Genomic DNA, 68,676 nt, shown 5'->3' on the forward strand with positions numbered 1-68,676 from the left:
TTATTTTTCACCCATCATTTTTGCCGTTCTATATATTTGAACAGAACATGACTACTCTATCTTGTTTGGTGATCTTATAGTAATATAAACAGCATACATATCTAATATTTGGCTATCCTTTGATTATATGATGGATTGGATAGTCTACATGTTGCCACCAACTGTATTTTCCCCTATTTTAACAATGATATATCACTTCATGGTGATAGATGAATTAGACAAGTATATTTATGTGGATATTAGCATATTTTTCATAGTTGTAAGATTGATGTATATTACAGGGATAGGCGCCTATTTTGGAGCACAATGTGAGAAGCGCGGGATGTTAGTTCGCGTGGCTGGAGATAACATCATGATGTGTCCACCATTTATTATTTCCCCAGAAGAAATTGATGAGGTAACTTGGCAAATAGGGACATTATTTTGGTTTTAATTTTGTCTAAAGCTTTACACTGTCTTCCAATCACGCACTGCCACTGTAATTAAAAACATTTCACTTACAATAACTTTCTTAAAAGTCACAGATTCGGTAATGTAAATTAAAAAACTAGTCACTACCTTAAGCGAAATGATTAAGATTTAGAGGTCAAAGCTTTGTCAACAAATATAATTTATGATAAAACATTACAATTTCGTTCGTTTCATGTAGGTGACACCACTTTGTGAGATTTAAGGACCAAGAAAGAAAACTTTATCTAAATAATAATAATGAATAACTAAATGACATACCACTTCATCATGAACAAAATAATCACTTCTTAAAAGCAATTAGATAATTTTTCCTAACAGCAATTTTGATGTAATGAACAATGTTTGGATCGAGAAGTTAATTATTCATAATTGAGGTCTGATGAAAGACATGTGAAACTGAATTTGGTTTTGCTAAACATGTCAAAAAAAAGCTGAAACTTAGATTTGAGACACCATTGCTTGGAGTTCTCAAATGGATTTCAGTTCACCTCAAAATTCACAAGTCTAATTTCTATTTGTTTGACATCCGTATGTGAATGATATGTAGCAAAGGACCAAGTTTTCTATCCACTCTTTATAATTGTTATTCACTATACATTATACGATTGTTTCTTACTATAATGCAGTACTTTAAATTAAGATTTTATTATAAAGTGTAAAATCTATGCACTGACAGTCTAAAGATTCATATATAGTTAGTGTATCATTCGTCATTCATTTGCATTACTTTTATTTAAAAGTCGATGATCATTGAAAAATGAATGATAGATGATGCAATGAGATATGTCCTTTACTCTTTATTATAAGTCTGAGATATCCATTTCTTTTTTGTTTCTCAGTTAATCAGCATTTATGGGAAGGCACTAAAAGCTACAGAAGAGAGGGTGAATGAGCTCAAGTCTCAGAAGAAGTAGTAGCTGAAGCCAATGATAATAGTAATGAACTCTACTACCTTCTCAGAAGAAGTTGCGTTCTAATTTATACTGTCATTATAAACTATATGCAAATTAATAAATTATCTATATATATAAGTATATGTTGCTAAATTAATAAGTGGATAATGTTAGATCCATTTGCTTAATCGCTTGAACAACAGCTTTACATGGATAAGGATGGATCCTCATCAATGACATACTGATTGGTATAGAGTCATCTTCATTCACCATTCCAACGTTGTAGATGATATTTTATGTCCCTATCCCTCTTGGGAATGAGAAGTCTTTTTTTTGGTACTACCAAAGTTAATCTCCTCACTTCATTTAGGTAAGGAACTAATCCTTTCGGGTTCGTGGCGATTCCTTCTAACAAGTGTCGATCCCAGAAATCGAACCCTCGACTTTGGGGATCCAGTAAGGCTTTATACGACTAGACTAATGCCTCAATGGTAATAAGAAGTCCTTTAAATCAATGAGAAAGAATTGTTAAAATAATTGGATGCTGAAGATGGCAAGTTTTGTTGGCTGGGATAGATGTTGGAGTATAAGTTAGTGGCTGGAAGAAGTCCTGACACTGCTACTGTGCTATAGATAAATCATAAATAAACATACAGTAAACATTAGAAGTAAATCAGTTCTAGTACTTCACAAAGATTGATTACTATATTATCCATGGTTCATTTGAATTACTTTTTTTGAAGAGTCAATAATAATTAAATATAAATATTAGATGATGCAGTGTATAAAACTAATACATACAATATTTTCTCTCAATTTTTATTGTTTTAAACTTGTATCATGGCCTCATGAGGTAAAAACCTTTCAAATTTACTTGTACAATTAATTTTGATAAAATAACTTCAAATTGGGTTTGATGTTTTTTATGACAATAATGTAGTTATAGCACATGTTCTATTTATTTAGATTTTAGAAATACTTTTTCAGAAGATGATTAAATATAAATAATTTATTAGATGGGAAAGAGTTACTCAATATGTCTAAATACAAGCTGTAAAGGTAATATTACATGTCCAACTCTATATGGGAGAGAAAATTGTAGAAATAAAGGAATTAAGATTTCTTAAAAAAAATTTGTCCCTATCTTCCAAATAAATTATATCCTATCAAATAGTATAAAAAAATTATTTATATTTTTGTAAAATTTATTTTCAAATAGGTAGTAACTTTTAATCTGTTTGGAAGAAGTAAATATAAAAAATAAGACAGGTAATCCCTATTTAAAATAAAGAAGGTGCGGTCTGATTAGTGTTTGTGTAATGAATGATGTTATGCGTCTGGTATTCATTCATTCTTTTAAAGGAAAAGAAATGACACCAATGGAGGGATCTGCTGTGTACCCAACCATATCTTAACCACGTCCCTGACCAATTATAATAAAGTAAAATTGATAAAGTTATGAATATTTAATATTTTTAACTGACGTAGTATAATATGATTAGTTGGGACACAGTTTGGGACAGCAGATCCTTGTTATGACAACAATCGTCATGTTTGGCTGTTTGCACGCATACATAGGGCGGTTTGGTCGGTTGTCTTTGGCCGCCACCCACTTTCTTTTTATATTTTATGTTGACGAAGAAACCTATTAATTTGACACAATTTTATAGAAACACAATTAAAAATATTTATTAATTTCATAAAATAACAGAAAAACAATCTTTTCGCCAGAAAATTAATAAATATTACTATAAAATAGAGGGTATGTCAAAATTGATTGTTGAACAAAGATGCATATAATGAGATTGATGTTTATAAACAAATGTTGGTTCAAGTGATACATATTTAATTTCTTTATGCAAAGTCTTGAATTCGAGTCTTGTTGATGAAAGAAATACTCGCTGAAAAAGTTAACCACACATACATATAGATATTTTTGGCTCGAACAATATTATCTCAAGTGCAGGGATACATATATGAAACCAAAAAAATTATGATAAATTATTCCTTTTCTTTTTCAATACAATGATTCCACAGCATAATTGTTGTCTTATGAATCTACCTCAACATCAATAATAAGGTTCAAATGTTGATACAATCCACACAACAATTCATTTCCACTTATAAAATTTATTCAATAACATTGTAAAACTATTTTCCATATAATTTCTGTGATGAATGGTGATTATAAATTTATAATAAGCAGAAAGTGGAGAAAATAATGTAAAACAAGGGTATTAATTAAGGACCCCACCAACACAATGTTCTAAAAAAAAGTAGTAGTAGATAGATAGATACAAACACCAACACACCATTTTTCAGTTATATACACAGCACCGTTTTCTTCTCTCTTTCTCTCTCTCAGATCCCATCATCACCACCTTCTTCACCTTCACTACTCTTATAATTTTATTTTCCTATTTTTTCCATAAAAAAGAAACACAAGTGAACGTTTTTTTCCAACCAAACAAAGCAATTCAACTTTTTCTCAGGTAAGAATTTCATCTCTCTCTTTTTCCCTTTTCCGTAATTATATATAAATATAAGTGTTTTTGTCTCTGTTATTTTCATGCTCAATTTCACTAACCAGCTTTAATTTTGAGCTTTGAATTTTTTAACGTAGCTGCTTATATCGTTTTTTATTTTTTCAAGTTTTCTTTGATTCTTATACCTTGGGATCAGAATCTGTTATCTCTAATTCACTGATTCAGAAGTTGTTATGTATCATTTTGATCAATGTTTACTTATTATTACTATTAATCGATTGTTAGTTTCATTTTCAAACTATTTCTATTCATTTTCTTCTCAACTTATTTGAATAGTTGAATTTCATTTTTTTCAGCTAAGATATTAAAATCTTTGCCTCTAATTTCATCATATATTAAAAGTTTTTGATCGTGATCATGATCTGAGACGATTCCACAGAAATTATTCACTACTTTTCTTTTAGGCGTTAGGTGCTGATTTTATTATTATTAAATAATAAATAAATTCTGTGCTCTCATTTTCAAAGCCGTCAGATCTCATTTAATTACATTTATTTAACAATACAATCAATCTTTTCTAAGATTAATAACAAAATGAAGAAAAAGTTTATATAATTGATGAAAATTTAATATAATTTGACTCAACTACATTAAATTAAAATATATATTAAATAAATGTTTAGTTGAAAATATAGAATAAATTTATTGAGGAAAAGAATTAAACAAATGGGAGTGACGGAGTAATGTATTAAAGTATAAAGTAAGCCAAAAAAGAAAGCAAAAGAGAATTTGTGCTTAAGAAAGAAGAGTAGAGGGTAGAAAAGTAATTTAATATAAAACATAGGAGAATAAACACTAGTGTGTGTTTTGAAAGTCATAGCTATGCCACAATATCACTGTTTGTTGACAATTTCTGATTCCTATGTACCCTTACGTTTCCCCGTAGAACACGGATCTCACCTTAATTAGCTTTGTCTTTTTGAAAAAAGGAAGATTCCATTTTAAGGGAATTGAAATTGAAAATTCTATGAAGATCAAACTAATTCTATCTTATTAAACAACAATTTTTATCAACAAAATGTCGATCTAATAGTATAAAGTCTTACTAAGAATAATACTTCTTGATAAGGATAATCACGATTCCCAAAATGTATTTAACACATTCTGTAGTACAAACGATATTAGTTTTTTAAAACAAGTTTAAATCTACGAATCATTATTTTCATCCGTTATAGATAATTTTCTTATAAACCTCATCCAAAGTTGCATGTTCTTACATAATTGAAATAATTAAATCTATATTAACATATATAAAGAGAAATAGTTAATTATCTAAAAAGATATTCATTTTTATCATTGTTTTAACTTAAATTCATTCCTTAAATAATTATGATCAATCTAGCAATCGGTTTATTCGTTTCTATGCTTGATTGTTGGAGATCAATTTTTTTTAGAGAAAGGTAGGAAAAAAGAAAGAAGAAAAAAAAAATAGTTGGGTGAATAGAACATGTCCATTTTTTAAAAGTGTCTTATGTGTATGATCTAGCTGTAACACAGCATTTTGGGACCCACATACTCTTTTCAACCACATGACATTGACATCTTCACAATACCAGATCAAATCTCATATAAGTCTTTTTAACTTATCATTGTCTTTCAGGTTTTCTAGTCCTCATTATACAAAATCATTTTTAATTAAAAGCTAATGCAACAACTATGGAATTGTATTACAAATTTATGTACCTCTACTTCAGCAACAACCATGCATACCCAACTAATTTCATCTTCTGAAACAGTGAATAAGATTTGAAGCAAACATGGCAGATGAAACACAAGTAGTTTCAGAAGTTTTGGTGACAAAGGTTGTTGAGGAGAAGGATCATAAAGATGGTACCATTAAGGTATTGTTATCCTGTTGCATTCCTTGTTTTAACTTTTTTACTGTTAAAGTTGTGACTCAAAAGTTGTGACAGATATTTCTTTTTAGCATTTCTTTCTTTGTTAAAACTGCATGAGCTGGACTAATAAGTATGCAAAAATAGGCCAAAATTTTAATATTTAGTTCTGAGTTTGGCATACATGTCAAACCAACTTTTTTTGGGTACTAAACCTATAATCTGGATTCTTTGTCTCCAAAACTTTCTATTCTCATGTCCCAAGTTAATTCTATCATACAAAATAACATAAAAATGTTATTTTATGTATTTTTTATTTTTAAGTATTTGTCAATTTTCTATTGGATTACAACTGCTAATCCTCTTTCACTAAACCTAAGCCTATTTAAATACGTACATGTACATACATTATATATCAATATATTTATTTATATAGAATATAACCAAAATTTTAATATTTAGTTCTGAGTTTGGCCTACATGCCAAAACAACTTTTTTTTGGGGTACTGAACCTAAGCCTATATAAATACGTGCGTACACATACATTATATAAATGCCTTCTTATCCCATAGGTTAAAAAGTTAAAGATTTTAATTTTGAACTTAATATATCTTTTAAAAAAATTATTATATACTATATAATAAATATATTGATATATAAATAGTAAATTATGTAGATATTAGAAATTCATAATTATATAAATATAAATATGCAGAACAAAATTGCACTGTCAAACTATTAATTTCCATTACAGTTGTAAGTACAAATTTATATAGATGCTCAATCCATTACCATTAGCCAATAGCTCAGATTGGAGCCTGTAACACTTGGTAGGTGATTTAGATGAAGTAGCTTCCTGCATGCTAAAATGCTTAGATGTTGCATTACTTAGAGCAATTACAATCATTATTCTTAATGAAATAAGAACATTCTTACTATATTATTTATTGTGTCATTCTTATTTTCTGACTTTTATTCTTAAATAAGAACAATTATTGATTATTCTTAACCACGAGAAATGGAGGAGAGAGGTAAATGTTGTGGGAAAAAAGTAGATGTTGAATAAGAATGATGTTTGTCATTGTGAGAAAGAAGTAGATGTTGTTGATGTGAGTTGTAATAAATTATAAAATAACGTGTGAAACCCAAATAAGAAGGAAGATGTTGTTTGTGATTGTGGTTGGTCTTAATACTCATCCATTGGTCCTAATACGTGATGATTGCAAACTTCAATGTTTGGTGTACATTGTAGTTTATGTTCATCTTTTTCATGATTTATTGTAGGAAACAAATGGAGACTTGTTACAAGTTACGAGCGAAGGAAAGAAAGAAGATGAAGAGAATGCTTTGGATGGAGAATTCATTAAGGTTGAAAAGGAAGAGAATGTTATAGATGAAAAGTCCAACATAACTGAAAGAAGCTCAGATCCTCCAAGCAGAGAATTTGTAGAAGCACAAGAGAAGATACAAGAACTTGAGGTTGAACTAAAAAGACTAACGGAATCGTTGAAGACCTCGGAACATGAAAATGCTCAGCTGAAGGGTGAGATCTCTGTTACAAAAGAGAAAGTGGATGAAAGTGGAAAGAACTATGAAGAGCTTGAATTGAGTCACAAAAAGTTACAAGAGCAGATAATTGAAGCTGAGAGTAAATATAATCTGCAGCTCAAAACTTTTGAAGAGGCACTGCAAGATCATGAAGCGAATAAGAAAGAGCTTCTTCACGTGAAGGAAGCATTTGATGGTGTGAGCCTTGAGCTTGAAAGCTCGAGAAAGAAGACGGAGGAATTGCAGCAAGAGGTGCAACATTCTGCGGATGAGGCACGCAAGTATGAGGAGCTGCATAAGCAAAGTGGTTCACATGCTGAATCAGAGGGAAAGAAGGCCTTGGAATATGAGAGACTACTTGAAGAAGTTAAATTCAGTGGAAAAGGATTGGAAGATGAGATAGAATCTCTGAAGAAAGAATTGAAGGGAGCATATGATAACATCGCCGAAACCGAAAAGCTTGAAGAAACACTTAAGGCGACCGCAGCAGAACTCTCTACCATCCAGCAGGAGTTATCACTCTCAAAATCACAGCTATCGGAAACGGAGACAAGACTGTCTTCGAAAGACTCTTTAGTAGATGAGTTGACTGAGGAGTTAAACCTGAGAAAGACTTCAGAATCCCAGCTAAAGGAAGACTTGTCAGCACTTCAAAATCTGTTTGTCTCGACAAAGGAAGAGCTGCAAGAAAAGATTTCTGAGTTGGGCAGCGCAAAGTTGAAGTTGCAGGAGGAAGGACAGCTGAGGGAATTAGTAGAAGCTGAATTCAAGACTCGGGAAGCACGGGTTCTGGCTTTACAGGAGGAGCTGACTCAACTTAAGGCAGAAAACATAGGTCTCAATGCCACTCTTGAAGATCTAGCCAGTAATGTGAAGCAGTTTAAGGAGCTGTCTGATGATTTAAAGGAAAAGCTGAAGCTTTCAGAAGAAAGCTTTCAAAAAACCGATTCTCTTCTATCTCAAGAACTTTCAAACAAAGCTGAGCTTGAACAGAAGGTGAAGTCTTTGGAACATCTCCATAATGAATTTGGAGCTGCAGCTGATACTGCTAGTCAAAGGAATCTCGAGCTTGAGAAAGATATTCAGGCTTCAAATGCAGCTGCAGAGGAGGCAAAAGCACAACTGCGAGAGCTGGAGACACGCTTCGTAGACGCGGAGCAGAAGAATGTGGAGCTTGAGCAACAAATAAATTTAGTACAACTTAAAACCAGTGATGTCGAGAGAGAAGTGGCTGAATTCTCTGAGAAAATTTCTCATCTCAATGCTAAATTGACAGAGGCTGAGGAAGAAAAGAATATCCTTCAAAGCCAACTGCAGGAGTACACTGAAAAGGCAAATCAGCTTGAATCGGACTTGAATCAATCATATTTGCGGAGTTCACAATTGGAGGAGGAGCTGAAGATCGTCAATGACAAATGTGCCGAGCACGAAGACCGCGCCAGTATGAACCATCAGCGTAGCCGAGAATTGGAAGATTTATTCCAAACCTCTCATTCCAAATTACAAGATACTGATAAAAAGGTAAGTGAGTTGGAGTTGCTACTTGAAGCAGAAAAATACAGAATTCAGGAACTCGAACAACAAATAAACATATTAGAAAAGAGATGTGCTGATTCTGAAGCAGATGCCAATACAAACCTTTACAAGGTATCTGATCTGAAATCAGAACTTGAGGCATTTCAAGCACGAGCATCGAGCCTTGAAATTGCACTTCAGGAAGCTGATGAAAGAGAAAAGAAGTTAGAATATTCTTTGAATGCGGTGACAGATGATAAGAAAAGGTTAGAAGATGTTTTAAACAGTTTGAATGAACAAGTTTCTGAAGCAGAAAACCTGTTGGAAATTGTGAGGGATGAATTAAATCTTACACAAGATAAGCTGCAAAGCACTGAAAATGATCTCAACGCTTCTCAACTGAGAGAGAGTGAGGCATTGGAGAAACTTAAAGTGTCCGAAGAAAATATAATTATACGAGGAAGAGATATAGAGGAGACTGTTGCAAGAAATTCAGAACTTCAATTGTTACATGAGTCTCTGTCAAGAGATTCTGAACAGAAACTCAAAGAAGCTATAGAAAAATTCAACAACAAGGAGTCTGAGATTCAATCTCTTCTTGACAAAATTAAGATTCTGGAGGGACTGGTGGCAGAAGCTGAGGAACAATCAAACTCTTTCAAGAATGAATTTGAAAGGAGTTTGAGCAAACATGCTTCTTCCGAAACTGAAAATGAAGATTTGAGAAGACAGATTATAGAAGCTGAGAACAAGAGTTCTCAGTCTTTCTCTGAAAATGAGTTATTGGCTGGAACCAACAGTCAACTGAAAACAAAGATTGATGAACTTCAGGAGTTACTAAACTCTGCTCTATCAGAGAAGGAATCCACTGTCCAAGAACTTGTTTCTCATAAGAACGCGTTAGCTGAATTGAATGATCTACAATCAAAGCACTCTGAAATTCATGGCGCAAATGAAGCTCGCATCCTGGAAGTAGAATCTCAATTACAGGAAGCATTGCATAGGTATACCGAGAAGGAATCAGAAGCCAAAGAATTGAATGAGAAGCTGAATGCACTAGAAGGCCAAATAAAGTTTCATGAAGAGCAGGCACAAGAAGCCATTGCGATTTCTGAAACTCATAAAGCTGAGCTGGAGGAAAGGTTCCTAAAATTAAAGCATCTTGAAACAGTTATTGAGGAATTTCACATCAAGTCACTCAATCATGAGAAAGAAACTGCAGGACTGAATGAGGAAAATTCAAAGCTTAATCAGGAGATAGCTGCGTATGAGTCGAAGTTAAGTGATTTACAGTCAAAGCTCTCTGAAGCATTTGTTGAGAAGGATGGAAGAGCTCAAGAGATACTCAACTCAAAGAATGCAATTGAAGAATTGGTGACAAAGCATAATGCAGAAGTGCAGACACTAAAGTCAGAGGTACTAATATTCCTTTAACTTTCCTTTCATCTTCTTCCATTGCAATCTAATGTAATATAAATTTCTGAAGTGATCGTTCTGTATAAACTATGATAAAAAGGGATATGATCTCTGAATGAAATGATGACAACTTGCAGATATCTACTATACTAGATGAGAAGAACTTGCTCAACGAGACAAATCAGAATTTAAAGAAGGAACTCCAGTCCGTGATACTTGACCTTGAAGAGAAGTTGAAAGAAAAAGAGAAAGATGAAGAATCTCTCCAATCTGAGGTTGACAAACTCAAACTTGAGATCGCTGACAAATCTGAATTGCAAAGTCATGTGAAGGAAATTGAAGGGCAGCTGATAAAAGCTGAAACTAGGCTAAATGAAGAGGTACTGCTAAAGTTTCTATTTGCGAATAAGTGCAAAATTCAAAAGAAAAGTGCCTTTTAGAACGTAATTGTCAACTATGAACTCGAGCGAACTGTGCTAATGAATCAGATGTTTTGCAGGTTGGAAGTGTTCAAGCTGCTGCTTCTCAAAGAGAAGTAGAATTAAGCTCAAAATTGGATGATTATGCACAGAAAGTCCATGACAGAAATGTACTGAATGAAAAGGTCGAAGAACTTGAGAAAGAGTTACAACTTGCACAGGCTGCTATTGCTAGCCAGGTATGCTCATGTTGTTTTTACTCAGCATTATATATTATTTCAAGGTTGCAAGATACGTAGTAATTTAAAAAGTAAGATATTAGATTAAGCAATTATTCCTTGTAGGTTCAAATTTTGTATTCTTTTCTATTATGTCTTAAAATCTCACAACTTTCCGAGATTGTTGTGAAAATGTAAGTAATATGTGTTGTACTGATACCATTTTATTGAAAAATAAATAAAAACTAGCAGAAAGGAGCAGAATCTCAAAAATTGGAACTAGAAGCATCACTGAAGAATTCTGTTGAAGAGCTTGAGACTAAGAACAAGGAAATCTCTCTTCTACAAAAACAAGTTATAGACTTAGAGCAGAAATCGCAAGTGAGTGGTGATAAAGTCTCAGTTAAGGTAATTCTCCTCCTACCAGAAGTGTCCAACCATGTTTTATTTGTGTGTGGAACTTTATGCCTTAGCAGTATATTTCACTGTTATCAACATAAATGTATATGATCAAAACTCTTGTAAGCATTGTTTGTCTTATTTTAATTAACATTGTTAAGTGTTATGGTCTTGATTTCGATGTAGCTATACGCATGATTATTCATTTAGTCTAGTAATTTGTTAGCAAAATTTAATGTTTATATTTCCTAATGATGTTCCAGGGTGATGATCAGAAAGATGGTTTGGAGGTGAAATCCAGGGATATTGGATCAAACATTTCTACTCCATCAAAAAGGAGGAGCAAGAAAAAGTTAGAAGCAACAACTACTCAAGCATCATCTTCATCCGGGACTCATGTTCAAACTGAACAGGTTTCACCTGTTATAAATTTCAAGTTCATCTTCGGCATTGCTCTTGTTTCCATAATCTTTGGCATAATTCTGGGGAAGCGATACTAGTACCATAATAAGCTGAATATCCTTTTGGTTTTGGTTTTGTTTTTTACTCAATGTGTTTTTTATATATTTATTTTTACCCTTTCTCATCAACTATATATAACCATATTTAAGGCTTTCTTTTCATGCTCCAGTCTTAAGGTTGGTCAAGGAACTTGTTTTCATTTCTGTCCCTTGCCTGTGTGTAAAAGAAAAAAAAAAGATGATGATTCATGTGTTATTTTAAGTTTGGATTCTATTAATCTGCATGAGAGTTTTATTTTTATTATTGAGCACATTTTTATATTTTGATGTCTTGAGTGGAGGAATTTGGGTAGCAAGATAATTAGTACCTAAATCTTTTTACTAGATTGTGAAATATGACAAATTGAGAAATGACTATCCAAGATTTATGAAATGTCTTTAATAACCTTAAAGCATGAGGCTTTGGTGTTGGGTTCCTTTCTGGGCTTAGATGGGGGACCCAGCTTTCTGAACTTTCAATTCTAAGGAGCAAAAGTTTTCCAAAACTTTGTTGTGTTTGCTGGGTTATCAACTTCCTAGTGGGGTTTGAGTATGACATCGTACCTGTTCCTACTTGTTCCTATCTTCAATCTTTAACCAGGAACCTCCTCCATCCCAAAAGATGAAGATCACATGTTTCAAAGGATATTTTATTTCATGTCCTAAGTCGATCAGAGTGTTTCATTTTATTACTTTTTGTTTTTAAAATTTTATTTTATCCACACGTGTCAATATATGATTGACTTGAGCCAGAGAATGAGACACCATTTAAAACAGGTGATATCCATCCCACACTAAACATTTAGTGCATCCATGTAGGGTTTCGGATTATTTATCATTATATGTAGACATTATTGGTTATGTGCAGCTTCTCCTTCCTTGAGAGTGACTCACTCTGTGGTACTAGATAGATATAATTCAAGAGGGTAATATAAAATATTACTATCATTTATTTATATTATTTTTTGTAGTCAATGATAAATAATATAATGATAGTGTATAAAACTTATAGAATATTGGTCCTCTTTCTTAGACAATCACAATCTTTGATATATGCGAAGACACAAAAATGTGGGCATGTGAGTTTATCCCATATAACTACCTTTATTATGTCTAGCTATACTTGAAGTTAACTAATTAAACTACGTGTGATTTTTTTCATCCTTACTTTGAATTAGGACAATAATTTATCTAGGATTGCGACCATCCTCACAACCTAGAGGTTCGTGCAATTTTTTGACACGAGCCATTTTGGTTTAGAAAATAAGGGTCTTTCTTTGGATAGCCAGGTCACGAGTGATTTTTGCTAGCAATATGGAAGTTGATTTATTATACAAGTGTCACGTGAATACTACTATAAACTATAAAGATGATATTCCAAAAAAGAAAGGTAAATAGACATGACAAAGTTTCTTTTCAAGAATGTTTCGTTTGTACACGAAACTATGAGGTGAAGAACACGAGTCATTTTATCTTTTACATATATTGTAGTGTCACGCCACCTACTCACATGGATTCAATAGTCAATACCCAAAGTTAAATTAGAGAGGATAAAACCACCCTTTGATGTTATCTAGTAGCATTAAGCCAAAAGAACAGGAGAAAGAAAAAAGCCATCATCCATATAATATAATAGAGTATCCTCAATACATAAGAAAATGACACATATCATTTATAAACCAATCATTAATAAATAAAATATTACTTTTTAATATATGTCACTTTTTGTTTTTGAATATGAAGATTAATAAAATAATCTAATAAAAAAATATATTATTTTCCAATATAATAACAATCAAAAGGGTCATTATCACTTTGAACATTATAGTAGTGGGAGGATAGTTAATAAAACAAGACATATCATTGTCTTGTTGTCCTACACCTACAATAAAGAACAAAGTTTGAGGAGTTAATTTAATTTTTTTGGCACACCCAAAGCACCAAGCATCCAAAGATGATGCAATTTTGAAACGAAAGTTGTTGAATTAATTATTCTATTACCTCTAATGATCATAGTCAATAGTGGCATAGAATAATAAACTGCTTAATTTCCCAAAATAAAATGAAGCTAAAGACACATCCCAGACCCATAGAAGATAAGACCCAAAACTACTTTTTATATTTCTGGGCTACAAAGTCATGAACCTTTCTGTCTCTTTTTATTATCTCTCATAAAATCTGATTCTGAAAAAAGTGATTTTTCTCTCTCCCTAAACAGAATCTCTTTTCTGTTCTGACAATCTGCCCAAACTTTCCTTGTCTTTCCCTCTCACTTTTGTCCCTTTTCCCTCATAAGTTTCCTCCAAACCTTTCGATTCTCTCTTAAAACGTTTTCTTGCTCCTCATTCCTCATCGGTCATGCTTCAAAGCTTGGTCCCTCGTCACTCTCTCTCTTCAAACCCTAACGCTATTTCTTCCATGTCGACGAAGCGAGCCAACCGCGACGACGGCGATTCCCCCGGCGAAGGGCCATCCTTCAAGAGACAGAACTCCGGGAGGAATTTCCCCGCCGATAAGACGGTGGAATCTGCCGAGGGAAACGAGGAGGAACAAATCTTCGAACCAGAACCTCAATCTCATGGCGAATCTACTGGTCTCAAACTCTTAGGGCTTTTGCTTCAATGTGCTGAGTGCGTCGCCATGGATAACCTTGACTTCGCCAACGATCTTTTACCGGAGATCGCAGAGCTCTCGTCGCCGTACGGTACTTCGCCGGAGCGTGTTGGAGCTTACTTCGCTCAGGCGCTGCAAGCACGTGTGGTGAGTTCTTGTCTCGGAACCTACACGCCACTGTTGACGAAATCGGTGATCCTAACTCAGTCGCAGCGAATCTTCAACGCGTTCCAATCCTACAACTCGGTTTCGCCGTTAGTGAAGTTCTCTCACTTCACCGCGAACCAAGCCATATTCCAAGCCCTAGAAGGCGAAGATTGCGTCCACATCATCGATCTCGATATCATGCAGGGACTTCAATGGCCAGGATTGTTCCACATCCTCGCATCGCGTTCCAAGAAGATCCGCTCAATGAGGATCACCGGTTTCGGATCCTCATCGGAGCTGTTAGAATCCACAGGGAGAAGACTCGCCGATTTCGCGAGTTCACTCGGTTTACCCTTCGAGTTTCAACCAGTTGAGGGTAAAATTGGAAGCGTAACGGAACTGAGTCAACTCGGCGTTAGGACTCACGAAGCAACCGTTGTTCACTGGATGCACCATTGTCTTTACGATATAACAGGGAGTGATTTAGGAACGTTGAGATTGCTGACTCAGCTGAGGCCAAAACTGATCACAACCGTTGAACAAGATCTGAGCCACGCTGGAAGCTTCCTCGCGCGGTTCGTAGAAGCTTTGCATTATTACAGCGCGTTGTTCGACGCGCTTGGGGATGGATTGGGTGCGGACAGCATAGAGAGGCATACTGTGGAGCATCAGTTACTGGGATGTGAGATTAGAAACATCGTGGCGGTTGGTGGGCCCAAGAGGAGTGGGGAAGTAAAAGTTGGAAGGTGGGGAGAGGAATTGAGACGGGTCGGGTTTCGACCCGTCTCACTTCGGGGTAACCCCGCTTCCCAAGCAAGTTTATTGCTTGGGATGTTCCCTTGGAGAGGGTATACCCTTGTGGAGGAAAATGGTTCACTCAAGCTTGGGTGGAAGGATTTGTCTCTGTTGACTGCCTCTGCTTGGCAACCGTCAGATTTGATTACTTATACTGATTGAAATCACAGCCACACGATTGGTGTGATGGTGTATGGAAGGAAGTGTGGAATACAACACTTGTTATTATTTATGGTTGGCAGAGAAGTGAATCTTAAAATTATTAATGAAATGAAAGAAATGAGAAATGATAATGATTGCAAGGTTGTGATTTTTTAATTTTATTATTGTTTAATTGGTTGGGTCCAATTATGTGGGAAACCAAAGTAGAAGGAAGAGAGGAGCATTGGGATGGGATTAGGTTTGTCTAGTGTATACTATATTAATATTAGTAATCATTATGTATGGAATGCAAATGATGAATGGATATGAAACATGCATGAGTCCTTTTTGTTTGTGACGTTCTTAGTTTTAGAACACCAATGCTATGATAGAGTGTTGGATTAAATAATGATGAATAACAACAAATGATGTCTCATCCATGTTACAGGGTAGGGAAAGAGAGCAGAGACTGTACAATCACGTAGAAAATACTGTAGTAAAATAGTAGTAGTCAATTTACTCTAACCCCAGACAAAATTCAATGTAAGAGGTGGGCCTAACCTAACTCTTCACGGATGTCTTCTGTTCTTTCATCAAACATTACCCTTTCTATATCAAATTCATTTTTCAGAAACCAATCTGTGTATCATGTTCAATAAATATCACTTTTTATTTAAATTTACATTATGTAACAACCTTGTATTGCACTTTTAATCTCCTAGAATATAATAATTGTGTATTTTTATCTAATAATCAGATATTGAAACATACATACATATTCAAAGAGTTGATATTCAACCTTGGATGGGTCCCGCGTCCAAAGAATAGAACCAACCTTTTTCAGCCCCGCTAAATGAGGTAATGTTGCTACTGCCTACTGGAGTAAAAATACTAATTATACCACCTAATTTCATATTCGGATTTGGGTATGTGTAAATCCGACCCATCCCGCCTCGTTGCCATTCCTAACTTAATAGATTATTGGGTTAAATTATTACTAGATTGTTCTTGATATTAAAATTAGATAAGCAATATCATTCACAATATTCATAAGATATTTGACCCAAATCCAGAGGGTGACTCCCACATTTTCATCATGTAGTGTGCATGCCCCACCATAAAACTCATCATACTCTGCACAACCAAGTGTATAAGTTAACGAATACAATATACATTACATGTTAGTAGGTATTTCATTCTTTGTCTTGAATCAATTATATTTTAATAAGTAATATAAAAATATTATTTTTATTTATTTATATAATAGTATTTGATTAGTTCGAAAATGGAAATGTGAACCAAAACAAGAAGAAGAAGAAGAAACAATTCACTATGTAGGAAAGGTGGATGTTAACAACTATTTAATACTACCGGAAATGTGTATAAAAAGTGTTTGTTAATACAATGAAAAAAATTATGTTTAGCTTTTCCGTGAGACAACTTTTTCTACTCTCCTAAAACATCTGTGATTAAAAAATAGAGGCCTTTATAGTTTGTACAGTGCAGTTAACGAGACAGTTTGGTCTCCTCTGTTCATTTTTATCCAACTTTGTCTTAAGTTGTAGCTTTGGTTTTGGACATTTTATATTAGCTTTATCCACACTTTAATTAAACACCCAACATTGTAATTTTTCCAACATGTTCAGCCCATTCATAACAGTTCCAAAACTAAGAATTTATGTCTGGCGTCATTATCACACTTGGTAATAAACCAACATTCCTATATTTATTGTTCTTCTTATTCTCTCTCCTCCTTTCTGCTCACCCGTACAATTTAATTTACAAACAAGCCTTATTTTTGAAATAATAATTCACAAGGCCCACCTAGCTATTGGAACTAGGGTGAATAAGATTAACTTCCAGGGTCTATTTGCGATTTGATTTTTGTAGGAGAAAAAAATGAAATAGAAGGTGTGAGAGCTAGAAATATAATAGCTCAAAAATCTTTCATTTTTCTTTATTCTCCTCTAAAACCCAACTCGCAACAGGCTATGAGAGAAGTTTAGGATGAGTGGGTTTGTGAAGGAGAAGTATGATTTTGAAGGAGGAAATATAATTTAGGAAATTAAAATGACCAAGGGGTGTATTTAATTAAAATAAGCTAAAATCTGCTTCTTGAACATTAATTGACAATTTGAAACATCATATAGGGCAGGGTAGATTAACAACAAGTTCCAGCTAGGCACAACTTGAAAAAAAGTTTTGCAAAAACCTACCTAATTAATAGAGCTAAAATTAATTACTTAATTACTTACTTACTTCAATGCACATAATTCCAAAGTATATAGGTAATAGTTATCTAGCAATTGACACAACTGAATAATAATAGTGTCACACACAGTACTAAAAGTTTAAGATGTTGGAGTAAGTAGGAGTAAAGTTTTGAAGCCATGGACTATTCAACTGAGCCCAAAAGCTATCTTGGGTCCAATCTGTGGTCATCATTGGTAACTGAAGCTCTGGCAGAATTTCACTTCCTAAGGGTAATTGTATTGATGTAACACAACTCTTTTTGTTTTCTTTGTTAGTCATCAATTCAGTGCTTGTATTTTCTTGCATTGGTATTGATACCATTTCTTCAATTTCAACTTCAGCTTCTTTCTTAAGTGCAACATGTTGGAAAGAGGTTAAGGGCATGGTTTGGTCTTCCATTTGGCTGTTGTAGGACATGGTGTCCGTAGAGGAAGGAGAGGAAGCAATCAATTGCTTAGTTTCTTCCTCTAATGCTGCCCTTTGTTCCAGCACTTTCAATGAAGTTGCCTTTCTATATATCTTGCACAACACTATTTCCTGTTTATATATATACATGTAATAATACTGTTATTAAAAGTACTTTATTAAGACATATTATACTAAGTTTCAAGTACTTGAACTTTTCTTGTAATGAAACAAGAGGTTCATAAAAGACCAAAAGGGACAACATATAGAAAGTTATAACTATCACTATCTATCTATCTTCATGGAAACTTCCCTTCATGTAGAAATGCATGTTAAGTAATGGACCACTTTTACCAACGAAAGTTCCTAGGTGGTCCTATTGAGTCTACTCAAATATCAGAACAAGCTTCAATTGAATTGGTCAGAAATTAAGTTTTTTTTGGTTTCCCACAAATATCCTCGCACTAGAAGCAATCCTGTCCGAGCCAGGAATAACCACAGGTATGTGAGGCTAACTCTCCCAACGAGTAATCAACTATATATAATTTCAATGATGAATTAATTAATAGCCTCATGAAATGTTATGCTGTCACAAGTGTGATGCACAATCACAAGGGGAGGAATATCTAAAACTAGGCTCACATTCATAGTTCACATGCATGATTATGGCCATAACATCATAATATCATAGTAGCCTAAAAACAAAGCAAAACATAAATTGTTGTATATATATATATATATAGTTGATGATGTTAAGATAAATGATATATGTACCTTTGGTAATTTGCAATTATCTGGTAAACGGTATTCATTCATGATCCAATCAGTTTTGTATCCCCTTGGTGCTCTTCCTTCATAAAAAACCAGGGTCTTCCTCAACCCAATGATGCGCTTAGGATCGGATAAAGTGACGATTTTCCGGTCCGAACCGGTTGCTTTCCAGAACCCTTTCTCAGTGGTGCGGTTAGGCCTTCCTCCACTACCATGCTTCTTGTCCCTTGGCACAAAGAAGTACCATTCTCTTTCCCCCATCTTTGACAAATCTATAATATATCATGGTACATATATTATATAATCTTAATTAAATGTCATAATGTCTATGACCATAATTTACATAGCATGTTATATAACACATGCAACTTGCATAAAACATAGATTGAGATGTAAAATAGAATTAAGATATATAGATAGAGTAAGTTATTTTTAATTATGTAATTAATTACCAGGCAATTCCCATGGATCATGGTGATAGATGTTGAGGAAACCAATGACATCATAACGAAATTTCTTGCCAACAACCATGTTCTTAAGGTAGAAATCAACGAGTTCTTCTTCTGTGGGATGAAATCTGAAGCCTGGAAGTGTAATTTCCCCACTCATGTTTGCTCACTTTATGAACACTAAGTAGTAGTCTTTAGCTAGATTTTTGTTTTGAGGTTATTTTTATTGGGGTGAAAGACAAAGTTAGTTGCTACTTATGTGATTGAATGGATATGAGAAGAGTGGTATTTATAACTTATTTGGTAGTTGATGCTTATACCAATATAATTTGTGGTTTTGATTTTATAATTTAATAAAAGAGTTTGTGTTATGACTTGGTCATGGATGTAGATTGCTACTAGAGAAGCACCAAAATTCTGTAAATAATCTTCTTAGAAAATTGACCTTAGACTTGTGACCGCATATTATGAGATTTGTGTGGTAGGACTCCAAGCTTAGGGATGAGATCACATGTTTCATTTGGTGTTTCAAATCAATAAGAAAACTATATCTATTTAAAAGGAAAAGTTATAAAAACAAAAATTAATATTTTATTATTATTTTATGAAATTTGATTGATTCGAGGCATCAAGAAAAAAAAATTATAGACAAATTATCCTTTTCCTAAGTTTAGGACCCACGCGGCTTCACCAAAAAGTCTGCAATACTATAAACTGAGGTGTAGGGACTATAAAGAGAGATTGAATTAGGAGGGACACATCATGAGAAATTATTTGGTGGAAAATTGTGTGGAAATTGCTTTTCTTTTCAAACTAGCATATGTCGTCCTACATGCACAACCTATATTTTTTCAATTATAATTGTATATACTATTATTTTAAAAATTATTTTTAAAAAATAGTTAAGAATTCCTTCAAAATGATTATTCTCGTGCTCATTATTTAAGATAGTTATAATAAGTTTTGTTTATTTGTCTTATTTTTCTTGTATACAAAATTAAATAGGATTATAACAACAACATAAAAACTCTATACATAGTTACACTTTAAAATAAGGACCATGCAAACTAAATTTATACTAAGGAATTTGTGTGGAAATGAAATTAAAGAAAGAATTCACGAATTTAGTGAAAATATATTTAAGAGAAATAGGAAGGTGCCCTTAAGTATTAGAATTATAACTCTCAATAAACTGTAGCAGAAATTTATTGTCCTAAATTACATCTTATATATTATATTGAATCAATAAAAATATATGATAGTTAAGTTTTTTAAATATTCATTATTGTTGTTGTTTATATTTTATTACCATTCATCCAAGATAAAGTATGGGATAAGAAATCAGATCTATATTCTTGAATTATGACATGATGTTATTATAAGAAGAGGTGGGTAGGTAAAACATTAGAGTGTAACCTTAAACGTGATATTGATTGAACTTTAGGTGAGTCACATTGCTTTTTAACTCTGTTATTCTTTTTTGCTGAGAAAAAATGGTATCTTGGTCATTTGTTGGAAAAAATGTTGAAACACATCCCACTAGAAAATTAATGTCTATTTCACTTCTATATATGTAGTAAAATTAAAATAAATTTGTCCTATAAATAAAATAGAACTATATGTAATTAATTAAGGAAAATTGTGATATTATGATGATACAAAGTCATGTCGACGGATAAGTATGTCTAAAATTATTCTAAATTATTGGTTAAGTCTTTGAACTAAATGGAACAATAGCATAAACAAAGTGCAAACTAATGTTTATTTATCCCCAGAAACATATATGTTGTGAATTCAAATGCATCTACGCGTTTGCAACATTAATAAATTATTTCATATATTCTAGCAATAAGTTTGAAACCCCACACACTTTGACTTGGAAGTCTTCTATGAAGACCTCAATAAAGTCTTTCTATTTCAAGTGAATGATGATAAGCTTCATTGATTCTAGTACTACAACTGTATCTTGAACTTATATGGTAATAATAGCTCTTACCAGATCAAAGTCTTTAGAAATTGTTATGTTGTAAAAAGATATATCAAAAGCAACTTCCTATGCTCTTTCCTCGAATTTTCTCGATTCTTTGGCTGAGAGGTTCCTTTTTTTTTTCTTTTTGAGAAAAAAACAAATTTGAAATTTATCAAACTCATGGCTATCTTGGGGATGATTGAATTGTAAATAAAAATTCAGAAGAGGGATATATATATATACTTCTCAATCCTTTTTATTTTTTATTGTCAATATACTTCCCATCTTATTATAATTAATTTCATAAGTCGACTTGATTATACAAATATTAAATATATAATGTTAAAATGTATATTTTTAAATATATATTATTGTGAACACTTATTTTGCGCAACTTAATTTAATACTAGGGCAAGATAAAGAAAATGAATATTGTGCAGAACTCAAGTTTGACTCTTTTATTTAATAAGTTCGATTTTTAGCTTAAGATCAAATCATTTTCTTCATGAACCATGTTTATTAAGCTAGATAAGGAGTTAAGATTTAGACAAATATCAAAATTGATTTTTTGCTCTAGTTAGAGAGAAAGAAATGATAAGGACATAGAGTCAATATCCTCTTCAATAGTGGAAAGGGAAATAATGTAAAACACAAAAAAAAAACATAATATCATAACACTTGTATCATTTTATTTAGAATAACATGACAAACAAAGTGTTAATCTAGATGGTCAAAGGCCCATTGAATCTCCATATAGACCATATAGTCAAATGTTCGATAGATTCCTAAGAACAATATTTGTTAGGAGATGCAGTCATGCACCACAAAAATGATTAATTCACTATTCATAGTGGGAGTGATATCTTTGATTAAACAAAAAAACAGTAACATAACACCTTTACCCTTAAAAGTAAAAACAAAAAAAATAGTGTAACTTATTAATTATTTAAGTAAGTTAAATCTTATTAGTGTAATTTAAAAATGAACGAGGATCCACTTACTCCAAGAATAAGTTTTCTTACATTTATTTCTCATCTCAACCATCAATTTTATAGACATCTAGTGATTTAGATTTACTCACTTATTCAAACATTAGATTTCCCTAGAATTGATGGACAGGATGAGAAGTAAGTTTAAAACAATTACACTTGAAATAAGTGGATTTCTCCCCTTTAAAAATTATTAAATATATTGATACAATATAAAATAATGTATTTTGACTAATTAAATAAAAAAAATTGAGTAATTAATGTATTATAATATATGACAAAAAGATAAACAATAATAAAATTAGTCAATGCTATTTAATTTCTTAAAGTGAGAGTACAATTGTTGTTTGCTTCTTTAAAGTTTATTATATTTAAAAATAATTTAAATTTTAGATTGTTAATTTTTTTTCTAATAACATATATCATGATGGTGGAGCCTAAAGTACTAAGATTATGGCTATTCCCTTAATATGGTGGGTATAGAAAAAATGATTTGTTGCTTGTTTATGAGTGATAAGTTAAGAACAAAGTTTACAACTCATATTCCATCTACCAAGTAAGAATACAACCAACACTTAATCTTATTCCAAATGGGATCTTCAAGTTTAAATTTCATTATTATTACAACCAAACTAAAATCATTTCTTAAACCTTTTTATTGTCCCTTTTTTTCTTAAGCAATGATTTGAATAGAGAGGGTAGTGATGATGAAATCATAATCACCAAGTCCCTTCACCTTCATTACATGAAGAATATAGTGAAGTATCATTAATCTGAACACCAGTGTCATATACCACACCATTTTTCCAATCATTAGGTAACACTTCCTTCTTTGCCCGAATCTCTTTCCCTTCTAACCCTCCAGTTACCACCATCCTCAATTGTAATGGACCTTCTGGAACCCTGCTTGTGTCCCACACTGCACCATGGTTTCTGGTCAAGAAACTCCATGTTGAAGATCCAACCTAGTCAAAGTTCACATAATCTTATTCAATCACTAATCAAGTTGTTTAATTTGGTGTCTAGCATATATATATATATATATATATATATATAACATATTATTACATACCTTAGCTATATCAACGCTTACTATCTCTGTTTGACCCCCTTGGTACAAAAATGTAAGTGCTAGGTAATGTGGTTTTTTGCTTGATTCTTCTACGCGGACTGATAAATTATGAGTTTTGTAATCACAAGGTATTCTGTTCCATTAAACAAAGGAAAAATCAGTAACAATTGATTTGATTGAGGATACACATTGAAATATTGATATTACAATTGATATTGGCTCTCCATGCATGTGATGCATGCACGTTCATAAAATATATCACATTTTATCTAGAATTAAATGATAACTAAGTTGAAACTAAAAATGTTGCGATTTAAGTTTATTACCTCTTATATTCAATGTCAACGATGCTACGTTTCAATATTTCTTTGTCCAAATCCTTCTTTGCCATGGCCTTGAAGGCTTGGCTGCTAAGAACAAAGTCAGTTTGACTATTGTGATTAAGATCAGTCACTACTACTCTGGTACCTTCTTTTGTGCACAGGCTTGTGTTATTGCATCTTACCTGCAACATTTTTTTAACAATTAATTACACAAAAAATGTTCATGACATTAACAAAAATATATTTTTTGTGTATTGGATCATTCATTTAACATTAATAATAATTGGTACCTGAAAGCATGCACCACAACCAACTCCATTTTTGAAGAGAGAAGGCACAGCACCTGCAAGCTGTCCATTAGTTAAGTTGAGTGCAAGAGAGCCATATCCACATGCCCCATCTGCATAAAAATTCACATAACAAATCAATATATGGGTAATAAAACAAATAGAAATTTAAACAAATATTGAAGGTAATGAAATATTTTTACGTGGAAAAGAAGATTCTTTAGAGAAATAAGTAGCTTTGCTTTGGTGCACACATTCATTAGAAGCAGAAGCAGATGAAGCAAGAAAGAAGATAAAGAAACAAAGGAAGAAAGCCATGTATAAGTTTGTGTTGTCTTGATTTTGCTTGGGATAATGTCAAGTGAAAGTTGATATGAAAGAAATGAGTAGCTAGCTGAGATATATATAGCTGAGATATATGAAAGAAAGCCGTGTATACGTGTGTGTTGTCTTTTTATTATATAATAAAAAATAAAAAGACATTTCTTCATATGGAATGAAATTGCTAAAGTAGGAGACTCATAAGAAAGAGAGAGGTAGAGTGACATTTGTCAATTAATAATTTATAATTATTAATATTCTTTGGTTGAAACATTTCTTCATATGGAATGAAATTGCTAAGATTTTTTTGATCAACAATAACAATTTTATAACCAAAAAGAGAGTATTAGGAATGAAATTGCTAAGATTGAAACCTTTTTTTTGGCTCTAGGTGTTATAATCATGTAAATACATTTATATCAAGTATGATTAGCACATGTAACTATATTGTATATATAATTCATATATAGATTTTAAATTTGAGAACATATTTTAATACAATAACTAGATAAAGTTGTGCTGTCAAAAAATAGGCAAAGGTAGTGAAATTGAGTATATTCAACTATTCAAAATTTATATGATCTAATTATCATATATTCAATCCCAAACAATAAGAATACAGTTGACACACAAATAATGTCCATTAACACGTTAGTAAGAGATCGGAATTAATTAAGATCAATTTAATTAAATTTCAAGATTAATAGAGTTTAGAATATATTAATAACCTCAAATAATATAGCTAACCAGCTTGAATGGTAATCATTGATACACGTGTGTGTTGAATCCCTTGAATCAGGTGTGAAAACATTAATTTTGATATATATTATATTTATATATTAATCTAATGAAGTATATTTAGATAATAATTAAAAAGTATATATATATATATATAATATATATATATATACATATATTATTTATATTTGTCGTATTTGGTCTCTCGACTTCCACAGTTGAAAAGAGGTAATGTCATTACAATATTTTTTACTTACGAAAACAAATCGTTTCCACATTTGTAAAAACAGTTCTCCTTCTCAAAGACAAAGACATCATTTTTGTAATTTTGGTAGTCTGAGGCGTTGCCTTTTGTTTAGACTACAATTTTTTGACTTTTGGTAACTCTTTTTTTTAAAACCGTTGTGTAATTTTTAAAATAGACTATGATTTCCCTTCATCGACAATAGCAATAGTTAAAGAAAAGGTAAAAATTGTTGTCATTGTGTATATAGACAACAATTTAAAAATCGTTGTCATTGTCTATATTGTCTACAACTCAAAAATTATAGTCATTATCTATGAAGACAACAATTTAAAAACCATTGTCTTTGATCATTTAAAATATGTATACTTATATATTTCTCAACTGTGTCCATATCTAGAATGGGCAAGTGTTGCCTTTGCTACGACATATACATTATTTAAGTACTCTACCTTTCTTGAAATGTAGTAGTGTATAAATGATAAGATTTCATCATCTTCCTAAAAATTGGAGTCGTCACTATGCTTTTGTGATAAGACATAAAATAACACTATTTATACAAAAATCTAACGATTATGGTCTTTAAACTAGATTTTGGATGTTCAAGAGCCGTTTATGGATCAGAAATATTTCATTATCTCATTTCCCCATAAGATGATACCATCATTAATAGCACAAACTAGTTAATACTTATTTAAATATTTTTTATTAAACGGGTGGAGTTACATTTCTTTTTATTTTTATGTTTAACAAAAGTTTATCTTGACACTATGTATCTCTTTGAGCGATGGAAAATCAAGATTTATGTAGTTTTTGGAGAAAAACTTTGTTGGTTGGTATGATTTTTATTATATAAGAAGAAATAATGATAGTCATAGTTCGTCGTATCCTCTTGAAAGATTAAAGTAACAGACTCATTTGAAAGAGAGAGGTAGAGTAACATTTTATGAATTAATAATTTAGAATGATTAATATTTTTTGGTTGAAACATTTCTTCATATGCAATGAAATTGTTAAGATTGAGACAATTTTTCCGCTCCTGTGTTATAATCATGTAGATACATATATATCAAGTATGATTAGCAGAGGTAGGTATTGTATAATTCATATATAATTTTAAATTTGAGAGCATATTTTAATACAATAAGTAGATAAAGTTTGTTTGTCAAGAAATAGACAAAGTTAGTGAAATTGAGTATATTAAACTATAAACTATAGTATTCAAAATTTATATGATCTAATTATTGTATATTCAATTCCAAACAATAAGAATATAGTTGACACACAAATAGTGTCAGTCAACATGTTAATAAGAGATTGGAATTAATTAAGATCAATTTAATTAAATTTCAAGACTAATAGAATTTAGAATATATTAACAACCTCAATTAATATAGCTATCCAGCTTGAATGATTATCATTGATACACGTGTGTGTTGAGTCTCTTAAATCAGGTGTGAAAACATTAATTTTGATAATATATATATTATATTTTTATATTAATCTAATGAAGTATATTTAGATAATAATTAAAAAGTATATATATATATATATATATATATATATATATGTGTATATACATATATTATTTATATTTGTCGTATTTGACTTCCCAACTTCCACAGTTGAAAAGAGGTAATATCATTACAACACTTTTTACTTATGAAAATGACTCTGTCCATACTTGGAAAAACAATTCTCTTTCTCAATGACAAAGACTATATTTTTATAATTTTGGTAGTTTGAAGCGTTGCCATTTGTTTAGGCTACGGTTTTTTGACTTTTAATGAACGATAGCAAGAAAATCTATAGTTATAACTTTTGGCTGTATTTTCTTAACTAGATCAAATAGTTGTAGTTTTAAATGTGAAGGAATTTACTTTATAGGCTTTAAGACGATGATTTTAATTGGATTTTGCAATGATGCCAACAAGGGTGGCAATATCGATGGTGTGCATATTAGCATCCATGAAGGTGGAAGGGTCAAAGTGGTTAAGAACAAACTAGGGTGACCCAACCAAGTGTATTATTGGACAAATTGCTAATATTACTTATTTTTAACTTGTTTAATTTCAGCATAAATTTCTCTTTATGCCTACATACTTATTGTGAATTTGTCTCTGTTATGTTTGGAGAAGCTCAAACTTCTTTTCTTTTTAAACCATACCTTTTATTAGTAGACATTAAATTGCAGACAGCCTCATAAGACCACAAGATACTCTATACTACAATTTTAATTGATAATTATTTTAACTAAAATTGTCAACATTCGTTAAAGTTCATTTTCTATCCATACATCTTACAAAAGGATTCAACATATTGCATATATATATTGTAGATCAAAATGAAGCTCTTATATATAATAGAGTTAAGCTAATTGAACACTTTTGAAGTAATTTTATACCATAATATCATTTAAATTTTGCATATACTATACTTATACTCAAACACAATTGGGTTAGATATAATGTCGACACATGCAAATATTACATCTAAAGTTCAGCAAAAAAACATTTATCCAATCTGATAACAAAACCTTACAATTATATAGGTATAAGTGAGCTAAGTGGCAGCATCAGTTTTCCTCATTCAATTAGAAAATCTCATTTAATTAAAAAAAAGTTATCATAACAACATAAATATTTTAAAATTATTTTTTAAAGTTTGATTAGCTCAATACATGTTGACAAATTTTTTTGGGAGAGAGGATCCTTGTCTACGAATACATGCTTTAAAGGGCTTAGCTAGCTTGGGGCAAAATGTTGACCCTTGTTTCCTGACCCAGCTGTGAAGAAAACGATCAAACATGCATGACACGTAAGTCCAAAGGAACAAATGGACTATAATCAAAACTTCACTATTATCATGTCTACACCAAACAATAAACATACATGGGCCACAAGTTCAAACCTCTTTTATGTGGTTGGAAAGTTATATCACATGGCCATGCACCATATCAGCGTAACACACTTCAAACAACACCATATGCTGTTGTCTAATGTTGTAACTATATATGTATCATCAACTACTCATCACATTCAACACAACTTAACCATAATCACCATTTGCTCCCACAGTTTCATCCATACCCTCTATTCCTTATTAGTCCTTATAAATTTCAACTATGATAAGCGTGATAAGGCTTATAGCCATGGCAAGAAAGTGGCAGAAAATGGCAGCTAGAAAGCGCAAAACAATTTCTTACAAAGTAGATCATCGTATGCATTCTTCAGAAGTAAACAAGGGTCACTTTGTTGTTTATAGCATGGATCATAAGAGATTTGTGGTTCCACTCAAGTTTCTTAGCACCATTGTCTTTAGAGAACTTCTCAAATGGTCGGAGGAAGAGTTTGGATTACCATCAAATGGACCTATTATGTTACCTTGTGATAGTGTATTCTTGGAATATGTAATCTCTTTAGTTCAAGAACATGTTCCTGTAGATGTAGAAAAGGCTTTGATTACTTCAATGGTTGTATGTCACAATGAGGCATCTTCTTGTTATGGTCTAAGTCAAAGCCATGAACAAACAATCATCTATGGCTTTTAAATTGATTTGAATTTTTATGCTTCAATGTGCAAATATAATAGATTGTAGTAAAGAGTATTCTGTAGCTTGTTCTAGTGCCTTAAAGCCAATTTTGTGATTAAATGAGATTAGAAGGAAAATACTTCTTCTATCTATTGTTGTTGTCATTCAAAATGATCATGTACCCAGCACTCATAATTTGAGACAAATTAAATATTTATAGCATAATAACATTTGTGACTTCCTATAACTACAAACGTTGTGACCTTAACTTCTATAATTTCCTCCTAAATTATTGAAGTATAAGTCATATATGAAGAAGGTTCTTGTTGTCTAAAAAATAATTGCATGAGATGCAACTGTTAATCTTTTTGGTGCACACACTTGCACAAAGTTGATCACAACTAACAAGAAAATTCGAAGGGAAAAATGTTTTGAACAAAAATATTCTATCATAAACTTGGAGGACTCGAGCTAAATGGATTATTATGATTATTCTATATACATTTAATTTAAGCAAGGCATGCCTCCACCTTATTATCAACGAAAATGAGGAAAAACAATGGATAAGATATAATCTTGGGAAGGCTTGGTTAATATCTTTATGATAATTTATGCCTACGTGGATTTTATTTATATAAATTTTATAACAACTATGTTGCTTGGGATTAATATATAATCTTGGGAAGGCTTGGTAATAATCTAGTTATTTTTTATTAAATTCAGGACTGGTCAGACTATATTAAAATCAGAATCGGATTGGGCTTACCCGGGGTGAGTTCGAGATACCCACTTTTCTTTATTTTTTAATTTTTGAGATATTTGGCTTGGTAATAAGTCTTATATAAAATTATCTTACAAAATAACTTATAATAAAAAATATATAATAAATACTATGTTATGAACTTTGAATAAAAAATAAGATTATAATAATGTTATAAAGTTAAATATTATATTATTTTTCATATTTTGCATAATATCATTTTCAGCACAATAATAATAAAATAGTGTATCAAATCAAATGAGAAGACATTAAACCATATAGATTTCATTTTTTCATTTCTTAAATGTGTATTAACTTCTACAACAAAAACATAATAAAGAAAATAACTTTTGCAACAAAACTAAAAGACAACATAATTATTTACTATAGAGAACTCCATGCAACCAAATTTAACTTAATAGTTCAAAATAAAAGTATTGATAAATATCATACAAATGGTCTTCATACAGAAAGTAAAGAATAATGATCATATATTATGATGATCATTATACTTTGACATATATAATTCATTCTAAACTTGAGTATATATTACTATTATTATAAACCAAAGTAATAATATTTTGATAGTATCCAAATGATTGTATATTAAAGTGAAGTTAGAAATTATATTGTGTTAGAGAGTGAATGTCTAATAGAAATGAGAGATTTAATATGAGTTACGTTAAAAATCATATATGTGGACTTGATATCACGTCTTAACTCAAACACAATGCATTATATTTATAAGTTTGGTTGCATTGGGCGTAACAAGCGTGTTAAAAAAGTTATACATTAATATCAAATCATATATATATATATACTTATATATTTTATATAGATTAAATATGTAAAAATTTAAATAAATATTTTTTTAGTATTATGCGGCCAACCCACCATAACCTGCAACCCGTTTATGACGGATTTAAGCTACAATTTGATATGCATAAATTGTATACTAACTTTTTAGCCCGAACTTGATGTGGACTAACTTAAACTCGTCTGAATAGCCCGTTTTAACAATTTTTTAAAAATAGAATATTAATCTTATCATTATTTAAGAAAAATACATATTCCCTATAAACTCCGCAACCTCCCACCTCCCATTGAAACATAAACCAGACAAAAAGAGTCTGGTTTTTTACCTATAAACCCACAAAGGCCATCTCAATGGTCTCCCTAAAAAGCTAAACAATCAATATGCAATAATAAGAGTTTTATAGTCATACCTTCACACTTATGTAAGGATTGTTACAAACGAGTAAAACTCTTCTCCATTAATGGAGAGACAAGTTGTATTTTGTAATATATTTTTAAGGTCAAAATTGTAACTTCAATAAAATTAAGGTCATAAATGTCATTATCTTTTGATTTTTTAGTGCATTTTTTCATTATTTGCCTCTGGAGTGTAACTCGTTACAAATACCTTGATAACTTTATTTATGAAAAAAAAAAATTGGAACGGTCATGCTATGTTTATTGTTACAATAACATATCTTATATCCTCATATTTTCAATGACAAAAATGTGATTTTATGGTGAACAAAATAATAAAATTATCATTAAATATTGTCTTTTGTATGTTATTGTGTGACATTTGTCTCTTTATTAATTGAGAGAATCCTTAATGTTATTATCGGCATATATATTATGGTGCCTAACATCTACACACATTGGGACAAGTGGATGTAAATCTGAGTCTAAATTAGAATGATTTGATGAAGGCAGGTCTTTTGCACTATGTTTGTCGAGAAATTATGAAATGCGTCAAGTTATATGTTGTAGTGAAAAGTAGTCTACATTTTAGTTTTTAGCCACTAAATTTGTGTCAAGCACTTCACACAACATGTCATGTCCTACCTTGTTAGTTTTGCCCATCACCATTATATTATTACGACTCTACCCTATCCATAATTCGGTGAATGCTTCCAAATCTCACAATTAAATGCATGCCCACATGCTGAGTTATTCTCTAAGTACTTCTCCTAATATAAATGTTTGTCTTTCCAAGAAAATTATATTATACTCTAACAAAATTAATTTAAAAATCTTGGGATACATATGTTATAAGATTATATCGTGTTTATTAATAATTTACTTAAAACATGTCACAGGTCATGATTTGTATTACTTTTGTTTGAGGGTCAATAGTGGTTAACAAATCAATGGTGAATGATTTACTGACAGTGTACAAAACACTTACACTGTTAGTATATATATATTAAATCCAATTTTATATGTTTTTTTTATATGACGCCAATCATATTCCACATATTTTCTACGTTTCACCTACCAGGCAATAAATGAAATTTATTTCCTCACTTATTCGGTTGGAGAGATGTTTGGTATAGTTCATGAATTGTCTTTGCTTAATGGTTTCCACCATTAGTTTAATTGAATATCTCACATTTATAATTTATTCACTTATTGGGTTGGTGAGATGTTTGGTGTACTCCACTGCATGAATGGTGTTGCCTTCATCATTTCCACCACTAGTTTAATGAAATTGCTATTGTCTTTTTGTTTAAATTACAATTTTCAATGGAAATTAATCATGAGGATATCTAAGTTACGGATATCCATATGTTGTTTGATAAATTGTGTTACTATTAGTTATGATTGGTTAAAAATATAATTAATTATTATTTTTTTAACTTCAAAATATTTTTTCAATCAATCGTAGGCTAGTTATACATGCAATAACACAATTTGTGGGACAATAAATATTATCTTCTATATAAAAGGGTGACAATACATGTAGTTTCTTTTCTCACTCTAATAAAAAGAATGTCACAGTTAAATGAAAATTATAAAAATACATATTAATGTTTTATATTACTTGAAGAGTTCTAATTGACTAGTAACATGGCAACATAATTATCTTGTCATACATGATCCATGTTCTAGGATACAAATGGGGCGATCAAACGAGATCAGAAAAGGATTGCATCGTGATTCGTGATGATTATTTATATCATCAACTATGGCTCTCATTTTCAGAAAACAATCCATAATATGATAACTTATATCTTTAAAGTAGAACATGTTATATCAACCACTAACCACGAGCATTCATTAATGGAATTGTTCTAACTTCTAATCAGATTAATCGGATATTGTTTGAGTCTCTCAAAATATAACTTTGTAAATTGGGGTGGCAATAGTTACTTGCGAAATGTTTTGGGTCAAGATATGATATCAAATTCACTTCTATGCTTCTTTTACTTAGTTCATAAGAAATATTGTAACACATGGATAAAGATATTCCGATAAATAATATATATGACATAGGTTTTCTTTAGAGTTGATATTGATATTATACTATATTAATTACAAGAAATCAATATGGATCTTCATTTTGATTGTTACTTGATTTCTTAATAATCAATTTCATTCAGTTGATTTTTCAATCAGTAAAATACATATCCACTCTTTGATTTCCGATAGTGATAATATATGGTATGCAAACAATTTGATAAATGAATTATTTACCCAAAGTAGGAGCACTATTGATTTAACATTATAAGAGTTTTTATATTATTATTATATCATACATTATTCATTTTTAATTATTACTAACTCTTTAAAAAAAAGTAATTCAAGTGAAGAGTAAATTATACATTAAATTAACTTCCTATAAATCTATTACATTTTTAAAGTTTGATGAATAAACTTCCAGTGACATCAGCGCAATGGTGTGATTGTTAAAGTCGAATTGATCGGTTGCTACTTGAATATGAATCCACATGTTTATGCTTTATATATAAGCAAATGTCTCCCCTTTCATTTCATTAATATTCAAAGTTTTCAACATATTTTTTCCTATATAGGAGAGTGTGGGTAGGGATAATTATTTATAGTGCATGATATATAAGAATATAATTGGCTAGCTTCCTTTGTTGAATTTGTTAATATGGGAGAAGTGGGTGATGAAGATCATGAATATTTGAAATCAGAAGTAGCTTTGCTGCAATATTCAGATGCAACATTAAAACCTCCACTATCTCCTCTCTTGATACACAATGACCCATCATTGAGTTTTGAACTAGGCCATCATTCTCTGAATATTATTACTGAGCAGAAGCAGGATCAACAATTTCCTAGAAATGATTGGCTTCCTATAACTGAGTCCAGAAATGGGAATGCTTACTATGCAGCCTTTCATATTCTCAATTCTAACATTGGATTTCAAGCTCTCATGCTCCCTGCTGCTTTTCTTACTCTTGGTTGGTATGTACCTTACTTTATACACGTCTTTATCACATCAATTTTGGAAAATGAAATCAATTTTGAATAAAGTATCTCCTTATATCATGGGATAATTTATCTCCTATAGTCAGTGTCAGTCAATAAAAGTATGATATATGTACTGTTTTGTTTAGTTTTAGAAATATTTTATATAAAATGATTAAATAGAAGACATGTCAAAATTTTAGTGACCGAATGAAATAATTTATCTTCTAAACATACCTTATTCTATAACACATCTTTTGTATAGTCCTAATAGAATACACTTGCAAACTAGTCAAATCAAAGTGTGCTTCAAAAATAAATTTGGTACCACTAATATCCATCACTTTACTTTATGTGTAAGGTTCCTTTCAGTATTCGTGACTGTCATTTCTAACAAGTATCACTTACAGGAATTAAATTCTTAACTTTTTGGTCGATCTTATAAACATACTCTTAGGGAAGGAGATGGTCACTATTTTTATCTCACACATATTGTATCTTTTATTTGTAGAGAAATCTCAATATATCCACTAAACATAATTAATGGTGTCCATATTTCACTTTCTATGTGAGAGTGGGATTACATAATTCCATACCCATTATTAGTTTATAGATATTGACATAATATAAATTAAATAGTGAACATATAGTACATGATGAATGTGTTGCAGGGCATGGGCTAGCGTGTGTTTGGTATCAGCATTTGTTTGGCAGCTATATACAATATTTCTGCTTATTAGACTTCATGAATCTCTTCCTGGAATTCGTCACAGCAGATACCTCTTCCTCGCCATCAATGCCTTCGGTATGTATATATCTATATACCGACACACATAACAGATTCTAAGTCATATTAATCGACACTTTTATTATGGCTTTATCAGGGAAAAGGTTAGGGAAGGTGGCAACACTATTCCCAGTGATGTACCTTTCAGGAGGCACCTGTGTGATGCTTATTATCACTGGTGGTGGAACAATGAAGCTTTTGTTCAATACACTCTGTGACAACAACCTTAACGCACACTCACTAAGCGGTGTTCAGTGGTTTTTGGTGTTTACATGTGTGGCCATTCTCATTGCTCAGTTACCCAACCTTAACTCTATGGCTGTTATCTCTTTCATTGGTGCTGTCACAGCCATCACTTATTGCACCCTCTTTTGGACCCTCTCTGTTAAGAAGGGTAAGGCCACTGGTCTATCCTACACTACTTCCTTGTCTAAAGATCATTCTTCTGTGGCTAAGATCACTGATATTCTCAATGCCATTGGAATCATTGTGCTAGCTTTCAGAGGTCACAATGTTTTGCTTGAGATACAGGTAATGCACTAGTGTGTATGGTTTATTGAATTCATTTTCATGATTCATTGATATATGCATGTTTTACATGCATTAGCTAATGAAATATCAGTTAATAAGTTACACAATTATTTGAGGTAAGAGCTATGTCAGGAGTCTCACGTTGAGTAGAATATGAAACTCAATGTGGTACTTAAGTCACGAGGTTCTCCCACCTAATAGACTAGTCTTTTAGGTTAGACTCTCCTATTAGATAATTATTACGAGAATAAAGTATCTGATTGTACAATGCAGGGGACGCTGCCTTCAAATCTCAAAGAGACATCCAAAAAACCAATGAGTAGAGGAGTGACAATTTCATATATACTAATTGCCATGTGCATATTTCCCCTAGCAATTATAGGATTCTGGGCTTATGGAAATCAAATCCATGGAGGATTGTTAACTGCATTCCCACTATTCCATAGGCATCAAGTAACTAAATTCTCAATGGGTACAATGTATGTTTTGATAATAATACATTGTTTGAGTAGCTACCAAGTCTATGCCATGCTTGTTTTCGACAACCTTGAAATAAAATACACTAGCATCAAGAATAAGAGATGCCCAAGATTGATGAGAACATGCTTTCGTATATTGTTTGGAGGATTGACATTCTTTATAGCAGTCACATTCCCATTCTTGCCGAGTCTTTCAGCATTGCTTGGAGGAATGACCCTTGTGCCTATAACATATGCATATCCTTGTTTCATGTGGTTAGCCATCAACAAACCTAGTGTGAAGGGTTTTGTATGGTGGTTCAACTTTGCACTTGGTTGTTTAGGAATGCTTCTCGCTGCTCTTTTGGTTGCTGCTGCAGCGAGGACTCTAGCTATCAGAGGCTTAAAAGCTAACTTCTTCAAACCATAAAAATAGTAATACTTAGGAAACTAGTGATTACTAGATTGTGTTATTTCTAAGAACAAATCATGCATCTGGTATAATATGCATAGAGCTGAATGAGATTTGCATTTCAAATTTCATAATTTCTAACTCACATAAAATTATCAGTAAAAATCTACGTTTCTGTTAAGAATTTATGAATTTTATGGAGTCGGACCAAGTGTCTAGAACTGCAAGAAGGAAAAAAGATATGAAATTGAACGCAATTTGCATATAAAATAAGTGATGTTTCTAGTTCCAAATAAAATCCACATAGCTACAAGACAATCAATATAAAGAAGTTGGCTCTGGAAATAATGGGTAATAACAAAAAATACCAAGAACCAAAAGTATATCTGGATCACTTTACTTGTAGACACATGAATCAGTCAAATTAAGAGGTTTTCCAAGTTGTTTGCCATGCAAAGTAACAGAACATGTGATTCTTCGATAGAATTTAGATTTGACTAATCTTCCTAAGATATAAGCTCTTGATCTGACTACAAAAGTAAGGTTTAGAGGCAATGTAACACTGTCCATGTTCTCTTTATTAGCATTGCCAAGAACTGAGACACCACCATAGAGTGGAACCTGATATCCCAACACCATTACCTCTAACTTCCTCTGACTCTTCCTTGACTGATAGAACTTTTGCATCTATTCATTTACAAGAGTCAATACATAAATAAAATTCAGACTACAATGGAGGGAGTTTTTAATGATGTAAATGTAGTAGTTCCATGTTACATCCCAAATTATGTAATAAATCAGTGTGCTAATGTATTTGATTGGTCAAAAAAATAATCTTTTTTGAATTACTCATTTTTAAAATTCATTTGATGTGATTATTTTTTACCAATGAAGTGTAATAGGTAGGGGATTGAGTGCACATATTGTTGTAGTACATGACATGGTTGAAACTCGAACAGTGGACTAGGTAGAAATGAAATTGTGATGGCAATATTTAAAACTTGTGTGAAACCCACGTGACTAGCATTGCCTAAGAAACAAAGCCTGTTGTGTGAAAAGAAAGTTCATCAAAAGAATCACGTTCCCTTTATATATAAAAAATCGTACAAATTACTAGGTAGGTCCCCACAACATCAACAAATATTTTTCTGACTAATCATATCTCCTAACATATGGAGTGGCGCAAAACTGTGGTACAGCACTCCATTTTTTTCATAACACTCTTACCTGTCAATTAATTAATTTTTTCCATCCCTTTATACTAAAGTCTCTAAATGGAGTAAATGTTTAAAAGAAATATTGATTATATAGTTGAAATAGTGGAGGGGTACCTGTCCAGAGGCTAGTGTGAGCTGGTAATAGCTAAGTAGAAACGGCGTGGAAGTGACGTGGACTCCGAAGAAAGTGCCTCGGTTTCTATATAAAATCCTGACCGTTGAATTCAAAGACATCATATCTGTGGGTACCCCACTACCATCATTCCCTGATTGTACATTCACCTTCTCGAACACTATGTTCTGTTTTCATTTCATTTGTTTAACAGAACAACAACCAAAGAATCAGAATCAGAATCAGGCCCCACAATTATTAAATCCCAATATTTATGACACCATTATCTATAGTCTTCACCAAACCAAAACGCCATATTTTCTCCATTCAAACTTCATACAGAAACGGCAAAATAATTAAATGATATAAAATTTTGAATAAAATATCTCATTGTTTTTCATAATTAATTCGAAGAATCATTTCATAGCTGAAAAAATATAACTAAGGATTTCCATTTTCAAATACTAGAGAGAGTAATAAATACTAGGGGCAGTTATGGAATTCCGCCATATGAATGAACCATTAGTCCCTGGTCCCTGGTCCTACCCTAATAACCAGCTGAAAAGTGAAAACGCAGAGAAAGAGAAAGAATCCAACGGCAATATTAAAGGACACACGCATAATCATAAAATATTATTATAATTAACACTATATGTTAATGAATTTGACTAAGGCAATACCTTAAGGTGCCAAAATAATATATATATATATATATATATATATATATATATAAATAAGGAACTGATAATTTTTTGGTTAGTGACTGACTCTCCCAATAACTGTTGCAGTTCCCAAAATCGAAATCTCGACGTTGGGATATAATGGAGCCTTACATTAATAGACATAATTCGATTTCATATGGTTAATAGAGCATATACATAAGAATAAAGTAATGGAGTGAATGATGAAAGTTACCTTAACAATAACATTAGGGTTGAAACTCTTACTGGCACCCCAAAGAATCAAAGAGAAGAGAGTGAAAAGCAGCATGAAAAGCAACAAGAAGCAAAAATACAAACGAATATTATGACCAGAGTCTTGAACAACATCGTCATCATCATCATCCTCATCATTATGATTATGATGATTTGAAGGAGTGTGAGGTTGAGGGTGTAGTAGCTTATTCCAAGGAGCAGAGGAAGGGTTCTTAAGAGAAGCAGAGAAACGAGAAGTAGAAGACTCACGAGAGTGATGAATAGGAGAAGAGAGATAGTAATGGTGGTTTGGTGAAGCAGCGGGGCTTGAACCATAAGACATTTTCTCAACGTCGTGGTTTGAAGGACTTTGTACATAGTATAGTGGCCGTCGTGGTGGTGAACGTGGCGGCGATTGCTCCATGCTTGTTACTTCAGATTCTGATTTGCGGTGCATTCTGCCACCTCCCATTTTCTTCTCTTTCTATCTTATCAATCACACACTCTCTTTCTCTACACGTTACAAAAGGGAAACCTTTATTTTATTACCCTTTTTCGAGTACATAGAGAAACCAAGCTTTTAAACATAATAAATAGAAATATATTTGTGCATTCACTACATTATAATTATTTCCCAATATTAATATGCAATCAATGATGTTATTTGTTCATCAAATATGATAAAACTCTACTAGATTATAAGGATGATCAAAATGTCAAATTTGATTTCTGTTAGTGATACTTGTTAGAAGGACGTTCATCCACAAATCTCAAAAGAAATTAGTTTCTTACACAAAAAGGATATTATATTAATAATTGGCAGTATAAGAATTTTATATATTAATTTATCATTTATTTTTAATTATCGTTGATTTTTAAAAAAATGTAATACATATAATAAATAGTGAATAATATATTGATTATGTATAAATATTTAAACTGAATATTGCATGAGAATTTATGTAATAATACACTGGAATAAAAAAGGAAAGTTAAGACCATACATACCTATATTCTTCTTTTTTATTCATGGAGGAATGTTACTTGTTAATACTTAATACAATCAAAAACATATTATTTTTTTCATCCAATGAAAAATATTGACTTATTTTTTTAGAAATTATTTTTTAAATAATATTTTCTTAGAAATTTATTAAGACATATCTGTCTTATGAGTTGACGAAATAAGTGGTAATTGGTGGTGGCAGAAGGGTACATTGAAGTGGATAATATCTTCTTTCTATGTTTGAATTTTGATACTAGAAGTAGACACTTGCATGCTTCGTGGGTCTGAAACTTTTGTTTTGTTCAAACGGCTTATTGCTTAAGCTACATTATTCCATTGCCCAATTGTTTTCTGCCACTCATTCTTCTAATAAATAATTTCAATGCATTTCTCATATTAATATTCTTTCTATTCAATTTTTAAATAGAATTTATTGGAGGGAGTTTCAAAGAATAGCAATGCTGAATCATTTTTCTATTTCAGCCTATAATGGTGTAAATCTTCCTATTACTAAATAATGATAGTAAAATGTATTTAATATTTTGAGGATAGAGAATATTTAATCATCTTTCTTTAGTAATAAAAGGCGGAAATTATAGACCACGTTAATAGGAGATTTTTAAATGTATAACTCTTATAAGGATGAATTTTTCTATCATTAGCACATGGGTACATATTTAGGAGTAAAAAATAAAGTAAAAAAATTATAATGACTAAATGTACTATCTTCCATTGCCTTTCCCATTAAAGTTGTCTTATTTCAAAGAGGAATTTAAATAAATAATAAAAATGACAAAATGGGTCATCATGTCTATTTTAGCCCATGTATATAACAAATGAAATGTGTGAAATTAAAATTTGGTTATTGAAAATACCATAAAAAAAACTAAATATAATGGTGTAAGATTTTGCTAGATTCTCAAACTAATAAAAGGTGTAGAATTCAATTCTTGTGAGCAATACTTATTGAGATAGACATCCTCATATCCGAAATAGATTAATTCATTATCTATAGATGTTGGGATATCTTTAGTCGTAACAATAAATTATTATTGCAAAGGACATTATGTTGGTGAGGCATTGGAATTTGGAAGTAATTTGAAATAAAAGAGAGATGATGGGCTATGGTGATTTTTTGTTACTACAAAGCTGAAAGTCCTTAATAAGCTCATCATTTTATCATTCCATGTAATTGGACGGCCCAAATAACCACTTTTATACCTCATTCTTTCATTTAATAGCCCAAAACAATTTAAACTCCACAATTCCCCTCCCTCTTATATTCAGACAGGTCCATCATATTTTTTGAATTAAGACTGGTGCATATATCTGCTGTCTCACTTTTCATACCACTTTATGTACCATCAATTTTATTGGTTTAAAAAATTTATTTAAGTTAAAATTGTAATTATTAAATATTTTTCTGACCAATCATACATTCTGACACATGAAATGACACAAACCAGTGGAACAACAGATATGCATTAGAATGCATTACTGTGGAAGATGGAAATTGTCCGTGTAAATATTTATACATAATTAATGTATTATTTATTATTCATTTATATTATTTAGTTATGAATAATAGCGTGACAAAGTAAAATCTGGTGGTATTTTTCTCTCTCTCACTTTTGTATTGAGAGAGATACATGTCTAAATATACTTTATCTTAGTAACATTATGAAATGTTAGAGAAAAGGTCCAAAATTAAAATTGAAACAAGCAGTTCTATATCTGATAAAGTTATGGAAAGTCAATTGTAAAAAATAAAATATATTTTTTGACATTTTTTGTTTGCTTGACCCGTCAATTAAGGTGGACAATCAATGGATTTGAATGTGATAACTTTTGACAAATGAAATAAATTATAAATTGAAGTGTCATTTGTCAATGTTGAAGCACTTGTAACAGATCATTCTCCCATGTGACTCATTTGAAATGATATCATTTACATAAACCAATCTCAAAAGTTATTCATTAAAAAGAATAAAGAAATCAACACTTCGCATTCTTTTCATTTTATCACTTCTGTAAATCTAACACATGCAATAATAGTCAACTCCACCGTATTGGATTTGAACAGTCAACATTGATATAACTTACCATATGCATTCCCATTTGTATGTGTATTTTGTGAATTGTGACTTTTTTGTTTCATATAGGTATCCTCGCATCGGAGACAATTATGTCCAAGTCGAAAACATGTAGAGGTATATGGGGCTAACTTTTGAACTCAAGATCTTACTTAAAGAAAATCAAACATATATCACATGAACCAATACTCATTGACTTTGTGAAGTGTGATTTGCATGGTCACATGGGAGCTTCATTATTTTATTCCCTCTAACAGCATATACATAGAATGTCCCACATGCGACAGAACCATTATCATTGTTTCCGCGTACAATTATTTTTGGCTTTTGTTTTATTAAAAGTGTGGAAGGGGAAGCTTATTGTTTGTTTGGGACGCTATTAAAAAAATAAAGATACCATTCATTCATCAAAAAATAAGTGAAGAAAAATGAAAATGCCGTGTGATGCGTCATTAATTGCTGCCCACTGTCATCCAGCTTGCACAATGCAAATTGCATACCGGATAAATATTATCAACATTCGGGGAGAGACTTGTTGGAAGGGGTAGTTACACATTCACTCAAAAAAACATGAATTTATTATTCAAAATGTGAAAGAATATTCTTAGTAGTATAAAAAACAACATTCAATGCTACTAACAAATGAAGCAAAAACAAACAAAAAACCATAAGTATTTTGTTTTAATCATATGACATGTTTTTATTTGTGGTATATAATTTGAGACAACAAATCTTTTATTGAAAGATACTAAGTTATAAAGTTATAAAGTATCAAAATTATAATTACTGGTTTAGTATGTGCAATTTAATTAAAAGTGGTTTATTTGCACATTCATTCATTATAAAGTGTTTTTTTAGAAAAATAATAATTGTTTTTACAACTTTATCTCTAACTAATTAATAAGATAGTGAAGATAATTAAGCATAGTTATTATAAAATAAGGTATTACATAACTTGAATATAAATTTGTGAATATAACCTTAAAAAAGTAGATAGAAAAGAGGGTAGTATAATAGTATAATACTTTCAATTACTTTGAGTCACAACATTCTCACTTCCCACCGCTTTGATTCACTACCCAACCAACAAGGCAACAACCAAACCAAACCAAACCAATTTCATTTGCTTTTTCGTTTTTGGTTTCCCCTTCCTTCTTTCTTACGTTCTATATATTTGTATTAATTATATATAACCAAAACTACTCTTTTCTTTTCCATTCACTATATTTAATTATATTAAAGTTACCTACAAATTAAAGCTTGCAACCTCCACCACTCTTCTCTCATATACATATAAATTCAAGTGTGTGTCTTTCGTTTCTCTAACACCAAATCATTTCATTTCTCTCTTTAACATGAAGCTCCTTCTTAGTTTGTGTTCAATATTACTATTTGTGTTCAACATTATTGTTCATGTTGTTGCTGAAGACCCTTATAGATTCTTTGATTGGAATGTTACTTATGGAGACATTTATCCTCTTGGAGTTAAACAACAGGTTTTTATATAATATATATTATATATAATTCACTTCTTACGTTAACTTTCATTTTAATTATTCTTTTTCATGTATACATATATGTTGCATTTTCAGGGCATTTTTATCAATGGACAATTTCCTGGCCCAGAAATTTATTCTGTTACCAATGATAATTTGATCATTAATGTACACAATAGCTTACCAGAACCGTTTCTTATATCATGGTGATTACTCTATCTTTCTCTGTCTTTATGTTTTTCTTTCAAAATCTTCATTGTGTTAATAATGAATAGTGTTATGCATGTCTAGTTCAAATAGATCACAGCAAATTACAGTGGTAAAATCATGTGTCATCATCATTCTATTCCTTCCAAATTAGCTTCATCTATTGGCTATTCCATCATGGAAACATATATAACATGAGAAAAAGATGTTTACATATGACTTTATAAATTTTATATATTTTCATTATATAATTTATTATTTATATTTAATTACGCTTGACTTTCCAAAAAAAATCCAACGAATGATAATAGGCAATAGCAACAGAATTGACAAAATTGTATAAAATGACTTTATTTTAGTTCGCTGCACTTGATTAATTATACGTCTTTGTTGTCGGGACATGAGTTCTGCATGAAAATGATTTTTTTAGGACACCTTAAATCCAAGGCAACTTCAGAAACATGTATGACTAAATTTGTTACATATTTTGAAGGTTGGAATATTTTGTATAAATTCCATAAATAAATTGAAAGTGTAGTTCTTCTGGTAATTAGTTCTTTATAGTAATTACCGCTTTATCAATTATACATTTACCTTTTCATTGTTGTTGAGAGGAAAATAGTTGTAATATAAAGTGGATGGAGGAATGGAGAATAAAGGAAAAGCAATATAAGTGAATATATACAAAATTTGTATTTATATTTAAGATGACAAAAATATTCATCTCCAAAAACATTTGTAATAAATTCTCACAAAAATAATCTGCGGGTGAGAATGAGTATCATGATATTCATCCTCAAAAGTAATGTTATTTGATAAATTATTTTTAAATGGGCCGCAACAAAGTAACTTCCTTATCTCTTTCTTGCTGGCACTGATAGGGATTAAAGAGATGACCCTTACCTTTTTATTCAATTCACACACAATGACCGACATGGAAAACAAAAGAAACAAAACATGGCTTTAATAAATGTTGTTGTCACCCATCACTTCTGTTCTTTAAGTCATTTCACGGACCAATCCTACTTAACTCCAACCCCAACTACCCATAACACAATTGTCACTATCAATGGGTTGTTACTTGTTACACTCTCCTTCAACAAAAACAACAATAATTTGATTTTCTTATATGCAACAGGAATGGTGTTCAGCAAAGGAGAAATTCTTATGAAGATGGAGTTTATGGAACTACATGTCCCATCCCTCCAGGGAAGAACTTCACATACACACTTCAAGTCAAAGATCAAATTGGAAGCTTCTTTTATTTCCCATCTCTTGCTTTTCATAAAGCAGCTGGTGGCTATGGTGCCATCAAAGTCCTTAGTAGGCCAAGGATTCCAGTTCCATTCCCTGACCCAGCTAATGATTATTCCCTTCTAATCGGTGATTGGTACCATATCGATCACACGGTAATCAAACATATACTTTTTCAACCAATTATTAACTATGACATATGGAGTAACACAATTATGATTTATTAAGTCTAGGTGAAAGTGTACTAATTCATGTACCATTGCTCTATATGTATTCAGAAATTGAAGTCTATTCTAGATTTTGGACATAGACTTCCATTCCCTCAAGGTGTTTTGATCAATGGTCGTGCAAATGGAACATCATTCACAGTTGAACAAGGTCTCACTCTTTCTATTCATGCCTATATTATAAATGTGTTTTTTTCTCTTCATAAGGTTAGTTATTGACTCATGAATGATTATGTCAATATATAAAGGGAAAACATACAGGCTTAGAATATCAAATGTTGGGCTTCAAAACACTTTGAACTTTAGGATTGAAGGGCATGACTTGAAATTGGTGGAAGTTGAAGGAACTCACACTGTACAAACCACTTATTCCTCTATTGATGTTCATGTGGGACAATCTTATTCAGTGTTGATTACAGCTGATAAAGCACCCAAAGATTACTACATTGTTGCTTCCACTCGTTTCACTGACAAAGTTATTACAAGTACAGCTTCACTTCACTATAGTAACTCTCAACAACCTATTTCTGGACCAATTCCTAGTGGTCCAACAACTGAGATTGATTGGTCTATTAAACAAGCTCGTTCAATCAGGTACTTGATTTGTTCATCAAATATCAAATGATAATGACCAATTACTTAAACATTGTTCAACAATTAACATATTATAATTTTTTTTGTAGGACAAATTTAACAGCAAGTGGGCCAAGGCCAAATCCACAAGGATCATACCACTATGGTCTTGTGAACATAACTAAGACATTCAAGTTAGAGAGTTCAGCAGCACAAGTTAATGGGAAACAAAGATATGCAATCAATAGTGTATCTTTTATTCTATCTGATGAAACAACTCCTTTGAAGCTAGCAGATTACTTCAAAATTGATGGTGTGTTCCAAGTTGGAAGCATTCCAGATAACCCTTCTAGGAAACCTATGTATCTTGATACTTCAGTCATGGGTGCCGATTTTCGAGCATTTGTTGAGATTGTGTTTCAAAACCATGAAGACATAGTTCAAAGCTACCATATTGATGGATATTCATTTTGGGTTGTAGGGTAAGACTTCATTTTTTTGCCCATCAATCTTTAATATTTTTACTTTATAATAACATATCATTGGAATTTAAAGATCACATTTTTATACAGTATGGATGGTGGTGCATGGAATCCTAATAGTCGTAATCAGTATAATCTCAGAGATGCAGTTTCAAGGTGTACAACACAGGTTAGTTTTTTTGTATTTGTCATTTTCTTTGATCATTAATTCCTTATATTCCAAATGTAGCAAAAACTTACTAATCAATATTTGTTTCAGGTATATCCTAAGTCATGGACTGCAATTTATGTAGCACTAGACAATGTGGGTATGTGGAATGTGAGAAGTGAATTTTGGGCACGACAATATCTTGGACAACAATTTTATCTACGAGTATATTCACCAGTTGAATCTATTAGAGATGAATATCCAATTCCAAAGAATGCACTTCTATGTGGTAAAGCTGCTGGAAGAATAACTAGACCACTATCATGATCAAAACTCGATACCATCTCAATCATTAACTCACCTACATAGGGACTCATTCTTTACATATCCATCGATCATTTCTTTGTATTACTACATTATCAGCGATTCACCATTGTATTGTGTCAATAAATTATTACCCTCTATTGGATTATTTTTTTTCTTTCAAGTAATGTAGTGCCATATGATTAGATTTCTTTAACAGGTTGAAATGATGAAAAATTAGTTCAATCTGCGTGTAAACTAACATGCATATATTATGGATATGCAGCAACAATAAAATATGAAGTGTTATATTGTGTTCCATACGATAGTTCCTAATGTCTTTGAGACAAACACAACTCAATTTCTAATATATATGTACCATTGTTTAAACACGTTGTTCCTAACAATCATCTATTTTATTCAATATATTCAAAAACAAACATCTTCCCTATTAATAGAGAGACAAACAATAATTTTTATTCATATTTTCAATAGAAAAATGTAATTTCATGACAATTAAAAGAGTAAAAATATTATTACATATTATATTTTATATGTTATTGTGAGTCTCTCTATTAACCGAAAGATTTTAATCCTTTAGTTATCATTTTTCTATACCTCTCCACTTCTTCAGTCAAACAATTCACGTTTGATGATGATTTTTCCAACGTTATTTATTTTTGTCAATTTCCTTACTATAATTCCAGACTTTATTAGGGAGATAAAAAAATAACTATTATGGAATTAAAAAAAAATGATGCATTAAGACAAGCTATATTTGACCAAATCAAATACCACCTAAATTAACTATATTGAGTTACTTGGTTCACTTTTATTTAAATTTTTACGAATATAAGACTTTTATGCTTATTAATTTTGTATTACTTCTTTTTTTCTATTAATGAGAAAAAATCATCACTTTAAAAAAATTAACTTTCATTAAAAAACAAATCATTATAATTGTTAGTAAAATAATTTTTCATTGTAATATCAATACATTATCAGCATAAATATTTATACACACTTAGTACATCATCTAACATCTATTTATATTATTTTTTAATAGTCAATGATTATTAAAATGAATGATAGACGATATAATAACATTATGTAAAACTCATACACTATGTATTTTTTCTTCTCTTTTTCGTATTGGCAATAAAGAGAGTGATATACATTATTGAAGGCAAACAATTTTCATTCACTTGCTATCACTTAATTAAAACATTCATCAATATCCAATTCCCCTTCTATGTATATCCCTTCTAATCATTGTTAAAATCTTTAAACTCGTGTTTGGGAATGAAAGGTAAACAGAACTTTATGGAAATAAGAAACAAAATGCATGGAATGGCATGATGCCATTACCATTTATCTAACACGCATTTAGCATTTGTGGTCCATAGCATTATTTTAGCCGTTGGTTTATTGATATATAAGCAAAAATAGATAATAATAATTATTAAAGACCTGAAATCTTGTAAAGTGGATAAATTGCAATATCTCAAGATCTCACTTCACCCTCCATCTATAGATTAAAACTCGTATAGGTGCATCATTATTAGCATCATCATGATATGTTTAACTTAATGGGATTAGGCATGCTTCATATTCAAACCCCATCAACACAATTCTAAAGTAGTACTAACAATAGTTGCTTCAACTTTGTATCTTTTATCCAACATTTTGTGCCAATATGTGTCAAAAATTTGTCTTTGGTTAAAGGATATTAAATTTAACATAAAATTTACTCACTTATTCACAGCCCTCTGATCAAGAAGGATCTTCCTTCAGGATTCGGGCACGTGTATTATTACTTGTTTTGTACCAAACACATTCGTATGCTATAAAGTAGTGAAAAACAACTTATGCATTGTAATGAGATAAAAGTGTATATGTATAGAGATACTATGGGATCAATACATAAAGGAATCATGTGATTATAATCAAATACTAAAGGATGAGATTTATTGTCCTCATGACACCAGCCACATGGTTTCGATAACGATAAGAAACCAAGCTCACGATTGTCATAATAAGATTGAGTGTATCTCAATTTTCCCCCATACAAGAGTTAACCTCCCATTCATCTCGTGACCCTGGAGCGTACACGTCTGTTGTCCCACTCTTTTAATTACTATTTTAACTTCAATAATTTCCTTTCAATATGTAATGATTGATGAAGTGAAATGAAAACTAGGATAACAGATGTGCTCCCAATCCTGAATCAACCGTTTTTGACTCAAACCTGGCCCATACATTCCAATCATTGAATGCCACGTCAGAATTAAAAAGTGGGACCCATAGTAAAGCAAATTGTCGAGGTTACGGAAAAGACAACCCCTGCAAACGGCGTCACTTTATCACTTTTGTTTTACTCATCATCACATCCACCACAACACTCTGTCAGAGATAGAAAGAAAGAAAGAAAAAACAGAGAATGTGTTTTGAGTTGAGAACTAAACCTAACATAACATAACAATAACATAGTCTTATTTACCCGATTACCGGCGTTACCGGTACCCAGTAGGTGATAAACGTTACGGTGTGTTGAAATGAGTGAGATCTGAGTAGTTAGTTAATTGAGAATGGGAAGTGTTTCGTCTGAAGATGGTTCCGACCAACAGAGTGACCGTTGCGGCAGCTACACTCTCAGTGCTGACGTCAGCGAATCTGAGAGTTCCACCAGTTTCTGCGGTGTTCGTCGTTTCGACACCGAAGGCGCTTCCTCCTCCGCCAATCTCTCCCCTCTCCCCGCCGTTGCCGGCAAAGATGTGGTGCTGTGGGATCACAAGCCTAAAAAACGTGACCTAGATTTGTCAGGTACTTATTATTACTCTTTCTTTCTATTATGTGTTGTATTGTAATTATTATTACGTGAGACTGAAGCAATGGTGTTGCAATTATGGAATATGCCGCAATGTAAAACCTGATGTGAAATTTTGTTCAATTTGTTAGTTTAAGAGGTTTTGGATTTTGCAGAAGTGGAAATGATGAAGGAGAGATTCGCGAAGCTGCTTTTAGGAGAAGACATGTCTGGTGGAGGCAAAGGAGTTTGCACTGCGCTTGCAATCTCAAATGCAATAACAAATCTCTCTGGTTAGTTTTGTTAATTTGCATTTAGAAAAAAATGATATTGTCTGTGTATGGATTGTAACGTGGATAAGAAATTAAAAAATGCAGCAACTGTGTTTGGTGAGCTATGGAGGTTAGAGCCCCTAGCAGCACAGAAGAAGGCTATGTGGCGTAGGGAAATGGAATGGCTCTTATGTGTAAGCGATTCTATTGTCGAGCTTGTGCCAGCTGTGCAGCAGTTTCCTGGTGGTGGAACATATGAAGTTATGGCTATGCGTCCTCGCTCGGATTTGTTTATCAATCTACCAGCTTTGAAGAAGCTTGATGGAATGCTGCTTGGTATGCTTGACGGATTTGAGGATACAAAGTTTTGGTATGTTGATAAGGGAATTATATTGGGTGATTCCAAGGATTGTGATGACTACAATGGTAGACCTTCAGTTAGGCAAGAGGAAAAGTGGTGGCTTCCCTCGGCTAAGGTACCGCCAAATGGCTTGTCTGAGAATGATCGGAAGAGGTTGCAGCAGTGCAGGGATTGCACCAACCAGATATTAAAGGCTGCCATGGCAATTAATAGTTCTGTTCTTGCAGAAATGGAAATCCCTCGTGCTTACATTGGATCCTTGCCCAAGGTAGAACTTGTTCTCACTCATTTGTGCTGCAAATACAAAATATCTCTGTATGCATTGGTTCTCAAATTTGGTATATCATACCGTATGAAATTATGAACATAACTCTAGGAATGGTCGACATACATTAATTCTAATGGATCTTTGAGTTGTGCATAATTCAAAATTTATCTTCTGAAAATAGAGAAGTAAAGAAATCTTGCCCTTGGATTTCTTCTACCAAAGTTTTATTCATGGTTCAAAACAAATAACAAAACTGGAATTCATTTACGTCTTACTACTTGTTTGTTAGGAATTGTTGAAAATATAATATCATGTTTCTGAACTTAAGTGCATTTGTGATGTTGTACAACTATAAATACAGAATGGAAAAGCTTGTCTAGGGGATATAATCTATCGATACATAACTGCTGACCAGTTCTCGCCTGAATGTCTACTTGATTGCCTGGATCTCTCATCAGAGCACCACACTTTGGATGTAGCTAATAGAATTGAGGCTGCCGTGCATGTATGGAGACTGAAGGACAGCAAGAAACATTCAAATTCAGTGAAAGCCAGACGCTCTTGGGGTGGAAAGGTGAAGGGCCTGGTTGCTAACAGTGGAAGGGACCATTTTCTTTCTCAACGAGCAGAGACCCTTCTGCAAAGCTTGAAACACCGGTTTCCAGGACTCCCTCAAACCGCACTAGATATGGCCAAGATACAATATAATAAGGTACATTATCTTAATCTTTAGTTTGGACTTTGGATTTAACTCACAATCTGTTATGTCGCGTGGCCACAGCTTAAATTATTTGCTAAACTAGTTAATAGCTCTGTCAGGACAATATGGAATATTTAATGTGCAACTGAGGACTTGATTGAGAGATTCCTTCCCAGCAGTAACTAGTGAGAGAACATACAAAATTCCCCGACATTAAGTACTCTTTAGTTTCCATGTTAAATACATGGTAGTGCTCTCCCAATGTCTTGTCTACATTGACTTCACAAATAGATACATTAACATGTATGATTCCTGTCAATATTTAATGGAAGCCATGGGTACAAGTAACCATGACTCTGATCTTATAGTAGTGATTTATTGTCATTGTACAGTTACTGAGGAATGGTACTGAGTGAAGGGGGCTTATAATGAACTCAATAAGCTTTTTGTGAATTTTACTTTTCCTTGCAGGATGTAGGACAATCTATTCTGGAAAGCTATTCAAGGGTGATGGAGAGCTTGGCCTTTAACATAATAGCCAGGATTGATGATGTCCTTTATGTAGATGACACTGTAAAGCGATGTTCAGCTGCAGAATCTATCTCTCTCTTCAGCAGAGGAGGTTTTGGTGGTATGCCGATTCAGAAGCGAATGTCTCCAAGTCCATTTTCAATACAACACACTCCATATGCCTCTCCGTTCGCAACCCCGTCTTTCTGTTCCTCCTCTCCCGTTACTGGGAGCCCTTGCAGTCCTCAAATAACACCTACCCTGAAGCGGAACGGTCGAAAGGAGGTAACAGATTCTAAGCCTGAAAAGTTGGCGTCGGCTGATTTTGAGAGGGTATGGTCATTCACCGGAAAACTTAGTTCAAGAAGAGCTTCTGGTAATGCTCCAGAAAGAGACTAAGTTCTACAGTTAATATGACTTGCATTTCTGGCTAAAGCCTTTGATCCCACTCCTTGTATATGAGGTTTTAATTTTTGTATATTCCTAGGCAATATAAGTAGGATTATGTTGAAAGATTATGCCAATGAATCATTTGATTAAAAGGTCTTCTCCCAAGTATAAATTTCTAGATTCCACTCCCAATATGCTTTTATAATTGCCATATGCTAAATATGGTTCTGGACTTCTTAACTGATTCAAGATCAGCATTAGTCTTGTACCTTGCCCTCCTTATTACCATGAAAATTTCAATGAATATAATCAGGCCAAAAGTTAGGATAATTTTCAGCACATTAATTAATATTGTTTTCAAAATACTATTACTATAATTAATTAGAAATAGAAAGTCATTAGTTTATTAAGTGAATAAAGAAAATGAATAAGTCTCATAGACAAAGGATAATTTTAGAAAATTATATCTAATTATACTAACAATATTAATCATGTAAGGAACTTATTTAATTCAATATTACCCCAAAATTATCATATAAAAAGTAGAATTACTGGTTAGATGTGTTCCTTGAACAGCATCTTTTTTTTTTATGTACACCCCTATGTAAATAACTTCACAAGTAGGGTAAGCAATAGTTTTTACCTCTGTGAATCAAGTTAGCATGTGCCAAGAACACCAAAGCATGAATAATTTTACATAAAGAATGTTGTACTTTTTCTTTATGGGCCATAGCTGTCTATTTAAATAACTTGATAAGAAGGACAATCAATGTTTTGAACTCCATGATACAAGTTAGCATGTGTGCCAACAAGAACAAAGCATGGATAATACGACTTAAAAGAATACCGTCCTTTTCTTTGACTTTTTCCACCCATTTTCATAAAACAAATTGTGACAAAACATGTATGATTCACGTGGTAATACATATATCATTTTCCCTTCTTTACTATCCTGAAGGAAGATAAAAAAGTGGAGATGAAAGCTTGGAAAAAGGTTTCAGGTTGTTAATAGATATTATGGAACTAGATAAATAAATCATATTTGTCATGTTGATGAAGTAGTTACTAGACATATATAACTAAGTAAATAACTTTACAATTCTTAATCTTATTAATATAGACTATTAGACATAAACATATATTTAACGGTTCATATAACTTCATGTTGTTAATATAGTTACTAGACATAAAACTATTTTAATAAGCTATTAGCATAAATTGACGGTTAATACAATTGAGGTATTGTATTTTAGTCAATATCATATGCATAGACTACTAAACATAGATGTGTGATTTTGAGAGTCATAATTTTTCATATCGTATGTAATATTACTAGATATAAAGCTTTATTGCACAAGCTACTAAATTGACAAGACATTATATTTTAGTATTTTTGAAGTTATTTGTATCAAATAATCATTACTAATTGAATTTGTGTTTTCGAATTGTATATATATTAACAGTAAGTAGAGATTTCGATCCCAACATCTTTTATCAAAGTATTACAATCTCAATTGCCTATTTTCGTGTTACCAAACCATAAACCATGTAAAAGATAACTTAAAATAATAGTTGATAGTTGAAATGATATAATTTAACAAGTCTTTGTGGATACAATAATCTATTACTCTTTACTTGTTTGTGACACCGTTCGATATTTCTATACTGAATTTGCAAATTAGTAGTAACACTTCTTTAAATTGATTATGGAGAAATTGTAATGCATGTGACAGATGAATTTGGACGAGTTTCAGCTAGTGAAGCACAAACTATATGAATTAGATTAACATTTAATTTGTACATAATGGGGTCACCCAATAAATAAAAACATTAGATAATTATTAGCTATCAATTTAAGTAGCAATTTAGAAACACTCCACCAGTTACAATTTAATGTTTTTTTAGTGTCTATAGAATAGTAGTGCTTCCTTAATTCATTGATAATGTGTATTTTTTTATTGTTAGCATGCTTTCAAGTATATGTCATCTATGATGTAAATTGCTTCATTGTTTGGTCTCTTTGATGCATTTGACTATGATGTCATTGGTGACTTTATTGAAAGTCCTTCCAACTAGCTAAAGGAGAAAGATAGGTCACGTTAAGATTAGCAGAAAATATTATTTTATGATTATAATGAAGTCATAGTATACCATTTTTGTATCACTAATTGAAAATTTATGAGGTAGTTGTAGGATGATGTATCCACAGAAAGTGAATAAGTTTTATACATTATTACTGTATTATCTATCATTGATATTTAATTGTTCTTGACTTTTCGAAAAAAGTAAACCAAATGAATGGTGGATGATGTGTTGCATGTGTATAAATCTTTACACTGACAGTACATAGATTCTATACTATTTTTTAATATGGAAAAGATACTTGACAATACCTTCATATCTTTTATAATTAAAATAAGTGACACACATTATGGAGTTAATAGATATTTTTCCTTATAACTTTGTATTATTTAAGGATGAAGTAGTTTTTATTTTCTCTTTGAAGAAGGGGAACAAATTAAAGCAACGTAAGAAATCTTCTTTCTTTCTTTAAGCTATTGTTTAAGGGTGATATAAGATAAAATTTTCATTTAGAAAAGTATTACAATTAGTTTTCCAAAAAAAAAATGATTTTTGTTCATTTGCATTGTTCAAAAAAGTTATTAAAAAGGAGGAAGAAAAGAAGCATAAGATCACAAGAGTCACAAGAAAAGGTAGCATAGGAAGCAGAGAATGGAGACTATTATTCCTCCTACAAGTTCAGGTTCAAGCACTTGCACCCCTATGAAGAATGGAAAGGTTCTAGAAGGTTCTAATATAATGAAGTTGATGAATAGTGATCACAAAGATGGGAAGCTCTATATGAAGGAACTTCAACCTGCTGTTGCTCTTGTCTTACCTTCTCAAGGCACTAATCCTGATTCCGAGGTACAATTCTACCATTTTCTATTTCATTATCATCATACATCAGTTATGATAGAATATTATAACGTTATTCAATTAGTATAACTATTGGACCTAATTGGATAAAAGATGATTGTTCATTACGCCAAATTTCATATTTTAAATGTCGTTGTTTTACTATTGCATATTAGTTGTTGTATAATCATCTTCGCACATTCTTCATCACTCGGTTAATAAAAGTTGTGTGACAAGGATCTAAGTTTAAATTTAGACAAGTGTAAAATTTATCATTTCTCCTTCAAGATAAGTATATTTAAGATTCTATTGTCTTATTAAATTTTATTTTAGCAACTAATAAGATTCTGATTGATGGTTTTTGCTTTTACATATTTCATTCTAATCATATAACTTCATAGCTGGTCACGTTTTATATTTTTACTGTCTCTTATACTTCATGTACTCATATGTACATGATGTAATGCCATATTTACTTAGCATATTAGTTATCTTTACCAACAAGTGTTGGTTCAAATAATACATGTTTAATTTTCTTTAAGCAAGTTCTTGGATTCAAATCTTATAGTTAAAAAAAATACTCACTGGAAGTATTAGCCTCACATACCTGTGGATGTTCCCGACTCGGACAATATTAACAATATCTCCTATGTAAGAATACACGTCGGAAACCAACAAATATTAGTTTTCTTTGTACGGTGAAATAGTAATTTTTCTCCTCATTTGATCCTCATGCCAAGGAATATACTACTTATTATGTAATAATCTTGTTAAATATATGAAGTCCTTAAACAAACAATTCTTAAAGAATATTCTATTTAAATTTTAGCATACAATTAGTTGAATTACACAACAAAGAAAAATTGCATATTTCAGCTAATAAGAACTAAGAAGAATATAGGCAATGAAATTTATCAGTAGACAAAGACAGAATAAGTATAGGTGTCAAACCGAATTGCTATGTGCTTTTGACTTCTATTTCGGGTTTATGTTTTGGTTGTGTTCCCAATTCTGTATGTTTTCAATCTTTCCAATAAATTATTGGTATCATGTGTCCAAAGAAAAACAATTAATTTATCATCATCATTGTGATGTCATTATCCTCATAAGAATATTTGTTTATATTCTAATGTCTGTGTTTTTTATTAAAATTACTATATATTGTTTGTGGTTCAAGCTTTGTTTTTTAGTTTGAAAAAAACTAGCACCTTTATTTTTGTATATTTGGGCGACAAGGTTTCACAGAATGTTTATCTGCTTATTGTATAATGCTTCAAAATTGAGATGTTCATGGAGAAGAAGCACAAATTGGCTTTTTATATGGTTTTAATCAATAATCTGATGTTCTTTTCTAAAGCGTTATGCTTGTAAATTGTAATATTTTTGAGACAGAAAGAGTAGTATTATATATAATTAGAATTTGATAATTTCTTTTACACCAAATCATATTATTTCTATTTCAAAATGAAAGAACAACTTAAATATGATAACTTGGTCGGTTGTGCCATTTAGTGGGACTCTTCTGTAATGGACAAAAACTTTAAACTATACTTTAAAAATAATAGTTAATAGAGTATGCTTGAAAATTATTATTTTTAAGGAAAATGCTAGAAAGTTTTAAGATGGACTCTGAAACAAAAAGTCAATGTGCTATTAGTGTAGTCAGTGATAAATTACATGGCCCTAGCCCCTAGCTGCATTCTGATTTTAATGTTGTTGTGGGACAAGAACATGTTTTCTTTTAGTGCCATACAATGAGAGAAAGCAAATGTCTTACTTAACTATATGGTAAACAAATAATAATGCAGCAATATGATTCTAAAAATAAGATATAGCACTCGCAATGCTAATAAAAGAACTCTGTGTAGTGAAATAAGTACGTTCTTGTTCATGGTTACCATTGGAGAGAAGTTGATTTTAACTTCAGTTGTTTAAGTTGGTGAAAAGTATAAACAAATATAAAATAATCAAGGTCTATTTAAGAACGAAAAATGTTTTGTACGATTGTGGATGCTTGTTATTAGTCACAGGAACAAAAAAGTAGCAGCTAAATGCACCATAAATCAGGATTAAATGGAGTGTTTTGTTTGAGGAAGAGTTTTCATTTGGCATTATATTTGAAGCATTGATTGGCAAAACTCTTGTCTTGTGCCACAGGTGTTGAATGAATTCACAAATGGCAAACAAGAAAAAGTGATCAAGATTGTGTTCAAAGAGGTTCTGACACACATTCTATTGAACATGGCTGCTGGACTAAAGAGAGATCCAATTGTGATACTTCGCATTGATGGGGAAGATCTAGTTGAGTTTACTAATAGTCCAAGTTATGAAGCTGAAATAGCATCTATATTCTCTCACATTGCATCACCTGAAAACTCATTTCGTCACCATGTTATTGAGGCTCTAGGGAAGCTCACTGTTGAACAAGGGATCCCTCCTATTTCTGATTCTTGGGTACCCATTTGATTCAAATATTATTCACCATGTTGAAAGATATTATAGAGTATATATAGACACACACATATATGAACATTTTAACTCATTTTCTGTTTCACTTAAATTCTCTAACTAGGTTCATTTTATTCCTTTGTTGGCTTATATTTTCTTGGTTAAGGTTATTAACAACATTGTGGAACCAGCACTACTCTCTCAGGGTGGATCTGGTTGGGATAAGTCCATTCCTGATCAAGAGAAATTTTTGGAGGAATTTAAGAAAGTGGCACTGAGTATTGCTCATCGTCTTAAGGAGCAACCAGTCATTGTTGCCCACAGTGAAAACATCTTTGATGGGAGTGGTGTTAACAGATTATTATCCAACAAGTTTGAATTAGAGAAGGTTTGTAGTTTCGTTCATTATTCATTGTGTTGAAGTCTCGCATTGTGTAGCATTAGAGTATAATAGAATATCAATGTTATATATTGGACTTATGTCCCTTAATATACTAGTAGTAGAAATACCTCCTATAGGGAGTTGGGCTCATGAGTGTGTTAGGGTATGTAATCCTTATTATCTAATAATATTATCTTGGTAGCCGCTCAACGCTCTCGGAAACGTAATCACAATTGACGGAACTTTGTTACCAAATTCTCGCACAACGATAGCTTCGGCTGCAGTAACACCTTTGATTGTCTTTGTTTTTATCAACTCTCCTTAACTATGTGGCACTCACCAATCTATCTTTTGATGCAGACTTTGAATTCAGCTTTAGAGAATTTGCCTAAAGATCGAAATGGAAAATTATCAATGGAGTATCTACGAGTGGCGTTGGACACGCTGTCTCCATGTGCTGGTTTACCTCCACTTGGTGCAATTGAAGAGGTATGTTACCAATGCATATAATATATATACCCAATTCATCTTCATTAGTTTCTTATTTATTTTAGATTCATGCATGCTTTCATTACATTAACTCTATTAAAGTTGCATGGTTGATCATTTTTGTGTGGCATATGATTCAATGGTGTCTTCCTTAACAAGTAATTGAAAACCACATGTTTGATTTTTATAGATGGATAAGGTTATTGGTGAAGTCTTTAAGGTGATAAATGTAGATGATGGGAAGGTGGTGAAAGAAGATGAATTCAAGATAATTTTAACTGACATATTGGGGAGTATCATGTTGCAATTAGAGGGCAATCCCATATCAGTTTATTCGGATTCAGTAGTGCATGAGCCTCTTGACTCATCTTCTACCGAAACATCATAGGCTTCTCAACTATATGATGTGTAGAAGAATCAACAAGTACAATAAAAAAGTTATTTTATGTAAATTATGACCAGCAACTTGTGTTTTGTTCAGTGAAATATGTATGTTTTCAAGTTGTAATGTTGATATATCTTGTAGGCTGGTTGATCATAAGATAAAAAGATAAAATACTTTATTTTATTATATTGCACAATACTTTATCATAGATACTGTACTTTACAAATAAGTCGTTGGTCTAGTATGTAAGACTCCATTAGATCTCTAAGGTCGAAAGTTTAATTCCTGGGAGTGCTACTTGTTGAGAGGGGCAACCACAAACCTCAAAATTGATTAATTACTTATTCAAAAGTGAAAAATACCGTTGGTAGTAAAAAAAAAAGAAACTATTCTTTACTATAGTTTTATATATTGTATCACTTTAACATTTTAGCCAAAGGTGCTACAAGAGAATCTGATTACTTGTTACTAAACAAAACCTTAAATTATCAACCACATATGGACTTGATCACTTGAGCATCAACTACATGATTATTGCTTGAGATTGGTGTGTTGTCTTGTGTTCAAAATGTAGCTTTTTCTTTATGGTGCACATGCTCAGGAGTGTCATGAGGACCTTTGAAACAAACCCCTGCTAGCTTTGAGATATCATACTCTCCTTCAACCCATGATAACCCCTCCTTTGGTAAGTTGATAGAAAAGATATAATACATAATACAAGCAAAGAAAGGGCCTAACAAGAAAACCCAAAACCCATTCCATAGTTGTGGACCTCCATAGAGTAAAGCTGGTGCTAAGCACCTTACAGGGTTCAATCCAGCTCCACTATAACCAACACTTCCTGTGATTGTTGATGAAATGAGAACTGGGAGAGCAATGCACCCACCTAACACAGTGTAAACCATTATTGGCCCTAATTCTTTGCTCCTTTTCTTGTCAAATGCTACAGTTACACCGAGCAAACACATCAAGAATGTGCATGAAAACTCTAGTACAAAAGCGGTACTAGGGCTTATGCCAGATGTTCCACCATAGGCATTGATGGTGCACCCTGCTAAGAAGTACTTTAGTGTCATATCATGACTCATGACACTCTTGAGTAAAAGAAACCCAATTGTTGTGCCAATGAACTGTGCAACAATGTAGACAATAGCACGAGATATTGTTACCACTCCCTTGAGAGAAGCTATGAATGTGAAAGTAGGGTTTATAAAACCACCAGATATAGGAGCCACTGCAATGAGGATAAAGAAGGTTACACAAAACACAACTATTGGAACCAAAAGCACAGGTGCAGCCACATTTGAGTTCATGCAACCAATGATGGAACCAACTAGTGCAAACGTAGCAAAGGTACTTCCTACCATTTCTGTAAGGCCTGCCCTCCACATCTGAAAGGTGAATTCAAATTAAGCATTCTAATTATGAGAACTATATGTAGTAAGTTTAGATAATAATGTTTTGGACTCATTCATGGTTATGAACTTATGATGATTAAAGCCTATAGTTTATTCTAAAGTTCTATGGTGCATAATAGAGCCAAATTCGTATGTTGTTTGATGAATAAAATTTAACGTTGTACCTCTGCAGACCGAAATTCATGGGCACCAATGAAAGCAAGGAATTTCAACCATAAGGATTTCTTGTTTTTTGTCTCATAAGACAATGCGAGATCTTGATGAACTCCATTGGTGACAACCACATCCATGTCTTGTGTCCTAGCAAAAAAAGAAGGCAAAGGAAAAGAATTTTCATGCTGATTTGAAGGGTTATGAAGAGATATATAAATGGCATTTCAATGATGGCCCAAGAAAATATATTCCAAAATTTCTTAAGCAGCTGAAAAATTAGCAGTACTTCTGATCCTTATTTGTTTCAATACAACAATGTTTGAAAAGACAATGTGGTATAATCATAGCAACAAAAAAAAGATTAGGCATTGTAGTATAAGCTTGTAATACAAATGTGCATACGTATACCCAAGAAAAAATTACTAGTAGGTGCAGATAAAATTGCATTTTATACATTTGCATCAATTTTTGTTTAAGGATTTTGTTAGATTAATGCACATAGCTCATCAAAGTTAAACTCAAAGATATCATATATACGTGTAATCTTAATCAGAGAGCCATAGATAGCTATGCCCACAATATTGGGTTTATGTTAGAATTTGAGTCAATAAAAATTATTTCATGTCATTTAGAATTGTTGTGAGATACACAAATAATAGTTTCAAATATAAACTACAACAAAAAATACAAGAAAGAGCTTCAAAGATTCATATTTTCAGTAGATGGCAAAATGTAGTGTTAATATCTTACCGGTAAAGCAACTTATTCTACCTATAATAAAATAAAGCAAGATGCCATAAGAGATTCAAAAGAAACAACTTTCTGAAGATTAAGTTTCACGTAGATGGTAAGAATTAAGATATGTGGCCTATTTATGGTCACAACCTTTAATCGGTGGAAAGATTTAAACATGAAAAACGACAAAAGAATCTACACAAAAGTTCACAAAAATATACCTGTACTTAAACTATATTATTTTATTAATATTGTTGTTGAAGGTACGTTATTAATTAGACGCATCGAATTGATTGAACCGTCTTTTATTCTTTTAATTCTCTTAGAGCTAATATGCACCTTCACGAGGTATTAAATAATCTATGTATTGTAAGTGACCCAAAAAATTATTATTTTTTTATTTTGCATATGTAGGTTTGATGTTTACCCTCGATTATAATAAGGTTAATACAATGTCACAAAAAACACTAACGCTTATAGATCCATTGTGAGCAACAATAGTGAAACTTTATTTTTTTATATAAGCTTGTGGAAATGATCAAATGATATATTTAATATGCACTACATTTTAAAGTTAAAAGCTGTATAAATTAAGCTTCTATTTTTCATTGCTTAACACAATAATTTTTTTCTTTCTGATTCCTTGTTATTGTTTTATTCTAATACATGTTTAGGTTGGATATATATTTTAATGCTATATTATCATAAGTATTATTGTCACGATGTCAACCAAAAAAATAATATTGTTATCATACATTGAAGAGGTGCGTCAAGTTGCATTAATTATCCATACTCCTTAATATAGGATCCAGATACTCTGTCCCATACCTTATCATTAAATTTTGTCCTGATCCAATCAATTTTAACCATGTAATATAGAAATGTAATATTTTATTTATATGTCACTTTTTAATTGGTGAAGATAGGAAATTGATAGGACAAGTGATGATGTAACCTTAATATATGACAACACTATGATGCATCTCATTCTTGATGAAAGATACCGTTAAGGCGTTTGAACTTTGAAGTGTCATCTTGACCAATTTTGCTGGTAACTGAGTAAATTATTTTTTGAGATCAATACATATGTTCATAGATTTAATGTTAATGTGTGAATCTATGATCTCTTATCCCAAAGTCCAAAACTCTTCCATTTTAAAATGCACAAAAATCATCCAAATAAATTTTATCATTATCAATAATCCCTCTCTCACACACACACAGATAGATATATATATATATATATATATATATATAATTGATAAAGCATTGTGATTGTTTCTCTGCAGTTCCAGAATAACAAATAAATAATAGTTCTACTAAAATATCATACCTAAACGGCTATGTTTGAATTTAAAATAAAGAAATATATTATCAGATTGAAATAAAACTGTAAAAATGACATGTTCAGATTTTAAGGAAGAGTCGGCAATAGAAATTAAACGAGTTCTATAGATCGAATAACGTCATAATGTTTTATCATGAGTTGTGCATTAAAAATGTAACCAAAGAAAATAGTCTTCCCTTATAATTGTAAGTTGAATATGTATAAACAAGTGAGAAAAAGGCACTAGGCTGCCTCTTAAGTTTCATGCTTGGACACATTACATTATGCAAAAATAGATCAGTTTACTCATAACTATGTGAGGATTTGTATATATCAACTCTCTATTTATTTAATTTGAAATAGAATCTTAAACATGACTCATTCAATTTTGAAGGAATTTCTTTCTTTAAAAAAAGAAGAAGAGGTATTTTAAACTTTTAATTATAAAGATCCTTCATGAAATCCTTCCTTAAATAAACTTTTATTTGTTTGTGGCTGTTGAATATGAACATACAATGGAGGAAAAAAAGAAAGAAAACACAAAAAAAGAATCCGATGAACTTGGACCATTTGCTTGCACTTTCTTCCACTTAAGGTTTGTTTGTAAGTTGAGTTTTGAAGAGGAATAAAGAAAAATGGAAAATTTAAAAACATAAAATACACTTGTGATATAACTCTAAAGTTTTTCCTTTATCTTCATTTCCTTCCGAAACTCAATTCCGAAACAAACCCTTAAATATCACTTGAGACAGCAACATTGGAGACATTGATATTTCCACAAGAACCCATAGCCAGCTTTAACACATCATATTCTCCATCAACCAAAACCAAACCCTCCTTTGGTAGGTTGATAGAGACAGCATAATATCCCATACAGGCCAAGAAAGGCCCAACCCAAAAAACCCAATGCCCATTCCACAACGGGCCTCCATAAACCAATGCCGGGCCTAAACATCTTGCTGGGTTTAAGCCCACACCAGCATAGCCCACTTGCCCAGTTACAGTTATAGACACAAATACTGCCAGGCCCATGGCCCCAGCCACCACCAAACACACCATAGGCAACCCCAAATCCTTAGATTTTTTCTTATCAAATGCTAATGTTATACCTATAAAGAGTACCACAAACGTGCATGAAAATTCTAATAACAAAGCTTGTTGTTGCTTTATGCCACTAATTACACACCCACCCAATGAATATATTTGCACTAATTTTGGGTCCATCACACTCTTAATTATGAAGAAACCAATTATTGAACCCATGCATTGTGCTAACATGTAAATAAGAGCACGTGAAAGAGTGATAAGACCCTTTAGAGTGGCTATGAATGTGAAAACAGGGTTCATATGGCCTCCAGATATAGGAACTGTTACTATAAGAAATAAGAAGGTTATGATGAAAACTGCAAAAGGAACAAGAAACTTAGGATCAACCTCATGTGAGTCCAAGCATGCAATAATTGAAGTTGTTAAGGTAAACATTAATGATGCAGTTGCTACTAATTCTGTCAAAGCTCCCTTCCATGTCTGAAACAATAATATTAAAAAAGAGGGTTACTATATTATTTTCTTACTCTTTGTAAAATACTATATAATATAATACTATATAATATAATACTATAATACTATATAGTATAAAGAATTAAAGAGTTGTGTTAAATTACCTCTATTCTGAGAAGTTCATGGGCACCAAGGGAGGAAAGAAGTTTGGTGTCTAAAGACATCTTAGGAAATAAGCACCTTGTTGTCTCATAACCATGAACATGCCTCGGAAATTGTTCAATATTATCAACTACTTGGAAATTATTAGGTGAATCCATGTGATCTCAATTTCAAGGAAAAAAAATGGGGTAGGGATTTCTATTTATCAACCGTTTTAATTTGTTGGAGGAGAAAAGGATATATTCTTTTATAAAGGATTCGTTCTACAATTTTTTTTAGAGAAATGAAGAGTTGGTACTTGTTAAAAATGTAAATATTAATTGCTACATATCTTAACTAATTAATACACATATAAAAATAGATAAGAAAAAGAATGGATATAAATATCTTTCTCAGATTACTATAAAATATATTAAAAGAGACATAATGGAAGAAAAGGAGGGCATAATAATATGCATGGTCCATGAAATGGAGAAATTCTTGAATGCATTAGAAGGAGAGGAAAAAAGAGAGTAGAAGAAGGAAGTATATATGCAGAATGTGTGGAGGAAATGTGATGATAAAAGAATCCCAACACTTTAATTCCATAAATTTGATGGATATATCAAAATTGTTTATGCTTATTAGATTCACCTCCATTTAACACGAACATTGGTTCAAGTGGTACATGTTTGATTCCCCTTAAGCAAGAATTCGGGATCGAGTCTTGTGGATAGAAAAAATGTCCGTTGGAAGAGTTAGTCTCACTTACCTGTGGATATTTTTGGCTCGAACAAGATTGCCTTTAGTGCGAGGATAAATGTGGGAGAAAAAAAAGATTCACCTCCATCTTAATATTACCCACGCCTTTGTTCAATTCTCTATTGGGTCCACCACAATAGTACCTATTTATATATATTTTAGAAATTAACATGTTAAGAGCATTATTACACTGACCTTGATAGAATAGAAGCCTAAATACATTAAAAAAGAAGAACGCCGTTGCCGGGGATCGAACCCGGGTCACCCGCGTGACAGGCGGGAATACTTACCACTATACTACAACGACTTAATACTTAAGTTTCCTCATTAATTTTATTCATTCAATTCAATCTTGCTATGAAAGTGCTGCACCATTTGAAAGTTCATATTTTTTGCATTTCTTGTCCTAACAAGACCACTTAGCATTGTTACAACAATACCTATGCAAAGTAATATTTCATTTACATCAAAGAAAACAAATTAAAAAACATCATGAGTTATGGTGCTTAATTGCACATTTTAATACATCACTGGCTTTTTGTTTATTACATAATATCATTAATGATGCCTAACTTGTTTAGTTGATCAACCAACTCTTTTATCATGTCTACTGATTCTGAACCATCACTTGCATTATGTTATGTAACAGAACATAAATACTAAGATGTTATGGTTGTTGCATGGATCATTTTCAACTCACTTTTTTACACTTTTCAAATGCTGATCTCAGTTAACCATACACACTGTCTTAAATGGAAATATCAATTAGTAAGTAATGACTTAATCACTTATGTTAATTATTAACTAGGTGACACATAGGTTATGAAGCATTTGATACATGCTCAAGTAATGGAAAATAATGACATATACTACACATTGAACACAGCTAGGGTCAGCAACAATGACTGGCATGTGAATATTATTAGGATAACATTTGTGAACTCAACAACAATGCATCTAATATAGAAATTAGGTGTGGTTCTACCAAACTTCAACTACAAGTTTGGTACATTAAATAGTTATAACAAAAACTGAATTCCAAGACCCTAAGAAAATAGAGAGTTCATGTATAAAGTGTTTTCAACAATAAACTATTGTACTTTAAACAAGAATATTTAGTCTTCCCTCATCCCAACATTACACAGAACTTAGCTTCCACCAAGGAACCCGGCAAGCGTTAATACAAAATGTACTCTAACAAGGGTAACCTAACAAGGGTAACCAACCATATAGCCTGATTAAGTTATGCTTAAATGTGAGTATGCACCAAAGCAGATCTTCAATCAGACCACTCCGGAGGGGAGACGAAGAACTAGTTGTCCACCGAAAACACTGCAATGAAATAAATATAGTAAGGACAAGTATCATTGTGGAAAGACGGAGACACTCTAGAAAAGGCTGCCAAGAAATGCGGGAGAAAGGGGAAAGAACTACTATGGATTAAACAAACCTCTTGACATAATAGTAACAGAAATCAGCTAAGATGAAGGTCTGGACAATTTCTGAGATAAGAACCATTGACGGCCACAAACCATAGCCCAAGGCAACCAACAAATGTCCACGGGTATCTAACACCTGTTGCAAGAAATAGTAAGTGGGAGACCCGCAGTTAGAAAATCTAATAATCTAGGTCACTAAAAGCAACATGCTAAGAACAGCAACAGTCATGTGGCATATCGACAATCAAAATGGATGCAACTCAATTTAGAAGGTCGGAACTCAGAACACACAACATTTTACAGGTAAAACACATGCTGCTGCAACAGGCCAGCAAGAGGAAATGAGTCACCCACAAATGCCACGAAACAAGTGACGACTGATGACCAAATATGCAAATGTATCAAAAAGATATTTAATGCAATTATGTTTCACAAGTTTTCATCAACATACCTGAAGAACCCAATGAGCACAGCTCAAGAATCTTGCGACGCCCAAAGCAAATACATAATGAGCTGTGAATGGCTCAACAATCTGAAAGTATAAAATGAAACAAGTTCAGAAAAAAAATCAATAGAATTGGATCTCATACTTGATTTAAATGTCGGATGTAGATTATGAAGTAAGAAATTATACTTTGGTGTTCTGCATGACCCGAAGTTGGGGTAGTACTGAAACGGCTTCCAGATATACACAAAAAGCCCAGGAAATCCTGTTAAATAGAAGATGAGAAGTTGATGGATGTATAAGCAAGGCTAACACGGCACAGGGTATCACCTGCATTCAAAATCAAAGTAGAGTACATCATCAAGCTGACTCCAATAGATGGAAAATGCAGAACTTAACAAAAATAAATGACACTGACAGAGTTTTGTTATGAATTTAAGAAACAGGATAAATAAACATAATATGATAATTTTAATATTAGTAACCACTAAAGTGAGAACGCAATATTTCAGCATCAGCACCAATAAGTTTCAAAACATACTACCATCTCACAACACCTGAAGTATTGAAGTTGTGATGCTTCGTAGGACATAGCTACCATCTAAAGACACAATATTAGACACTCAAACTCAAAAGGTCAAATTTCCACTTCCGTCGTAAAAGAAAAATGACGCTTCATCTACAGGTCTTAATAAAATGTCACCCTTTATCGAAAAGACAAGAAAATAGATGGTGTTGGGCTTCTAATGTAATAAATAGTAATGTTACAATGAAATGAGAAGAGGAGCCTACCACATAGTATATTGCAAAGTTATCCTTCTCCTCCATGTAACTAGCCTTCAGTTTAAAACGAATCATGTAGATAACCCAGAGTGTTGTTACAAAAGTAGCAAAATCAAGTAGGGTGTGTATATCATATTCCATGACAAAACTACAATACAACCTAACAGCTAGAAAGATAGCTGTTAATTCTTGGGATTTGAGTGATAATCCTGCACATACTCAAAACCATTAGCAAAAAAACCAAAATGGATAGTTATATATCTCTTTTCTATCCAACCACAAATGTGAAGACAATGATTATGCCAGAACAAAATAAGAAGGTGAAAAAGAAAACCAAATCAGCCAAACAAATACCATATATGATCCAACCAGCACATTCAAAAGTCAAAACTTGTCATGCTAAAATACCATGGCAAAAATAATGAAGTATAAAGGATAATCACAATCTTCACAAAATCCAAGCCTTTGTTAAGGAAATCTCTCACAAGGCAACATAATTAATAAAAAAACGATCTTTTGCCTAACCCATAATTTAATTTTTGTTGTTGTTGAAGAACTGAAAAGGAGAAAAGGTTAATCAACCCAATTAACAAAAACCAAGAAATTGGAATGTGGGTACCGGCACAAGTCTTCTCCTTGATGAGCTTATAAATAAGAACAGAAATACCAATTGAGTGAACAGCCTCAGCAGCAACGAAAAGATTGTCATGATCGTGAACAATGAAACGGAGAAGAACAAGAGCCGCCATGGCTGAAACAACGGCGAGAAAAGCCTTCACCTTTGGTGGTTGTTTCTTAACCCATGTCGTGATTGTATGGATCGGCGTTCTCGTAGGTCTCATCTTAACTCAAAATTGTTACTTTCAAATCTGTGGAATCTCTATTCTTCAAATACTATAGGCATTCATTAAGAAAGAGGAAATTAGGATCTTTCACTCACTTTCATATCTTACCCATATAAATAACAATCTTTACTTGCTTCTTTTTACTCTATCACACACATGTAGATTATTCACGCCATTTCTTCTCAACTTATAAATTCTCTTTCAGAATATAAACTTCATTCTTTAGATTTACTCTTCAATATTTTTCATACTTACTCTATATAAGATTTAGTGTATATATCGATTTTAGTCATTATATTTTTTAACACTATAAATTTATTTATTAAAAAAAATTGTCCAATTTTTTTTAAATATAAGTCAAATTATTTGTTTTTGGTTAAATTAGTCTCTATAGTAATAAATGTTATAAAACATGCTAAAAATGATAAATTTAACTGACATTTAAAATTTTTGGATCATTTTAAGTCTTTTTTGAATGACCAAACTAGTAAAATAAAAAAAATATAATAGACTAAGATATGTATTTATCTTAAGATATATATATATTGTCATTTTATCATTCATATTTCATTATTATTGACTATTCAAACAAAAATTTAAATGAATAATATATAATATAGAAATTATATATAAATCTTTATACTAATAATTATATATATTACGCTAGTGTGTACAGGCAGCCAGTCAATATTGCATGATATTATATATTCAAATTTTATATATTTTATTTTTTATAATTAGAATATATTTGTTGTATTCAGTGTACTTTATATTATAATTTTTGTGTGTTTATGATAATGTATAGTTTAAGGTGAGATATGTGGTTAATTAATGTTTTGGTGGTGATTAATTAGGATTATATGATTTTTTTGTGAAAATTAAATAATATGAAGGGCAAAATAGGAAGTGAAAATTACACTATGGTAAAAGTTACACATTGTTTTGACTTTATATATAGTATAGATATAGATATATATTGCACTGTTATAAAAATTAAACATATCTATTTGGTAGAAATTGTATTTATCATATTATTTATGTAGTAAGGGATGAATAGATTGTGTTGAATAAATATGATAAGATATCGTGATAAACATGCAACGTATCAAATGTTTCAATAATTATAGATTATTAGTATATAAAGATTTATATACAGAGAAAAAATATATGCATTAATAT

At 31.8% G+C, this 68,676-nt stretch overlaps 14 protein-coding genes and 1 non-coding gene across 20 annotated transcripts in view; 8 read left to right on the forward strand and 7 right to left on the reverse strand.

Annotated features, from left to right (window-relative positions):
• The window catches only part of LOC109325764 (gamma aminobutyrate transaminase 3, chloroplastic-like), a 7,944-nt gene extending 6,311 nt beyond the window's left edge, over positions 1–1,633 (forward strand). Inside the window, exons 18-19 of the mRNA XM_019558313.1 lie at positions 282–397; positions 1,311–1,633. Of these exons, the coding sequence (XP_019413858.1) occupies positions 282–397; positions 1,311–1,385 (191 nt within the window). The 3' untranslated portion in view covers positions 1,386–1,633. The remainder of the gene's footprint in view (positions 1–281; positions 398–1,310) is intronic.
• Positions 3,749–12,022, forward strand: LOC109325236 (myosin-13). 3 transcript variants are annotated; one of them, XM_019557450.1, is made up of 8 exons: positions 3,749–3,767; positions 3,832–3,856; positions 5,647–5,751; positions 7,030–10,224; positions 10,362–10,604; positions 10,724–10,882; positions 11,114–11,269; positions 11,524–12,022. In XM_019557450.1, exons 3-8 carry the CDS (start codon positions 5,668–5,670, stop codon positions 11,758–11,760), a joined length of 4,074 nt encoding a protein of 1,357 aa, XP_019412995.1. In that variant the 5' UTR covers positions 3,749–3,767; positions 3,832–3,856; positions 5,647–5,667; the 3' UTR covers positions 11,761–12,022. The 3 variants fall into 3 exon arrangements, with proteins under 3 accessions (XP_019412995.1, XP_019412996.1, XP_019412994.1); XM_019557451.1 differs by having other exon boundaries at positions 3,767–3,856; positions 11,114–11,270; positions 11,512–12,022; XM_019557449.1 differs by having other exon boundaries at positions 3,767–3,856.
• On the forward strand, positions 13,559–15,810 carry LOC109325742 (scarecrow-like protein 23). Of its 2 annotated transcripts, none has more exons than XM_019558277.1 (2): positions 13,559–15,523; positions 15,584–15,810. In XM_019558277.1, exon 1 carries the CDS (start codon positions 14,119–14,121, stop codon positions 15,475–15,477), a length of 1,359 nt encoding a protein of 452 aa, XP_019413822.1. In that variant the 5' UTR covers positions 13,559–14,118; the 3' UTR covers positions 15,478–15,523; positions 15,584–15,810. The 2 variants fall into 2 exon arrangements, with proteins under 2 accessions (XP_019413822.1, XP_019413821.1); XM_019558276.1 differs by having other exon boundaries at positions 13,559–15,520; positions 15,581–15,810.
• LOC109363308 (NAC domain-containing protein 35-like) lies at positions 17,704–19,637 on the reverse strand. Of its 2 annotated transcripts, XM_019609528.1 has the most exons (4): positions 19,338–19,637; positions 18,889–19,157; positions 18,006–18,246; positions 17,704–17,972 (listed from the first exon to the last, which is right to left on the reverse strand). In XM_019609528.1, exons 1-4 carry the CDS (start codon positions 19,492–19,494, stop codon positions 17,800–17,802), a joined length of 840 nt encoding a protein of 279 aa, XP_019465073.1. In that variant the 5' UTR covers positions 19,495–19,637; the 3' UTR covers positions 17,704–17,799. The 2 variants fall into 2 exon arrangements, with proteins under 2 accessions (XP_019465073.1, XP_019465072.1); XM_019609527.1 differs by having other exon boundaries at positions 17,704–18,246; positions 19,338–19,636.
• Positions 22,864–24,337, reverse strand: LOC109325042 (expansin-like A1). Its single transcript, XM_019557185.1, has 5 exons — positions 24,178–24,337; positions 23,978–24,087; positions 23,691–23,869; positions 23,365–23,497; positions 22,864–23,257 (listed from the first exon to the last, which is right to left on the reverse strand). Exons 1-5 carry the CDS (start codon positions 24,290–24,292, stop codon positions 23,012–23,014), a joined length of 783 nt encoding a protein of 260 aa, XP_019412730.1. The 5' UTR covers positions 24,293–24,337; the 3' UTR covers positions 22,864–23,011.
• On the forward strand, positions 28,252–28,889 carry LOC109325026 (auxin-responsive protein SAUR68-like). The gene has a single exon (XM_019557173.1). It carries the CDS (start codon positions 28,402–28,404, stop codon positions 28,825–28,827), a length of 426 nt encoding a protein of 141 aa, XP_019412718.1. The 5' UTR covers positions 28,252–28,401; the 3' UTR covers positions 28,828–28,889.
• LOC109325312 (lysine histidine transporter-like 8) lies at positions 33,442–36,072 on the forward strand. Its single transcript, XM_019557595.1, has 4 exons — positions 33,442–33,796; positions 34,471–34,604; positions 34,684–35,117; positions 35,391–36,072. The coding sequence occupies exons 1-4, from the start codon at positions 33,480–33,482 to the stop codon at positions 36,003–36,005; spliced, it is 1,500 nt and encodes a 499-aa protein (XP_019413140.1). The 5' UTR covers positions 33,442–33,479; the 3' UTR covers positions 36,006–36,072.
• LOC109325313 lies at positions 36,228–38,777 on the reverse strand. Of its 2 annotated transcripts, XM_019557597.1 has the most exons (4): positions 38,232–38,777; positions 37,319–37,504; positions 36,382–36,674; positions 36,228–36,333 (listed from the first exon to the last, which is right to left on the reverse strand). In XM_019557597.1, exons 1-3 carry the CDS (start codon positions 38,700–38,702, stop codon positions 36,384–36,386), a joined length of 948 nt encoding a protein of 315 aa, XP_019413142.1. In that variant the 5' UTR covers positions 38,703–38,777; the 3' UTR covers positions 36,228–36,333; positions 36,382–36,383. The 2 variants fall into 2 exon arrangements, with proteins under 2 accessions (XP_019413142.1, XP_019413141.1); XM_019557596.1 differs by having other exon boundaries at positions 36,230–36,674.
• On the forward strand, positions 42,651–46,205 carry LOC109325311 (L-ascorbate oxidase homolog). The gene is made up of 8 exons (XM_019557594.1): positions 42,651–42,825; positions 42,922–43,031; positions 44,171–44,441; positions 44,565–44,664; positions 44,762–45,107; positions 45,197–45,568; positions 45,659–45,737; positions 45,828–46,205. The coding sequence occupies exons 1-8, from the start codon at positions 42,685–42,687 to the stop codon at positions 46,041–46,043; spliced, it is 1,635 nt and encodes a 544-aa protein (XP_019413139.1). The 5' UTR covers positions 42,651–42,684; the 3' UTR covers positions 46,044–46,205.
• Positions 48,492–51,532, forward strand: LOC109325310 (rop guanine nucleotide exchange factor 1-like). The gene is made up of 5 exons (XM_019557593.1): positions 48,492–48,842; positions 49,002–49,118; positions 49,203–49,726; positions 50,088–50,438; positions 50,898–51,532. The coding sequence occupies exons 1-5, from the start codon at positions 48,608–48,610 to the stop codon at positions 51,333–51,335; spliced, it is 1,665 nt and encodes a 554-aa protein (XP_019413138.1). The 5' UTR covers positions 48,492–48,607; the 3' UTR covers positions 51,336–51,532.
• LOC109325315 lies at positions 56,341–58,056 on the forward strand. The gene is made up of 4 exons (XM_019557598.1): positions 56,341–56,699; positions 56,860–57,081; positions 57,436–57,564; positions 57,755–58,056. The coding sequence occupies exons 1-4, from the start codon at positions 56,487–56,489 to the stop codon at positions 57,950–57,952; spliced, it is 762 nt and encodes a 253-aa protein (XP_019413143.1). The 5' UTR covers positions 56,341–56,486; the 3' UTR covers positions 57,953–58,056.
• On the reverse strand, positions 58,370–59,848 carry LOC109325087 (probable aquaporin TIP-type). Its single transcript, XM_019557232.1, has 2 exons — positions 59,532–59,848; positions 58,370–59,340 (listed from the first exon to the last, which is right to left on the reverse strand). The coding sequence occupies exons 1-2, from the start codon at positions 59,655–59,657 to the stop codon at positions 58,513–58,515; spliced, it is 954 nt and encodes a 317-aa protein (XP_019412777.1). The 5' UTR covers positions 59,658–59,848; the 3' UTR covers positions 58,370–58,512.
• On the reverse strand, positions 62,080–63,484 carry LOC109363459 (aquaporin PIP-type-like). Its single transcript, XM_019609724.1, has 2 exons — positions 63,247–63,484; positions 62,080–63,109 (listed from the first exon to the last, which is right to left on the reverse strand). The coding sequence occupies exons 1-2, from the start codon at positions 63,400–63,402 to the stop codon at positions 62,315–62,317; spliced, it is 951 nt and encodes a 316-aa protein (XP_019465269.1). The 5' UTR covers positions 63,403–63,484; the 3' UTR covers positions 62,080–62,314.
• On the reverse strand, positions 64,221–64,292 carry TRNAD-GUC. The gene has a single exon. It is a non-coding gene; the product is annotated as a tRNA-Asp (tRNA).
• Positions 64,876–67,657, reverse strand: LOC109363196 (putative ER lumen protein-retaining receptor C28H8.4). Its single transcript, XM_019609369.1, has 6 exons — positions 67,272–67,657; positions 66,662–66,861; positions 66,059–66,199; positions 65,876–65,956; positions 65,436–65,560; positions 64,876–65,317 (listed from the first exon to the last, which is right to left on the reverse strand). The coding sequence occupies exons 1-6, from the start codon at positions 67,492–67,494 to the stop codon at positions 65,269–65,271; spliced, it is 819 nt and encodes a 272-aa protein (XP_019464914.1). The 5' UTR covers positions 67,495–67,657; the 3' UTR covers positions 64,876–65,268.

Source organism: Lupinus angustifolius, chromosome LG13 (genome assembly GCF_001865875.1).
Source record: "Lupinus angustifolius cultivar Tanjil chromosome LG13, LupAngTanjil_v1.0, whole genome shotgun sequence".
Lineage (NCBI taxonomy): Eukaryota > Viridiplantae > Streptophyta > Magnoliopsida > Fabales > Fabaceae > Lupinus > Lupinus angustifolius.

Excerpts from the sequence above, each read along its gene's own strand:
- LOC109325236 (XM_019557450.1), top strand. The coding sequence starts at position 5,668 with ATGGCAGATGAAACACAAGTAGTTTCAGAAGTTTTGGTGACAAAGGTT. Across the intron at positions 10,883-11,113 it reads AGGCTGCTATTGCTAGCCAG|AAAGGAGCAGAATCTCAAAA; the intron begins GTATGCTCATGT and ends AAAAACTAGCAG. Across the intron at positions 11,270-11,523 it reads GTGATAAAGTCTCAGTTAAG|GGTGATGATCAGAAAGATGG; the intron begins GTAATTCTCCTC and ends ATGATGTTCCAG.
- LOC109325742 (XM_019558277.1), top strand. The coding sequence starts at position 14,119 with ATGCTTCAAAGCTTGGTCCCTCGTCACTCTCTCTCTTCAAACCCTAAC.
- LOC109363308 (XM_019609527.1), bottom strand. The coding sequence starts at position 19,494 with ATGAGTGGGGAAATTACACTTCCAGGCTTCAGATTTCATCCCACAGAA. Across the intron at positions 19,158-19,337 it reads TGATCCATGGGAATTGCCTG|ATTTGTCAAAGATGGGGGAA; the intron begins GTAATTAATTAC and ends GATATATTATAG. Across the intron at positions 18,247-18,888 it reads ATAATTGCAAATTACCAAAG|GAAATAGTGTTGTGCAAGAT; the intron begins GTACATATATCA and ends ATATATAAACAG.
- LOC109325042 (XM_019557185.1), bottom strand. The coding sequence starts at position 24,292 with ATGGCTTTCTTCCTTTGTTTCTTTATCTTCTTTCTTGCTTCATCTGCT. Across the intron at positions 23,870-23,977 it reads GTTGTGGTGCATGCTTTCAG|GTAAGATGCAATAACACAAG; the intron begins GTACCAATTATT and ends AAAATGTTGCAG. Across the intron at positions 23,258-23,364 it reads TAAGCGTTGATATAGCTAAG|GTTGGATCTTCAACATGGAG; the intron begins GTATGTAATAAT and ends AACTTTGACTAG.
- LOC109325026 (XM_019557173.1), top strand. The coding sequence starts at position 28,402 with ATGATAAGCGTGATAAGGCTTATAGCCATGGCAAGAAAGTGGCAGAAA.
- LOC109325312 (XM_019557595.1), top strand. The coding sequence starts at position 33,480 with ATGGGAGAAGTGGGTGATGAAGATCATGAATATTTGAAATCAGAAGTA. Across the intron at positions 34,605-34,683 it reads CCTCGCCATCAATGCCTTCG|GGAAAAGGTTAGGGAAGGTG; the intron begins GTATGTATATAT and ends TGGCTTTATCAG. Across the intron at positions 35,118-35,390 it reads ATGTTTTGCTTGAGATACAG|GGGACGCTGCCTTCAAATCT; the intron begins GTAATGCACTAG and ends TGTACAATGCAG.
- LOC109325313 (XM_019557597.1), bottom strand. The coding sequence starts at position 38,702 with ATGGGAGGTGGCAGAATGCACCGCAAATCAGAATCTGAAGTAACAAGC. Across the intron at positions 37,505-38,231 it reads ACCCTAATGTTATTGTTAAG|AACATAGTGTTCGAGAAGGT; the intron begins GTAACTTTCATC and ends AAATGAAAACAG. Across the intron at positions 36,675-37,318 it reads TCACACTAGCCTCTGGACAG|ATGCAAAAGTTCTATCAGTC; the intron begins GTACCCCTCCAC and ends GTAAATGAATAG.
- LOC109325311 (XM_019557594.1), top strand. The coding sequence starts at position 42,685 with ATGAAGCTCCTTCTTAGTTTGTGTTCAATATTACTATTTGTGTTCAAC. Across the intron at positions 44,442-44,564 it reads GGTACCATATCGATCACACG|AAATTGAAGTCTATTCTAGA; the intron begins GTAATCAAACAT and ends ATATGTATTCAG. Across the intron at positions 44,665-44,761 it reads ATCATTCACAGTTGAACAAG|GGAAAACATACAGGCTTAGA; the intron begins GTCTCACTCTTT and ends CAATATATAAAG.
- LOC109325310 (XM_019557593.1), top strand. The coding sequence starts at position 48,608 with ATGGGAAGTGTTTCGTCTGAAGATGGTTCCGACCAACAGAGTGACCGT. Across the intron at positions 48,843-49,001 it reads ACGTGACCTAGATTTGTCAG|AAGTGGAAATGATGAAGGAG; the intron begins GTACTTATTATT and ends TGGATTTTGCAG. Across the intron at positions 50,439-50,897 it reads CCAAGATACAATATAATAAG|GATGTAGGACAATCTATTCT; the intron begins GTACATTATCTT and ends TTTTCCTTGCAG.
- LOC109325315 (XM_019557598.1), top strand. The coding sequence starts at position 56,487 with ATGGCTGCTGGACTAAAGAGAGATCCAATTGTGATACTTCGCATTGAT. Across the intron at positions 56,700-56,859 it reads CTCCTATTTCTGATTCTTGG|GTTATTAACAACATTGTGGA; the intron begins GTACCCATTTGA and ends TTCTTGGTTAAG. Across the intron at positions 57,565-57,754 it reads CACTTGGTGCAATTGAAGAG|ATGGATAAGGTTATTGGTGA; the intron begins GTATGTTACCAA and ends TGATTTTTATAG.
- LOC109325087 (XM_019557232.1), bottom strand. The coding sequence starts at position 59,657 with ATGGATGTGGTTGTCACCAATGGAGTTCATCAAGATCTCGCATTGTCT. Across the intron at positions 59,341-59,531 it reads ATGAATTTCGGTCTGCAGAG|ATGTGGAGGGCAGGCCTTAC; the intron begins GTACAACGTTAA and ends TTCACCTTTCAG.
- LOC109363459 (XM_019609724.1), bottom strand. The coding sequence starts at position 63,402 with ATGGATTCACCTAATAATTTCCAAGTAGTTGATAATATTGAACAATTT. Across the intron at positions 63,110-63,246 it reads ATGAACTTCTCAGAATAGAG|ACATGGAAGGGAGCTTTGAC; the intron begins GTAATTTAACAC and ends TTATTGTTTCAG.
- LOC109363196 (XM_019609369.1), bottom strand. The coding sequence starts at position 67,494 with ATGAGACCTACGAGAACGCCGATCCATACAATCACGACATGGGTTAAG. Across the intron at positions 66,862-67,271 it reads CAAGGAGAAGACTTGTGCCG|GATTATCACTCAAATCCCAA; the intron begins GTACCCACATTC and ends GAGTATGTGCAG. Across the intron at positions 65,561-65,875 it reads GTGCTCATTGGGTTCTTCAG|GTGTTAGATACCCGTGGACA; the intron begins GTATGTTGATGA and ends TTCTTGCAACAG.